The sequence below is a fragment of the Haemaphysalis longicornis genome, unplaced genomic scaffold (genome assembly GCF_048455015.1).
Source record: "Haemaphysalis longicornis isolate Haplotype H1 unplaced genomic scaffold, Haemaphysalis longicornis Haplotype H1 scaffold_1, whole genome shotgun sequence".
Classification (NCBI taxonomy): Eukaryota; Metazoa; Arthropoda; class Arachnida; order Ixodida; family Ixodidae; genus Haemaphysalis; species Haemaphysalis longicornis.
The window spans coordinates 386,629,535-386,700,925 of record NW_027526203.1 but is presented as its reverse complement, the minus strand read 5'-3'; the positions used below and the strand labels follow the sequence as shown (position 1 = coordinate 386,700,925).

Here is a 71,391-nt window from a genome sequence, read left to right as displayed (position 1 = left end):
ATAATTTTACGCTTTCCAGAAACTAATTTCTTGGCTTTATGTCTAGTATTATATAACAGATTTTATCAGGCGTAAAAGTTAGTATGGTTTGATTGCCAGTCCGTCACAGATTCACAATTAATCGAACCGCCGTCTCAGCCTGCACACGCCATGGTACAGAAGAGTATTTTCTTACAAGAAGCATATTTTATTAAGCCTGTAAAGTTTTAATTTTATTGTAAAGTTCTCCACCTGCATATATGGGAGGGCTCAAAGTCCGCGCAGGCAGCTGTCGCTCACAGACATCTGCCAAACAGTTAGCCGGCACGGCTTACGGGCCAAAATACTGTAGGTTACCCGCGCAGATAAAAAAGCACGCGGCGGTTAGAACACGCGCAACCTAGTATCGCAGCACGATTAGCACCGAAAAAAAGTCGCTTTTTGGGCTGGGGAGTGGTCGACTTCATGGGTGGGTTTGCGCATGGCCGTCGAACTTTCAGCGGCGAGAAGCTCCTGTTGCGCGCGCAGCTTTGATGGTCTTGCTAGTCGGCAAGCCGTTGCATATTAACGGGTCCCCTTTGGGTTGCAGAGCGGCAGGTGAGCACGAGAGATGGCATCAGACAACAGTTTAATAGGTATAGAATGTCTCTGCTCACCCCCGCGCTGCTGCTCCCGTCGGTGCCGCGCAACAATTCCAGCAGTCAGTATAGTTCGTTGTCGATCGGTCGGGTCGTTGTTTGGTCGTAACTGACTAACACTCTGAAGCTTCTCGTCTAGATTCGGGGTCTATGACGGAGGGGAGTATGGGTGGACCTCTCGTTTTCGAGTCCTCGACACGTCTGCCGCGTCCAATGTTTTTCCCGCGCTCCTTCTGGGGGTACTCTCCTCCTGTCGCCATGCCCAAGCGGGACCAGAACTGCGGGCCGTCCTTTGGTCCGCGCTGCGCCGTCCGGCGGCTCAATCCAAAGCGAAAAGCGCCCACGGGGACCAGCAGCTTAACATCCCCGAGTCACGGCGGAGGTCCGTTTTCAAGACGGCATCGAAACGCATCCTGTGTGCGGCCCCGTACGCAGGATGCGTTTTTATGTGGGCACAGCTTTCGTCATCCCAAACGGAAACAGACGTTGTTGTTGCTTTGTTTGGCGTCCACGCCTGAGCTCTTCACACCACCTAGGCTTGCTGATTCCCCAGCTCTGCGTCCACACAGAGTGGCGCCTAGAGAAAGCTACGACTGGAGTCGTGCGGACGTATAGCTTCCGCAACGCTTGTTGCTCAGACAGCCTGCGGAGGCTACAGCAGAAAGGCACGGGCTGAAGCCGAACGACCCCGCGAGGGGCCTACACAACCTTTGAACATTTAAATAACCATACGCTGGCCATTGAGCGAGAAATATCGAGTCGATATCAATCACGCTTATGCGATTCAACTAATCCACTAGCTCTATTGAATGGGTCGTCACCGTAATTAACTTCCTCGTCAAGCGCTATACATCGAAATTTCTTGCAGAAACTCTGTATGAGAGGGGATATAACGACCCTCAGGTTTAAACAATTTACAATGTTATTCATTCATTATTTCATTATTCGCATGCCTGACCCTTTCTTATACCGAAACGTGCGCGCGCCGGAACGTCTGCGTACTTAGATGTCCGTGTACTGAAACGACTACCGAAGCGACCTGTGTAGCGAAAAACACCGGAGCCGAGCTCTGGGCCTGTTTTATGTGGCTTCTTAGGCCCGGTCAAGCTGTGTAACCACGACTTTTGCTCGAAGACGTATTCTCATAAACCTCGGGAAAACAAGGAAGAGTAGTAGGAATAACTAATTTAAATTGAAATGAACTCGAAGGTTGTCAACCATACCGTGAGGGGCCCCCCACTCCTCCACACCTGTCACGAGTTAGTAAGCTCCGGTGTGAAGGTGAGGTTGAACCACCTACTTTCAACTTTAAATGCGGGCAGCGAGCACTCTCAATAACTTTTTATATGGTCGAGCGGGGCCCCTGACAGCTGTGGGCCCGGGGCTGCAGCCCCCGTAGCCCCCACCTTAATCCGGCCCTGGCTGCAGTGGTACAGCGCAAGTCTCAAACCTATAAATTAGTAAGTCATGGTGCCTTTGAAAGTACCGTTAGCTACAGTAAGCAACAATAGCAAATAAGAAATACAAGCCTAAATAAAGAAATTTTATCTGTTTCAAAGCTACCATTCAATGGCAAGAATGATTAGCAGTAATGAACTCATATCCCTTCACTTCACAAATTTATGTGAACCAGTTTTTTGCAGTCACAATGAAGGCTAGGAATGAATGCACGCCTTGGTTAATAATTTCCTGCTCATGTTGCTGACTTTGCAGTCAAGAGATTTACCTTTTTTTAAGTGCGAATGCACTTCTTAAGCGAGCCTGAATCGTCCGTCGCCGTAGTCTGCATAGCAACAGCTGCGGGTGCGCGCGCTCCTCGTCTTCTTCCTCGTCTTCCCTAGCAACGGGGGGAGATGGGCGCGCGCTACTCTCCTCCTCCTCTCTCCGCTCAGTGACTGCGGGTGTTGGGCGCCTCCTCATGGCACATACCCACGTGAGGGATTGACCACGAATCTAGGCAAAGTCGATCTCCTCTGTCTCACCGAAACGTGGAACAACAACGACTCGGACCGAGTATCCGTTCGCGGCTACGACTTCGCGGCGAGGGCCAAGGCCGTCGCCGCCAGGAGAGCCGGCGGAGTGGACGTCTTCCTCAAGCGCTACCTCCCCTTCAGCGAAGAGCTAAGGCAGCAGCGGCGATCCCCGCGCCTCGTCCTCGACCGCGCCGTGCCGCCCGCCGGCCGCCCCGGCGCCGCCGCCGATGCGCCCGCCCGCGACGACGCCGTCGACGAATACCACTTTGCCCGGAGCGGAAGCCACGGAGAGTACTGCGGGGTATACCTCGTGGGCAACGTCTACGCCGACGTCGTCTCTCACGCCGTTGCCACCTCGCCCGTCAGGGACGAGTCGCCCTACAGCATGGTCTACACCAACGCATACTCCGGCGACGGTATCTTCGTGCTAACCGCCTACCTCGCCCCCAACCTCTCGCGCGAAGCGGTCCTCCAGTACGTGGACGCGGCCATGGAGAGCGTCTGCGCGCGTTCCAAACCCTCGGATTCCGTCGTCTTGGTCGGCGACTTCAACGTCGACGTCCGCAAGGACGGAGAGTGGTTGGTCGACTACATGCACACCACGCACTCCATGTCGTGCGTACCCCTCGACTCGCCCACCACCATCAACGGCGGTTTCATCGACCTGGCCTTTGCGAGAAACTGCCAAGTCCGCACCGTCCTCCAGGACCCTTTGACGGTCCATTTCACGGACCACAAAGCGATCCTTCTAGCAATCAAGTACAACGACAACACAAATAGGTGTCTGTGAATAAATGCATCTTTCTTTTAAGTGCGAATGCAACCGTGCATTCGCACTTACACACTCTCCTCCTCGGGGAAGTGCGAGGGAATTTTTTTTCTCTTCTTTTTTCACTACCAATTTTATGATGCCGGTCTTAAAGGGGCACTGACACAAAATTTTGAAGGCGAGATAACTTCGGAGATAGATTGGTGTGAACACATATACATCACCTGCAAAATATCCGCGGCGAATACAGCCTAGAACATATCGTTACGGTAAAAGGGAGGTTTATTTCCTGGAGAGGACGGAGAAGCTTCACAGGAATTGAACGGGACTCCAAACGCACACGCCTGAGGATCGTTCCTCTTCCTCTTCTAGCCCAGGGATTGCCCATCCGTCATGCGCATGTCCAAGTATGTGAGGCGTTACAATTCCCCCCTTCACAGACGAAACCCGCAGGGTGAGTCACTGTTCACAGCGTGGGATGAATGGCTTCAAGCGGGCGATGTGAGCCAGTTGCGTCTTGTTGCTCCGGCGTCCAGTCGTAGTGAGCCGTGACAGAACGTACGTGACGTCGCTCAAGCGATCAACAATAACGAATGGGCCTGTGTAGCGTGACAGAAACTTAGTGCACAGGCCGCGCTTTCGTATTGGGGTCCATAGCAAGACCAAGTCACCTTTTGCATAAGAGACGAATTGGTGCCGACTGTCGTAGCGCTTCTTAGAACGCGTCTGCGACGCCACAGTTCGGAGACTTGCAAGGCGGCGAGCCTCTTCGGCAAGGCACAGCGTCTTCGCAACCGAGGGCTCACAATGCAGCGAAAACGGCAAGATGGAGTCCAGAGTAGTACGAGGAACACGAGCGTAGAGCAAGAAGAACGGACTATAACCTGTGGTTTCATGCGTCGCAGTGTTGTATGCATAGGTGACAAAAGGCAACAGCTCGTCCCCATTCTTTTGGTCCGAGTCGTCGTACATGGCGAGCATGTTAGTAAGAGTTCTGTTTGTGCGTTCGGTCATGCCGTTTGTCTGAGGGTGGTATGGTGTGGAGTGGCGGAAACGAGAAGTACAAAGACGTAGAAGCTCTTCAATGACGTCTGCAACGAATTGGCGACCGCGGTCACTGATTATCACCCGAGGAGCACCGTGCCGAAGAATGAGGAAGTGCAGCATGAATAGTGCCACTTGAGCAGCGGTGGCGGTCGGAACAGCCGCGGTTTCCGCGTATCGCGAAAGATGGTCGACGCAAACGATGACCCATCGATTACCAGTGGAAGAGCGCAGAAACGGACCTAGCAGGTCGATGCCAACTTGTTCGAACGGAGAACTTGGAGGTGCAACTGGATGAAGAAGTCCCGATGGAACATGGGTAGGGCGCTTATATTTCTGGCACTCTTGACAACTGGCTACGTACTGCGCTACAGCGCGATGCATATTCGGCCAGAAGAAGCGTTCTTTTGTGCGATGCAAGGTTCGCGCCGTTCCCAAATGACCGGAAGTAGCGTCGTCGTGCATTGTGCGCAGAACTTGCGAACGCAGGCGTGTTGGCACAACAAGAAGAAAACGGGCACCCCACGGGAGGTAATTCGTCTTCCAAAGCAGCCAGTCCCGCATAACGAAGCGGCGAGACGAATTGGAACCATGAGCAACTGCAAACAGCGGTTGTAGGCTGGAGTTATTTTGCTGCTCCACGATGAAAGTTTCAGCATCAGGAAAGTTGGAGCTAACCACTGCCAGATAATCGTCAAAGTTGTCAGCGTCTGCTTCGGGTTCAGAGGCCGGAAGCTGAGATAAGCAGTCGGCGTCCGCGTGTTGGCGGCCGCTCTTGTAGCCCACAACAGTCATATTCCTGTAGACGCAAGGCCCATCGGGCTAGACGACCAACTGGATCGCGAAGTCCAGTGAGCCAACACAAAGCGTGGTGGTCAGTGACCACAGTAAATGGGCGTCCGTATATGTATGAGCGAAACTTCTGGAAAGCAAAAATAACTGCCAAACACTCTTGCTCCGTTACCGTATAATTTCGCTCGGCTTTGCTCAGGCATCGGCTAGCATAGGCGACAACATGCTCAACATGATTATGTTTTTGAACGAGCACCACGCCAACACCGATTCCACTCGCGTCAGCGTGTATCTCAGAGGGCGCGGTAGGGTCGAAGTGACGCAGAATAGGGCCTGATGTCAGAAGAAATTTGAGCTGAGAAAACGAAGCCTCACATTCCGGTGTCCAATGAAATGGGACGTTGTCATGTAAAAGGTGCGTAAGTGGCGATGCCAAGTCCGCGAACCGAGGAACGAAGCGACGAAAGTATGAGCATAACCCCAGGAAGCTGCGGAGCTCGCGCACTGAGCGTGGTTGCTTGAAGTTGCCGACAGCTTCAATCTTCCGAGGATCAGGCCGGACGCCATCCTTGTCAACCATGTGGCCAAGAACCAACGCTTGACGCTCGCCAAAACGGCACTTCTTCGAATTCAGCACGAGGCCGGCACTCTGCAGGCAGTTCAGGACAGTATCCACGCGACAGTTGTGCTCATCGAACGTTCGCCCGAAAATTACTACATCATCAAGGTAACACAAACAAATTTCCCACTTCAATCCACGCAGAATCGTGTCCATGAACCTTTCGAATGTTGCCGGAGCGTTGCATAATCCGAACGGCATCACGTTGAATTCAAAAAGACCGTCAGGAGTGACGAAGGCCGTTTTTTCCTTGTGTGCAGGTTCCATCGGGATTTTCCAATATCCGGATCGTAGGTCCACGGACGAGAAGTAGGACGCTGAGTGCAGACAGTCAATTACGTCGTCTATTCGAGGAAGCGGGTATACGCCTTTCTTCGTAATGGAATTGAGGCGCCGATAGTCCACGCAAAATCGCCATGACCCATCTTTCTTCTTGACAAGGATGACAGGTGCAACCCACGGACTAGATGACTCTCGTACAACACCCTTTTGCAGCATTTCTTTGACCTGATCCGCTATAACCTTGCGTTCATATGGGGTGACTCGGTAGGGCTTTTGTCGAATTGGACGTGCCGAGCCAGTTTCAATTGTGTGACGCGCACGTGAAGACGGGATCCGGATGTTGGTGCCGTCTTGGGCGAAGTCAAACAAAGAAGCATGTCGGGATAGAACGGTCCCCAGCGTAGCACGCTCAGTTGAGGAGAGTGATTTGTCAATCATGCTCAGAAATTTAGAATCAGGCACGCCGCTAGTGGCAACCTGAGGCTCACTTTCACACACCACAGCAACAGACGCGCTCTCGTGAGCCTCAAAACGGGCAAGTTTCATGCCTCTAGGTAGAACTACGTTATGAGCGGAGCAGTTCAACGCCCACAATAAAGTGTGACCATTGTTGATACGAATAAGGCACCGCGGCAATAAAACGTCTTTCTTCGCACAGTTCCAGGCCAGTGGCTCCACAAAGGCGTCCAGGGAGCTGACAGGGATGTCAGAGGCGGTCACCGTGATGGGCGATGCTGTGTGTGCTGGCAGAACCACGTCGTCACAAACAATCAGAATTTCTTCAGCTGGAGAATCGTCGCCAGACAAGGGAAAGAGAACACTGCTCACTGAAAGTTCACCGGCGCCACAGTCAACGGTTGCCCCGCAGTCCCGTAAAAAGTCCATCCCGAGAATGACGTCGTGTGTGGAACTGGGAAGCACCTCGAACTCCACTGTAAACGTTTTCCCGGCCACCGAGACGTTCACACTACAAACACCCATAGGTCGGAGCCATTCGCCACCAACTCCCCGGAACGAAAGAGGCTGATCCCAGCTAAACATTACTTTGCGGCCAAGTCTTTCCTTGAACGCATAACTCATTACAGAAACGGTGGCTCCAGTGTCCACTAAAGCCATTGTTGAAACTCCATCGACCGAAACTTGAACTTTGTTTTTGTCCATAGAAACAGGCAGAGGTTTATCGATTACAGACGGTCCAGCGACCTCACCCCCATCGGCCGCACTGGTTAGTTTCCCGGAGGTGGTGACATCGGGCGGCGGCGAGGCGATGGCGACCTCCTCGGGCGCATTGTGGGTGGTGTCAGGCTGCGATCCGATGAAGGAGAACCACTTCGCTGCGCATTTTGTCCGGAGGGGGTCGGAAGTACTCCCGGATGCCACGATGAGTCAAGCCTGTAGGAAGAACGTTGAGGGTATGCGTCTGGGGCCCTGTATGTTGGCAGCTGGCGTCGACGACGGCAGAATCGCTGGATGTGCCCCGTCATGCCACAGCGATAGCAAACAGGCGGCCGACGCCCCGTATCTGACCGTTCAAAAGACGCATATCGCATATCTGGTTGGTAGGCAGGCTGGCCAACCTCGTAGTTTCCTGTGTTCGAGTGATCCAATTGTAGATTCGGTTCGTAATAGTCGGCATATAGATTACGAGGAAAGCGACCTGGCCGCCAAAAATCTGCGTCCCTGTGATAGGGACCATTAAGATTTCCCGCGGCTCGGTTGGCCTCAATGCTTGCAGCGTTGATGGACGGATTCATGCATTCAGTGTGGACACAAGGGCACCGGCACGCAGCCTCTTTCGTCAGATAGCGTTCAGAGAAGCTTGCTGCCTTGCTTGGGACGTCTTCATGTAGCCGCAACTCTTCACGGACTATTTGCCGTATGGTAGCCGCGAGATCAGCGGGAGACGTGCTGTCAACGCTTGCGACAGTAGTCCCGTTGGATAAGCGGCCAAACTTTGGAGTTGTACGGCGTTTTTTTAGCGCTTCGAACTTGCGGCAATGCCGAATTACATCCGACACGGTGTCCAAATGCTCCTTGCTAATGAGGAATGTGTAGACGTCCTCAGCAATTCCGATCAGTAGATGGCCCACCTTGTCGTCCTCAGGCATTTCGGCGTTCACTACTCTACACAGCTGCAGAATTTCTTCAATGTAGGTGGTGCAGCTTTCCCCTGGGACTTGAGCTCGCTGCAGAAGAGTCTGCTCCGCTCGCTTCTTCTTGGCTTCAGCGTCACCGAACCTTTCCTTCATTAACTCTACTAGCCGATCCCACGTCGTAAATTTCGCTTCATTGTTGTCAAACCACACCAGAGCGGTCTTCTCCAAGGAAAATACGACGTTTGCAAGCTTGTCTGCCGCATTCCAACGGTTGTACTTGCTCACTCGTTCGTAATGGGTGAGCCAGTCATCGACGTCTTCTTCCGCTTTGCCTTCAAACTTCCGTGGTTCTCGTTGCAGCTGCCAGCCGCCGGGCGGTGTCGCCGAAGAGTTACCTTGAGCCGGGGGCGCCATGACTTCTCGGACGGGCGAGAGGCCAGCTACGCGACGGCTTCGGCGAAGATCCAGTGACGCCGTTGTCCGCTGGGTTTACCCCGCACCTTCCACCAAGTCTGTTACGGTAAAAGGGAGGTTTATTTCCTGGAGAGGACGGAGAAGCTTCACAGGAACGAACGGGGCTCCAAACGCACACGCCTGAGGATCGTTCCTCTTCCTCTTCTAGCCCAGGGATTGCCCATCCGTCACGCACATGTCCAAGTATGTGAGGTGTTACAATATTTAAAATCAATTTTAAAGTGTGCGAAACGCAACCGAGCAGCCAGCAGAGGACCACGCGCAATCGACATCCCGAGGATATTGTGTAAATAAACAACATCCAAACACGTCAGGAGTTTGTGTTTGCCGCTTCCGCACTGCCGGCGTTTTTCGCCGGCTCGCCCGGCTCGCCGCTCCAATCGGAGGGCCGGAGGGCGGAGCTTCTGCTCTCGAGAACGAACTACCGGATCGTTGGCGGCGGAGGCGCCGTGATTTCGTCAGCTCATCGGGCAGCTGGCCGCGACCAAAGTTCTACAGCGATTCCAGGCACTCTGTTTCTATTACTTTTTATTACCATTGGATGCGAAAACGCGCCGGAGGCACGAAAAGCCTACTGAGCTAGCCGCACGGTTGCTGTGCAGGCGGCGGCCACGGCCGCGAAGTGGCCCAGGCCGGCGCAGGTAGCTCGAGTGATAGCTTGTTACCGCTGCACGAAATTGTCCCCAAGTCCCGACCATGGTGGCTTACATGAGAAAGGAGTTAATGATGCGATGGCGGGTTGCATTAAAAATTGTCATCTGCACCGCTTACGAGAGCGGCACTCGAATATCCGCCGCAGTGCTAAGCCGAACACATCTGTAGGCGGACCTATAGGCAGACCGGCCGGCTGCTCCCAGCGCGCGTCTTGCCACCCACCGTCTCGAGCGTCGCGCGTCGTTCTTTAGCCGCGGTAGCATTTGCACTCGCAGCGCCTGCGTCACATCCACGGTCGCTTTTAAATGCATAGCATTTTAGTAACTCACAATGTCACGCGGCGTTGGCGTGCCTTGTCGTAGTCCGCATGCGCGTCTTGTCGTAGTCCGCATGCGCGCCTTGTCGTAGTCCGCAGCCAGGAAGAAATAAAATAACAGTTTCCGGCGCCCGGTTTCGAACCCATGACGCCGCGGGCGGAACGCAAGGTGCCCGGCGCCCTACCGACCGAGCCACGAAACCGACACACATTTCGACGCACCGAACGCGCCTTATATCCTTCACTCATTTCTCGTTTGTTTCGAAAGCGCCACAAGTTGTCCCGCGCCTCCAAAAGATGGCGACACGGGTCCCGCAATCAAGAGATACGACTTGCCGGCGCACCCCCTCGGAAATGCTGTGCATTTGATCGTGCCCCTCGCGAGGGGGATGTCTTTTAAATGCATAGTTTCATTTTTGATTGACTGAAATGTTTTGCGTGGTACACCGCTTTATAAAGCATTAGTAAAGTTGGGAAGTGCTCAAAAAGCTAAGAAAGCGGTGGCGCAAATCGCTGTATTTAATTAAGCGCCTCACGAGATCAGTACGTGGGGGCATTCGCAGAAACTGCCGTCGATGCGGATTCGACAGTGCTACGGCGGATCTGCTCTGTGATATCCCTACGACGGTCACGTGGTCAGCTTTGTTCACACAAAATCCATCGTTTCGTGGCACCCGCTGAAACCGAAACTGCGACTGGCCGCATTGAAAATGCCTCTAATTAAACAACCGTCGCACGCTGAAGCAAATGAGGTTTCTACAGGTTATAAGTAGGTCACTAGCTACTTATCGCAAAAAAAAAAAAAAAAACAAGATGCAAAATTTTTGTGTCAGTGCCCCTTTAAGGCCCCTCCAATTGAAGATCCAGTTAGCCCTAACGTCGATCTCCTTTTTCTTCAACTTTTTCAACTAAATTAGAAAGGCTAAATTCGGGTCGTTACAAGGATGCTGTCTTTATTGCAAAAAAAGAATGGTGACCCCAAAATAACTGTTGCCAAGCGGCATGACAGAAACTACAACTGAGTCCATCACTAATACATTTGGCACTTTTGTACCAAGTCTGCAGAGTAATACTAAGTCTATCTTGCCCTGTTCTATCGCCTCCTCGCATAAAGTAAAGCGTAAACAGCAGGGGTGTAGTAAAATACAAAATTAACTTGTGCTAGAATCTCCTACACGTTCTTGTGCCTGTAGCCACACAGCAATGTTTTCAGCGGGTCTGTTATACGCTGGGTTCTGACGAAAACTGCGTGCGTCAACAGGGTTTGTACAAAAATGTCGTGTCGAAATTGAATCTTGCACCAAAGCCAACTTCCTGGTGAATGCTCTGTAGCTCTCAGTCTAATTAGATATTTCGAAAACAATCATACTGAAATTGGCTGCTAAGATGACTATCATTATGCTTAGCCTCATTTACTTGTCACCATTAGTTCATATTTAAGTTGTAAACGTTACGGAATACCCGGCTGCTGTCAATATATGGCTCTCTATGAAGGTACTAGTAGAAAACGGCTGTAACTCGTTTTATGGAAACTATTCTGAAACAAATTCTACGAGAATTAGCCGCTAATACTAACCCAACATTACACCCACTTCCATCTACTTTTTGTAATTACGTAGTCCACAGTGAAGTTATAAATGCTGTGGAATTCCAGTCTGCCATCAGTACATGAGCTTCTACAGGAGAGAAGCAGACAGCCATTGTTAGTCAGCTAGAACAAAACTCTAGCCCGCCCAAGTTTCGTTCCGCTTATTACCTAGAAGTATGTTCAATTACAAATTACAAACATGTTTGTTTCATACACTTCTTGAACTGCGCCCAGCTCCACTGGGCATCCTTTTTCACAGAGTGGAAGGGCACTGAATTTTTAATTCCCTCTGGTGCATTCCCAAGTTTGAAAAATGCCACAGAGTTCGTGCACATAACAAAATAAAAGCATTAACGGTTGTATGGCAGCCTTTCTCCAGCGTCTCGATTGTGTAGGAATGTAAGAGTTTTACCATTTTACTACCTAGTGTATTGTCACGTGTGAATAAAGTATAAATTTTTACAAATTCGTGGACGGAACTAGCTTTCTTTCTTTTTGAGACCACGTTTTATTGTTTTTGCATATATCAGGCAAGGTTTGCATGCAAGACTGCCAAGTTGTTGTCATTTTAAGGGGGGACGTGGCAAGTAAAACTATTTGTTATTTATGAACCAAATCTGATCAAACCAGGTGCATTTATGTAGTTAACTATACTAATAATAAAATTGAGATCAGTTTAAAATTATCTCCTATATCTTATGAATTATGAGACTAATTACCTTCGCAAAGTCGCCCCAAGATGCCCCAATTAGGCAAGAACTCAACAAACATTTTGCCAGCGTGATCAGGAAGGTCTATTTTGTGCAAGGCAGCTATTAAATTGTTGCTTTATTTCATTGAGGTATCCAGAAAGAAAGAGGGAAGTTTCACTTTCTTTTTGACACGAAACTATTTCCGATTTCAAAAGGAAGCTGAAACCTTTCTTGTTCTTTTTTATACATAAAGGATGCCATAATCTAACAGCTTCCTTGAACAGAATAGACATTCCTGATCACATTGACATAAAAATCTTGACTTCTTGCCTGACTAGTTAATTATGCTGAAAGCAACTTTCAGGTAATTATTCTTGTAAGTTAATAAGCATAGAAGGTATCCTTGAACCGATTTCAGTTTTGTGGTTAGTTTGGTTAGTTACATAAATTCTCCTAATTTGATTAAATTTAGTCCATAAATAAAAAAGTCGTTTTACTTACCACGTCCCCCCCCTTAAAGGGGCCATTCAGACTAAACACGCTTGGTTCATTCGCAAGATTGCCTCGTTAGAATCATACTGACCCCACTTTTAACATAAACTTCGCTCAAATAAGCTACATAGTTATGAAAAAAGGGAATGCCCATGCAACCCACTAGCTCATTTCCCGCAACAGAACCTATGACGTCATATGTGCCAGCTCTGCGATTGGTTGAGGCCGGCAAAAGCAAACGCAAATTAGCAGGGTTTATAAGCTTGCCAAATGGGCTATTTGCGCTTACATTTCGGGTACATTCTTTTTCTAGCAGTAAGAATGGTGGGGTAAACAGTGGAAGTTATGAAAGTACACGTAAACATAGAAGTACCGATGCGGAGTGCTGTTGGTACTGTGCACACTATGCTGTTTTAGCTGCACAGCTCTGCGGCGCTTTGGGGTTGTCTCACCCTGGCGAAAAAAACAATTGGAGGTCCAATTGGACTTGTCAAAAACGCGATTGGTCCAAATGGAACCATTTGAAAATGCAAATGGTTCCATTTGAACCCATTGTGTTTTCGGCAGGTCCAAATGGTCCTCCAATTGTTTTTTTCGCCTGGGCAGACGACACTGGCCGATTGGCATAAGCAATGGTGTCTTGAGTGACAATATCGGCTGAGCGAACACCATGTTTCTTGAAACGATTATTTTCTACCTGAACAAAAACAAGCCAGGTACAAATATAGAAATACAGTCAAAAAAACAACCGCCGGAAATAGCCCGCTGCAGCATGGTGGTGCCATCTAGGCTAACGAACGGTAAACAAGGCTCGCCAGCAGATATGACATCATTGCAGACGTCACGAAAACACAAGATTTGGCGGGAGAATCATAATTTTAACTTAAATTGATTAATTTGACAGTGAATAAAGCATCATTTGTTTCCGGACAGCGCTGGTGGCACCACTAAACACGAAATCTTTCGAATAAAACAAACTTGTATTTTGTCAACATGGCCCCTTTAAGCAATCGCATCCAATTTCAGTAGGAGTACGCACATTTGGGATGAGCTTTATGCGTATTCTTTTCATTAAGAAGAATATTTTTGCTGACATAACACAAAGCCATAGCTTTGCATTGCAGGCATGCAGTCAATGCAATTCGCTTTCTCTCTAAACTGGTGCAAGTTTTTGTGCTCTCCGTTAAAATTAAAGCAAAATAAGCTCTGCAAAAAAGCCCCCCACATCACATTGTGGAGCAAGTAGTAGCCTAATTCAGATCATGTAGGAAGCCGCTGTTGCATTTCTCTGAAAGTTGATCATGCAGCAATGAGAAAATAAAGCCAGTTGACTGGCACTTTCCACTCATTCACTGATGATGAACATATGAAAAGGGTCAGTCAACTGACTTTTTCTACTCGTTGCCTCACAATGACCTTGTGAAAAGTGTAAAATCTGTAAAATTATGCATTGTTTACTGCAATTACGAGTTGGCTTTCAGGAATTCTTCAGGTACACCAACTTGCCCATTCCGTAGTTCCTGGAACTCCTGTCCTTCTACCCTAAATGTACATCCTCACTTGAGCCAATAAGCCATTTGTATTTCTACCTTTGAAGACTACAGTACACGAGGCGCGCATAGTGCCGCTTGCAATGCGCCCCGCAAAACGCCCTTTTGTGGCAACATTCCTATGCTGCACAAGGATGGGTCTCGGACCCATTTTTTGTGGCCGGCCGCTTTTGCGCCAAACTCAAAGAGCCAATCAGAGTGCCCGGGTCGCATGAACTGAGAGGCCAACACGTGCTCCCCAGTCACCTCAACCATCCTCAACCTTTTTCACGAGCGTGGCCTTGGGCTTGAGTTTAGGGTCGAGTTTACACAAGGAAGTGTGCTCCAGCCCCTTGATTTGAGCCCGACAATCTTGACGTTCCAGGTTTGCTTGTGCTTTCAGCCATAAGCAAAGACACTGCTGCTTCTGTACGCTTCCAGCCTCTTAAAAGTCATAAAGTAAGGTGTTGCCTTTTCATCTTTCGGAGCTGCCTTGTTGAAGTCATGCCCCGATAGTATTCAAAAGCGCTTGGCCAGCAAGGTCGCAAACTAAAGTGCACGGGTTTTCCACATTGTGTAGCGTCTTGCGCGCGCAAAAAGCTGATGAAGCACCTCCCGACATCAGCCTTGGCTTATGGCCCGGATTCTGCTGTGAAGCCAAAACAGTTTGCTGTTGTCCCTTATGCCCGTAGCCTGTCTCATGGGTTAAAGTATGTCGCGCAGTGCTACGGTGTTGAAGTTGTTGTTTCTGTCCCACGAAAACTCGCCAAGATGTGTGCTAACGTGCAGCCAGGTAGAGGACAATCGCACAGAGGGTAGTTGTGCCCCGACATGCATTGAAATTTGTTCCTTGCAGGACCGGTATAGTCTATTAGCTCCTGTTGTCTTGTGGCAAGAGTTATGTAGGACAGCGGGAGTGGTGCTTAAATACCCGCCTAGGCGAGCACAGGCGGTCACTGGGAGGGTCAACCCATTGTCAGCTAGCAGGCCACTGCAGCACATGCCGTTGTTAGCCAGTGTTAAATAAAACGGCCGTTCTTTCTAGACATCCTAAGCAGACCGGCAGATAAATTTAAGCATTCCAAATTAGGAGAATGGGGGACGCTTGCATTAGACAAACATCGATAGCACTCCGTGATGAAGAGCAATTTCTTTTTAAGTGCGAATGCACTTCTTAAGCGAGCCTGAATCGTCCGCCGCCGTAGTCCGCATAGCAACAGCTGCGGGTGCGCGCGCTCCTCGTCTTCCTCCTCGTCTTCCCTAGCAACGGGGGGAGATGGGCGCGCGCTACTCTCCTCCTCCTCTCTCCGCTCAGTGACTGCGGGTGTTGGGCGCCTCCTCATGGCACATACCCACGTGAGGGATTGACCACGAATCTAGGCAAAGTCGATCTCCTCTGTCTCACCGAAACGTGGAACAACAACGACTCGGACCGAGTATCCGTTCGCGGCTACGACTTCGCGGCGAGGGCCAAGGCCGTCGCCGCCAGGAGAGCCGGCGGGGTGGACGTCTTCCTCAAGCGCTACCTCCCCTTCAGCGAAGAGCTAAGGCAGCAGCAGCGATCCCCGCTCCTCGTCCTCGACCGCGCCGTGCCGCCCGCCGGCCGCCCCGGCGCCGCCGCCGATACGCCCGCCCGCGACGACGCCGTCGACGAATACCACTTTGCCCGGAGCGGAAGCCACGGAGAGTACTGCGGGGTATACCTCGTGGGCAACGTCTACGCCGACGTCGTCTCTCACGCCGTTGCCACCTCGCCCGTCAGGGACGAGTCGCCCTACAGCATGGTCTACACCAACGCATACTCCGGCGACGGTATCTTCGTGCTAACCGCCTACCTCGCCCCCAACCTCTCGCGCGAAGCGGTCCTCCAGTACGTGGACGCGGCCATGGAGAGCGTCTGCGCGCGTTCCAAACCCTCGGATTCCGTCGTCTTGGTCGGCGACTTCAACGTCGACGTCCGCAAGGACGGAGAGTGGTTGGTCGACTACATGCACGCCACGCACTCCATGTCGTGCGTACCCCTCGACTCGCCCACCACCATCAACGGCGGTTTCATCGACCTGGCCTTTGCGAGAAACTGCCAAGTCCGCACCGTCCTCCAGGACCCTTTGACGGTCCATTTCACGGACCACAAAGCGATCCTTCTAGCAATCAAGTACAACGACAACACAAATAGGTGTCTGTGAATAAATGCATCTTTCTTTTAAGTGCGAATGCAACCGTGCATTCGCACTTACACACTCTCCCCCTCGGGGAAGTGCGAGGGAATTTTTTTATCCAGCACTTGCTGTGAAACATAAGTGCTGGGCTGAAGTGCTACCCTCCCTTGCATTGTAATTCTGATTATCACCCTGGCAATGGTTGGTTTATCATTTTTTTTATGATGTAGTGGCGGATTTGGATTGGATTGGAGTAAACTTTATTTGTGCCTGCAGATCGGCGTTTTTGTGCGCCGTGACGCGGGCCCGGCGTCGTCCTAGGGGTTAGCCGTTACTCGGCCCGAGCCATCCGCTCGCCGTTGATGGCTCGCGAGTCTCGTGCCTTTCGAGCGCCCTCAGGACCTGCTGGACGGCCCAGAGTTGATGTTCGCGGTCGTAGCTCTTCGCGGCTTCTTCCAGCCGCGGCGGGATGGTTCTCGATGCCACTTCCTCCGGTTGTAGACGAGTGTGTGTTTGCTTGGGCTATTAATGTTATTTTCCTTTCTTCTGTTGAGCCCACCGCTGACATTTTTTGTGCATTCAACGATTAAGGAAGGACACTGCTCTTAAAACAGTTCCTTTTCATTTTGAAGTAAACTCTGTGAAACTTACCACTCTTGCTGTTTTTTTTCGACTGATTTCAAATATGCCATTTTTTAGTCAGTCAATTAGTTCCCAAGATAATTAGATCTAATTAGTCAGTTTTGGAGGAACAATACACAAAATGGCGTTGATCATAAATCTTTATATTTTTAATACTATGAACCCTGGTGAGTGCAATAAGAGTATCAGTTTTCTGATGCACCGCTTGGAAATAACTTTACAGCTCATTAAACTTTGGTGGCACCAGTGGCAAGAAACCATCTTGAATGCACATTTCAAACCCCAAAGTTTGACAAGCTGTAAAATTTGTTCCAAGAGGTGCATCAGAAAACCGATTCTCTTATTGCACTCACCAGGGTTTATAGTATTAAAAATATAAAGATTACAGTTTATTACCAATACCGTTTTATCCATATTTCCTCCAAAAATGAGTAATTATCTCTAATTATCTTGGGAATTAATTCACTCTCAAAAAATAATGGCATATTTGAAATCAGTGGGAAAGAAGCAGCAAAAACTGGCAAGTTTCACACAGTTTCTTAAAAATTAAAAGAAATTGTTTTTAAGAGCCACGCCCCCCCTTTAACCAGTTGTGCGTCATCCCTCATGCTGCCTGCTTCATTCATTTGTCTTTTTCACGCTGTTATTGAGATGCCACTGCACCAACTTGCCCAGCTTGCGACCCTTTTATAGGACTGACGTGCAGAAATATCACAGCTCTACAGTCCAGAAACAGAATGCCGAGTCTGTGTCCATGTAAAACCGTCCACTTTGAGTGTGCCCAATAAAAGACTAGCCACATGGCTGGGGTAAAACGAACATAGAAAGCAGTGCATCACAGCAATGAGCTCCATCATGCAATACATACTACGGTATAGCCCAAAATGGACCCTAACTCAGAAATTTTCCCCAGCTAAGGAAATGTCATACGTGACTGAGGCATGAAATTGAAAGATAATTTGGGCCATTACGACAAATTTCAAAGGCGTGGAAGGCCCAACTTTAACATGCTAACTATAGAAAATTTACTGAGTTAACTCCAGACTAAGCATTCTGGACAATTTGATGGCACAATTTATAGCTTCATTAGAAGGTTGCAGCCCTGGTATACTGTAGTAAACAGTGAGAGAGTGCACACTTTCATCTAGGCATATGGTGAAAAGGGTGCCCATAGCGTCACTAAATAAGCTACGCTTGAGAGTACCGCCACTTCGCGCTCCCGGAGGCGTCTGGGGGCCATTTTGTTTCTGGCTTGCAGTGTTGCCATCTCTCCGAACGAAACCGCCGCCGGTTGTGACGGGCAGAGTGCGACCGGCCGCTCAAGCGCCCGCGCAGCCGAGAGAGGAGAGGCGCCCAAAAACAAAATGGCTGCGCCCATATGTAAACAAACATCACGTGGTGCCGACCGACCAATGGAGATCCCGGCGGCACATAACAATGAGAGAAAAGAGTGCCGATACTCTAAAAGCCTTTATTTAGTGACGCTAGGTGCCCATAAGCAGTTTTGCTTGTGGTGCTAACCACTGTCCTCCAAGCTTCTCCTTCTCAGGGTGACTTTACTTGTAAACCTTGCACTGCAGTCCACTATACTTACCGTAAAATCCCGAGAGATAGCCCACCTAAGATCGAGAGCAAATCGAGTGAAAATATGACGTGGGCTAACTTTCGGTGTGCAGTAAAAAAAAGTTGCGAAATGTATCGCAGCCAAAGAACGAACACGCGTTTATTAGCACTGTATTCATTCGTCGTCAAAACCGTCGAACAAACAGTCGCTCTCAGTGTCAAACAAAAGGTCGACCACCTCCTCACGCACGGAGTTCGACGTGGTTGGCAAGGCAGCAGAAGGAGGGTTCGCCGAAACGAGCCGCTCATGAAGCTCTCCATCTTCTGATCCGTCGAGGGCTGTTGATATACCGCACCTTTTCAGGTTCCTGTGACCTGTTATCGCACCCTACCCACGCTAGCTAACCTCGTTTCCGCGGGCGTCATCCCCGGCTGGGTTGATGCTATTGTCAGGGGTGGGTTATCTTTAGGTGTTTTTGAAAAAAAATGGAAAATCCTGTCAAAAACAGGGGTGGGTTATCTTTCGGGGGTGGGGCATCTCTCAGGATTTTACGGTATTTTGGAAGTTTGACTCAATTTAAATATTACTGAAGGAGCATGCAGTCTTACTGAAATTCTCCAAGTTTTAAGTCATTTGTTAAGAGCTAGTCCCTTGCATCTCCTTATTTCACCAGGAAATCTCAACATCCCCCCCTGCATCCCAGTTTTTCACACTGGGATCTTGTCATTTTGCGACAAAAAAATGAAGCTGTAAATCACAGCATCGGCACTCAGTGATAACAAAGAAGAGATACGCTTAACGTCTACCGCTGTACAAAACTCATTCAACCTTACCTGCGTCCTTTTCCTTGCTTTTTTTGTGTGAGGGCGACAGAAAACAAGTTTTATGGGTGACAGGCAAGTAAATACAGAAGAAACCAGTTGGTAGCACAGCACTGATAATGTTTTTGCCACATCTTCTGATAGCTGCGTCACTTTTATGCTACCCACCTCTTCTGAGCGTTCAAAAAAAAATTGGCCTTTACCCAGCGTCTTTTGAAGGCAAGATCACAGAAAACAAGCAAATGGGCGGGCATTTGCTAGCCCATTTGCTCATTTGCTTTTTCCATCCACCTTTCTCTTCATCGCCCTGCGTACAGATGGCCCATGCTTCCACCCTGGGGGAGGGGCCTCCCCCCCCCCAGGGTGGAAGCCCTCCTTTGGGGTACCATGACTGCCATTTGCAGTCATGGTACCCCAACCACCTGCATAGCCACCAAGGTTGCTTCCACCAATCAAGCTGAGAAAGAGTACAGTTATTGAACTGAATATGCATATACAATGCAGGTGCCACCATGAATGGAAACCAAGTCTCACAGTGCTGCTATGCCGTGTCAAAACAGTTTACCGAATTCACACTAAACGCTAGACTGAAGCTAGGCAATCCAACCTGAGCACAGGTCTAGCTTGAGCAGCTAGTTACTCTTCGATGTTCACAGAACTAGACGCCAACGCTACTGTTGAAGCACTCTTGAAGTGCTAGAAAAATCCCTATTGAACTTTGTTTAGATCAACAAGTGTGCTGTGCAGTCTAATGACCCATTGAAGAGCTCCGCTATGGGCCATTCAAGACCGGTGCGGTTAACACGTATTGCTTGTGGTGTCTTCTGCACGATAAAACAAGGACGACAGCTCAAACAAAAGTTGAACAGTGTAGCTTTACTGGCGGAAGCCTACAGTACAGGACCACAGCTCCATGCAAATCCAGGCCAGCTGTGTGGGGAGTTTTGAGCCTACTTCTAAACCTGTTATCCGACCAGCAGCGTCGAGTCGGTGGTGAACTCGTAAGGTGGCACCTCAAGGTTGGCAGGCGCCGGCCCCTTGCGGATGCGGCCAGATGCGTCATAGTGGGACCCATGGCAGGGACAGTAGTAGCCGCCAAATTCACCCGCATTGGCGATCGGCACGCAGCCAAGGTGAGTGCACACACCTGCAACACAGGTGGTGGCACCCTTTTGAAACGTGCACACCGAGCTCTCGTAGTATGAAGAGAAAAAAAAAGCACTCAGTTTAGCGCAAATGACAAAATAACAAACACCACTATAGTGGTTCGTCATGTACGTAGACGTAGTGCTATTAATACGAGACACCTGCTAAAACCAAGGCAAGCAGACATAAGATTACACAAGCTGCGAAACAGCTAAGTTGTGCTAAAAGGTGCTGACCCTAAAAAGGATGAAGGACTTGTGCTAAAACGATGAAAGCTAGGCTGGTTGGTGTGCATGTACAAAATAGCATGCCAGTGCTTGGAACTATCTTGTCTCTCTTGTTATTTTCAGAGCTTGCGATTGTGTCAGTCATTGAGCTAAGTGCACAAGTTCAAACCATACTTTCAGTCAGTGCTTGCCCTAGTGACCGCCTTATAGCTGCACACTAGCTGTTCAATATCCCCTTGCCCTGTTCACGTGCTAGTTGTGGTGGCTAGGCGGAGACGTACTCCAGAGTGCATATGGTACGCAAGAGCCTCGCCAGACCAGGCCACCTGCCAAGGTACCCCACAGTGCTCGAGCTTGCTAATGCAGTTCCGTCTTAATATTTAATGCTTGGACAGTGCTATAAAGTGTCAAGGTAGTGTGTTGCATGTGCACATGGTGTGGGTTCATAACAAAAAGACAGCTGCTACATCTAATGCAAAGGGTGGCATTCAGGGTATGGTGAAAGAAAAATTTGACTGTTCCGTGTTGTGGTGCTTTCTGTTGCCCATTCACAAAGCACCTGCAGAACATGTAGACATGCACAGATGCTGAATCATTATGTGTAGATTTCATCTCCCGTGAAAACCTACAGGAGTTTTTGGTGCTGTCAAGTTGTGGCACAACACTTGCAAATATGCCTCCTCCTTGCTTTCCACCTGGTGGGAGGAGAGCAAAGGAGTGGGCGGGCTTTGACGGCTACCAGACTGGCTGGATGCCCCCACCCCCCCCGCATGCAATTTATTGCTCGCCCGGGTTAGATAACGTTAATTCCACTAATGCACAACTTGGCAAATCTTTCTGCCCAGTAAAACTGAAAACCAGCCCGTAAGCAGGTTGAAAAGCATTGTGGATCACAGCTGACGCCACACTTGTGCAACAAGGCTTGCTGCAGTGGACGGCCACAGCCAATATATTGAGAGCGAAAGCCTCCAATTGAAAAGCAGCCATCATGGCCAAGAATTACACCTCCAAGCTCATGCTCAGCAGCACAACGCTTCGGCCACGAAATCACAGTGGCGCTAATAAGGCAAAAGTCTATCACACCTCATTGGCAGCTGACCTTGAATGACCCCAGCGTCGACTCGAATGGTATGAAAACCCAAAGAAGGACAGAAGTGAACCAAAGCATGCGAGCCCTGTATAAGAGATGATTAATGACTACCAAAGTTACTTAATGACTGATTACCTATTTATAGTAAAGATAAGCAAAGTGGATTATGATGCATTGTTATTGATTAGTGATTGATAGCAATGATTAGAAATGTGGAATTAAAGTGTATTAAGATGAATTTGTAGCGGCCACCATCATCATCATTGGCCGCTGCCGCCAGCGTCAGCAGCGCGTGGCCTCGACACGCAGGACGAGCCACGCGCACTCCCCGACTCGCGGGGCTTCTCCTGCCACCGAATCCTCCTCTGTAAATAAATGTACGGTCAGCTGCACGACTACATCGGCGCCTACAAATTAATACAGATTAACCATTTCTGGTCCGTTGTCGGGCCCTGCCCAAAAACGCAACATAGCTGTAGCAGTCCGTTGTCAGGTTCCACCCGACCTGGGTGTTCAAGGTTAAAAATTTCGTGGTTTTTCTCACCGCAATGCGCTCGCATTCTTTGTATGCATGATGCGCCACCTCTTGAGGAATAAGTGAACCTTGTTTGTTGAAGTTTACTTCTTTTTGCACACGGGTGCAGCACAATGCTCAGCACGGGCATTCTGGATACCAGAGCATTCTCACGTGTGATCTGTTCGCCGAGAAGCATGGTTACTTTCTCATCGCGTGCATTTCACGGTGGTGCACTTAGCGAACGTGATGATGACTTAAGTGAGGTAGAGAATTACGTGCCTCCATCACATGTGCTGTTTGCATCGATAGAAAAACAAAAGGAGGCAGGAGGGAAACTGCATTTTTCTGCAAAACCTGCAGTAAAAACACTGGCCTGCACCCACAAGATAGCTTCGGGCAGTTTCACTCGCTGTTCAAATATCGGTAAAAGAGTTGCAAGCAGAATGCAAGAGAAAAAATAAATATCCTGCGAGATTTCTTTTTTTGCACTTTTTGCGTTTTTCTTCATGGCACCAGAACTGGCAAAATAGTTTCGGACCAGGACGGCCGGAAAGTGGGCAAAAGTGTCGGACCGGAAAGGGTTAAGGTGGATCAGGTTGTATCAAGATGAATCAAGTGAATGAATTATTAAGGTGGATGGTACAATAGCTTGGGTGCTGTGTCAACGGGTAGACATGTATATAAAAGCTACCCGTCTCAATAGCCAACCACGCTTTCACCTTCAAAGCATATAAACAGACTTAAGTGCTCAGAGTAATTTTTGCCATTACTGACGGCCTGCCACTGTTCATTAATTCGTCCATCTCCCATGATGCCTATTTGACAACACGAACTTTTTCCACCAATGCGTTGTTAATTCGTAACACGGTGCCCCATCAGCCTATAGTGGTGTGGTGGGGGAGAACACAGATAAGTGTACCCCATCTTTACTCCCCACACTTTTCTCTGTGATACCTGGCAAGCACTCCAACATGCCTGCAAATGGTACCCCGGGCTAAGGATGACCCCTATTCCTCCTAGCACGGTACTTGGCCTCCACAAGCACAAACAGCAGAGTAAAAAGGAATCAGAAGCAACGTAGGTGTGGCAGGCTCCCCCTTTGCATGGAAGTTTCACTCCCATTTTTGAGACTGGCTGGTTCCGCATTTTTTCTTTGACCACTTGCTCTCTCACCACCACTGAAGATTTTTTTTTTTTTTTTACTTACCAGGGGACACGATTTTTGCTGTAGCCTAGCAGAGTAATACAAGGGCTTTATGACAGTTCTTTCTCAGAACTTTGAAGGCCACCGCACTAAACAAAAGTATTTGTTTTTAGGGTGACCTCATTTACAGTACTAATACTTCGATAAGTTTTCTCATTTGAGGTTCCGGTTCAAATGAATAGCTGAAATCGGCTTTATCCAAGATGTTGCACGTAGATCGGCTGCGAGGACAAGGGAGAAGCTAAAGGACCATATTACGATGTCAAAGGGTACATTTTGCTGCAATGCTCTCATCAGTTTTGCAGAGGCTCAGTTTTATTTTTATTTCAAACCCCTCAGCAACAAAGCAGTACCGATGCCAGAAACGACTGCTTCCAATAGGGCCACGAGGGAGGCGGCGGTACCGTATCGATCTCGGCCGGAATGCAAGAGCGTGTTCTCGGATGAATAACAAAGCCTGCGTCGAACTGGTTATTTTTTTAGTATGTAGGTGCGAGTGGGGAGGATTGGTGTGGAAACAGAGGATCCTGTGAACCCATCCTATACATTGGACTACGAATGAATGACCTTGGCAACAAAGTGGTTCACAAAATTTTGTAGGGCACCACGGAAATCACCTTCTCTAAAATGTGTTTACTAATGGTATTCAGAGTGAGCGTGACAGCTTACACCTTCTGAAGAAAGCACGGGACCATAACAGGCCCTCAAGCTTAGCAATGCAACTGCTACAGAAGCCTCAAATAGTTGAAAAGACAACAACAAAACAAGAGGTTGAAACAGCTACCCTTATTTCAGCCAGTACAATTAAAGTGTTGTACGGCAGTAACGGTAATCAAATATATCCCCATAATTGCCGGATAATTTTACTGAATACATTATTACTCACTCTAATCTATTACACATTTCAATCAATTATAATTGTAAAACAATGATTTCAATATTGCATACTGAACTGGTCTTCACGCACAGGTTACAATTTTAAGAAATACCACTGATGCTAGTTACAATTTAGGTTAACAGTAACTGAGCAGAAAGAGTGCTTCCATAAAGATTAGCAACCTTGAGCCCCTAACCATACATTAACATGCAACTTTTATGAAAAGCCACAAGCTAAAAAAAATTTTCTAGTAGTTTCTAAATTTTGCCGCGTACAAAAACCTTTTGCAAGTTTTACAATGCTAATGAATATGTTCACCCAAAACTTGCCAAAAGCCAACACCATAGCTAAAGGACTCCTGGATGCAAGTATGCACAGCTTTTTCCTTTCCAGGGTGACTAGTCGGACCACATTTTCCTTGCACTTTCAGTTCATCTAGTGACTCATCTTACAACCTCACCAAGACTATATTTACGCTAGTCGTGTAAAATCATATTTCCACGACAAGCAAAAAGGCATACGAGCCATTATTTTTTTTTTGTCCGTACAAAATGTATGTTAATATATATCCAACAGTTCTGTAGGAGACACGTATTTTTACACACCACAGAACACAGAACTTGTTTAGCTCAGCAAGTAGCTCTCAGCAATGTATCAAGCACCTATTATACAGCCCCGGTACAGAGAACTCACCATAGGAGGTATTTAAAAAGGATTCGTACCTATCACGACCAGCCACTCTGGCTTCTGCGCCCGCTCGTTGTCATGCTGCGGATCGCGAAGTGAACTGGGATCCACCGCAGCCTCCCTGCTGATCTCGTCCGGCGTTCGGTGGCGCACAAACAGTGGCTTTCCCCGCCACTTGAAGGTTGCATTCTTGCCTTCCGGGATGTCGTCCAGCTTCACCTCAATTTTGGCCATAGCCAAGACATCAGCCGAGGCGCCCAGAGCCATCACGAATTTTGTAACGATTGACTTGGCGCCGTATGTGGCACCCACACCTCCAACTGCGGAAAAACACAACGGGAGGGGATCGCTTAATTGAAGGAGCTCCGAAACACGTTTTGAGCAGGGGAAGAAAACTTGTGCAATCTTCAAATTATACGGCCACAGACATCCGAGCCAAATGCTACACACCAACGTACAGCAAGGAACAGACAGATCCACCGCTAATGCTGCCCCCTCCTTGCCATCTTCCTACGTTTAAATTTGAAAACTGCCTTATTCTGTCGAGGCAAATCAGCATCGCAGCTGTCTATGCTTTTACTGGCTATAGCCGGTTCATGTAACAACCAGTAAAATTAGGCACTGCCACCATTTAAATGACACATTTATTGCTTTTACCACTTCTCTAGTAGATAATACACAGAATATTAATAAAAATGTGCAATGAGAAACTTTCTGCTTTGTCCAGGTGTGGCACTACTTGGCAAGACATGGGGGAAACGACACGAAAAGACTACAAAAGGAGTCGCCCTAATTGCAAGTGATAACCGGTGATGAACAAGACTGGAAACAAACCAACATCTATAAGCAATACATACTCCATACCAATCGGCACCAACATTTCCTCTTTTGTCCACTGAAGGCATCCTCATGTATGGCAACGACCAGTATAGCGGCAAGAAAGTGTTCAGAATTCTTCTCAGAATTGTGACGAGTCATTTCCCTTTCACTCAACATTTAAACTAAGTAAAGTGCAGCTAGCTAAGTACAGAAGAATATTAGAGGGGTTTTACAGTAAAGAAGCACAAAAGCCTTTGGATGCAGTCTCCCTTGGTCTTCACATGATTCTGCATTGTTCCCAGCCTGTAACAGTGTCCTCCCCCCGCACACTTTGTGCACAGCCCCCCGCTGTGTACCACAAGACAGCAAAGCATCAACGAGTAACGTGTGTGCGTTCTGCTTCTACACTTGATTCTTTGGAGCCATCCTGACTGAATCTGGTACCAGATCTGCTATTCTCAGCAGTAAACTACGAAGGAGCACAAAGAGAAGAAAGGTGTAAAAGCCAGCAGTAGTGGTTTTTTTTTTTTTTTATATATAGCCCCCGGTGATACTGAATGCCTTCCAAAAATTCTTCCAGGTCCAGATGTCCCCAATAATACACTTTATTACCAAGGCATCCTGAAGTTTCAATAATACCCGTTTTCTAGGCTTTTTAATGCTATGTTTGAACCAGTGCTAGCGCGGCTGTAAGCTGGGTTACCTTCTCTGAGGATTCTAATCGGGATCTCGTAGTAGATCACATGCATTTTCCTCACCCAATATTTGAGAGAAATGAAGTGAGAAGCAGTGCATGCAAGAAAAAGACAAATGCACCATAGACCACAGCTACATGAAGCTGGAAAAACCTTGCATATCAGAGCTCAGACAAGCCTTTCAAAGAAAGATAAAACATCTCGCTTGAGTGCACGGATAAACATTGAAATGTTAAGTCGCACTGATGCAGCTGTGCTGGTGCCAACAAAAAAATGCAGGGTATAGACAAATGGCTGCACTGCAGGCCTTAGTTTCATGGCTTGCATGGTTCTGGCTGATATATCACGATAATGCTCTCACCAAGAAAGAGAGAGAAAGAAAATGAAGCTTGTTGCCATGGTCAGCTAACAGGTGCAAAGCCCTAGGACCAGCTTCCCGCCTCAAGCTGCCATTAATCAATGCAGCTGTTGCAACATGCCAGCCCCTTCAGAAGTGTTGCCAAAGAGCCTGCTTGCGGTTCCCATAGGCCTTGCATTTACACTTCTCACTTGTGTTAGGCAACGAGCCCCAACGACGTCGAGTACATGCTGTCGAGAAGGCTCTGTAGTTGTTATGAAGATTGCCTTGTGAAACATCCAAACCAAAACATGTAAGTGCAAACCCATTTTCAATGCTAGGAAGTGTATGCACTTGCTACATCTGTTACCTACGCCTTAGCACCAGGAGAACATTATTTGTCTGCAGAAATGCAAAAAGGCCCTTCAATGAGCACTCAAATGATGCCATTTGAGATTCCTTTATTGCATTGCATTGTGCATGGTTACCAGCAGATAACTGCACAGTAGCACAACATTCAGCTGCAGTCATTAGAACAACTTTTTCTGCTGCTCAGGAGGAAATCCTCAAGACACAGAAAACCAATGTAAAAGAATAGTTGATGTTCATGTGAACACAGGTATAGCACAAGCATATCTTGTACAAGCAGAAGCAGCAGCAGCTTATTTGAACATAAAATTGAAAACTCAAATGATGTATAATTTTCTGCCATAAGGTGACAAAGCAGAATGCCCTGTAATTTTTGGACAGTGAAGCACCTCTGAAAGTGCTTTCACGAGGCCCTGGCTATACATGCCCATTTAGAAGATTACTCCTCCCCTAGCTTATTTAGAACATTTCTTTGGAAACAATCTTGCACTGCCAATGTAAACTATACCTGTTTTTTTTTTTTTTACTGATCTGACCCCTTTGCATTTCTGTTTTTTGCATGGTTTGGCACATGAATGATTAAAATAAGTGCTGACACTGATCTTTCAAAAATAGGCACAAAGCACACTCAACACATTTTATGTGGTGTGGCATGGCACCAGGCTGGCACTAAAGCCACAAAAATGCCCGCATTAAACTCTGTTTAGAAAGCGCTGCGGCCAAACAATGCTGGCCCCAGTGCCAGGAGGCTAACATTTCCAGGGTTGTGATATGCATGGGAAGCATGCTTAATCAGACGGTATGACCAAACCCTTACGCACAATCGCATGGCCACCCCCGTCACATTGAGTGCCCACTATAGCAGTAATGAAAGCCGTAATTGCAGTCAATATTTCCCACAAAAAATTAATTAAAATTGCACCGTAGCTCACTATAGTGCGCACGGCCACTGAGGTCTTGTGCATTGTTGCTAAAGAGAAACGTATTTGCCACCTTACAACCAGACTGGAAAATGTGAAATCGAAAAGAACACAAAAGTTAAGAATTTAATTTTTTATTTAATTTTGCCATCATTTGTAGCGAGAATTTCCAAAGGCCAGTTCCCTCAAGCTTACCTGCTTTCATAATGTGCACACAAGAGGAGACTTATCAGTATTAGGAAACAGCTAAACAAAATCTCTCCCCAACATGCTTTCATAATGATCAGGCTGTCATGACTGAGGGACAAAAACGAAGAAAAGAGGGCAGTACAAGCAATGATGAACAACTTGAAAGCATGTAACAGTGTTGTTTTACTACACCCAACGTGACAGACTGGGTGCTCTATACAGGACGCCAGCGCTTCTGCTGCTTGTTTTCTTCCCTTTTTTGTGAAAAAGTCGCACAGAACGTTCAATGAATGTTTACCAGCATGCTCAATGATCTGCAGTGATTAACATTTCTGTTGACTTAAAAAATTAAGCGCTGCACTTCTGGCTCCTCATTACCAGTGACGACAAAAACTGGCAAGTTTCCAGGTGCCTATTCACAAAAATGACGTCAGACAGTCACATTTTTGTGAATGACGCCTGCAAATAGACTCGACAGCACTTCAGAGTTACTTGAAACGTCAGCTTTGGCTGATTGATGGATGGGATCACAGAAATGGTGTATGCACGTGCTTGTTCAGTGTTTGGAGTACAATCAGCAAAATCGGTACACTTAAAAGAAAAGGGGGGGAAGGACAACGGCAATGTATGTATTGCTATGACAAAACGTACGCTATGCACAATCATAATAATTACTGTACAGGGGGAATACAAAGAAGTACACGCATAGGGGCGCACAGCCTTCGATACAAGCTGCCCTATCTGGCTGTAGGATTTAGAAGCTACCCCGCCGCGGTGGCTCAGTGGCTAAGGCGTGCTGCTGAGCACGAGGTCGCGGGTTCGATTCCCGGCCGCGGCGGCCGCTTTTCTGATGGAGGCGAAAAGCAAAAACGCCCGTGTGTACGAGATTTCAGCGCACGTTAAAGATCCCCAGGTGGTCAAAATTAATCCGGAGCCCTCCACTACGGCGCGCCTCATCGCCTGCGTTGCGTCGGCGCGTTAAACCCTACAATCAATCAAATCATTTAGAAGCTCTGCGCATGTGCGGGTTTCTCTGGGTGTTTGAGAATACAGCCTACTACTAAACCCTGTGACTGTTCCATGGAATAATGCCGCATGTTTACTTAGTAGCACCACTTACCATTGTTGCACCACCATGGGAGTCCGCTACGTGGGTCACGTCAGACGTACCTCTTGTTTTCACAAGTTTCATTTATATTGAATGGAGAGAAAAAAGGACAAACCATAGCCTTGCCCTTGCACTTCCTATTCAGCTTTTGAATAAACGAGATTCATTGGTAATGGTGAGCCAGTCTTATCTAGTACCGTAAACAAAATAGACCCTGTCAGGTACGAAAGGTATGACCCCCAACTCGCTTCTTGCTCAGCTGCGCAGTGGTGTTGATATCTGCAACTGAAGACCTATACAGCGCCACTTCACAGAACAGGCATCCGATCTAATGGGAAACCACACTCTTCAAGGAGTACTGACACGAAATTTTCATGTTAGGCTTTTTTTCACTGTTATGAGAGCCTACCATCTCACTAATCATAGAATGGCACATTAGATGAGCGATCGCAGCATAAATACTTGTTTACAGCTTCGTTTATTCGCGTCAGTTTCGGTTTTGATGACAGGAGGGTGCACCTGACACCCCTGTTTCCATCCCACTACGGCCAGTCTGGAAGTGCATGCGTCAATACGGCCGTGGTCGCACGTACCCGGGTGGCACGACGTCAGTCCTAAAACGGTGACGTGACGCACAAGGCAAAGCAGCGCTTGCCAACAGCAGCCAGTGGTTTAGCTACGTCACGGAAGCCCTCACATCGGCAGTTTGGAGCGAGGAGCAGATGGCACCATGCTGATGTCGATGCCAAAAGGGTATCCATTCTGACCTTTTTGCGGCATGCAAAGATTGAAAGTGATTTAAAATGTTATCCTGAACGGCTATGGTTGAAACTTCGTGGGCGTTATCTCCATATACAAAGAAAGCTTTTTACATCGTTATATCAGCTTAGAAATTTTGTGTCAGTACTCCATTAAATGTGGGTGACCAGTACAGTCAAAAGCTTTATGACAGTAAACACGGGAGCGTGTGCCGCTCCGTACCTGCAGAGCACTCTGGTGAGAGGCTGCATACTTTCCTAGTTCGTACGTTTAGCGGGCACACTCCCTGAAAAAAAAAATGTGCTGGATAGCACGACTGTCTGCTGTTGTAGTTCTGTCACAGCATGTGGAAATATCAGCACGTGAGGATAGAGCACTGTGTATCCCCCAATCAGGCAGCAAAAAACAATTGCTTGAAAATGGTAACTGTTTTTTGCTGTGATAAAAAGCGCCCGATCTGCATGGGTTTTCTTGGCAATCGTTTCTAGATAACGTGACGTAACTACCGCAGAAGACAACCCTGCGATCAAGCGCTATCACGGAGTGGGTCCACTGAACATAGAAACTGTGAGAGTGCACCAGCCCATCACTAGGCCACTCTGCATGTAGTGAGTGGCACATGATCCCGTGTTCACTGTCATAAATCTTTTTACTGTACATATGCAGAGCTGTCGAATCTGGCAGCCAGATGACGCCACATGTATTTGAAGCTGTGCACTCCATTCATACTTTTTGGTATCCCTTCTGTGCCCCCCTAAACACACTGGAGGGATATTCTAGGTTTAAGGAGAAGTACTGTTGTGTAGTTAGGCCAGCGCCCTTACTAGTTCCCTTTGTCTAGAAAGTAGTGCTGCGAAAGGAAACTTTTAAATTACGCCTACTCACCTCAACTCTCTCTCTCACCTCAACTCAACTCTCAACATCAGCAATTTGCATATATCCTTTCGTTACAGTGATTGACGACCGCGGCCTTTGAACGCTCGTAGGGGTGCTCTAGGATCACTATTCATTTTTTACTTGCTAACGAAACGCTACCACAACCCCACGTGCCGGATAACAAGACACGTAAAAGCTGAACCTTAAAGGAAGCAAGACGAAGGGTTCAGGGCGCAAGCAAAATAATTTCGGAAACATGTGGAACTTAAAGTCAGGAACAGTGAACACGCGACAGCGCGTGTGTCCCCAAACTTGTTCAGCACTGCACGTTTCTGAATGCGCCAACACCCCCCCCCCCTCCCCCCCCACTCCTCACATTCAGAAATAAAGCCGATTTTCATGAGGTTTTGAACGAATATAAGGCAAAAAAAAAATTGTCGCAAAGTTGAGACGACACAGATTGCGGCCTTACCTCCGAGAATTAGGTAGGTCTGCATCTTGCTAGACACCTCGCTATCCCGTGACGACTTTGTGGGATCCGCGTTCGATTTCCTCCTGTACTCAGAAAAATCTGGCACCCTGATGTCAGTGTGAGCCATTCGCACCTGGGGCCCGGCTGTAAGGGAGTGAAGAAAACCGGGAGACATACAGCAAGAGATCAGCGTTCCATATCAAGGTCATGACAGCAGCGTTTACCCAAGACCGAAACTCAAGTAAATATGCTGCAAGTGACGCGGTATATCCAATGCTGCGTTAATTAAAGGCGAAAGTAGACACTAACTGACCCACCTGTGAAGCTTCCAGAGCAAGCAAGCAGTTCCTTCGTTGGCAAAGACTTTGCAAGGGCATAGTGCGATAGGTTGGCAGGCGGTGGCGGCACGTTGTCTGCTTTTTTCAGCTCAATAACGGGACTTACTGGTTGAACTTGCGATGCTACAGCTTTAGACGAAGCCTTAACATAATTAGCAAGACTACCCGCGCGTCCTTTAACGCAGATCATCTTTTTTAAATAATCAGAAACCGGCCACTGTTCTGAATGACCCACGAGCCAGTACACCGGAAGAGGCACCGCGGATCGAAATATTCCGGAAGAAGTAAGGTGTTAGAGTCTTGCGCCACCTTGGCGTCACCGCACAGTCTTCTACAATCGAAAATAGTTTTAATTAAGCCATTCTACACAAAAAATAAAATAAAAATATAATGTTATTATTTGTGACGCAAATAAATTAGTTAAAACTAAACCTATAGTTGCTTTTGTTTTGTTCGCACACATAACGGGAGTTTGAACTGGCTCATTCTGGCTACGCCCGATGCTACGGCTTGGCGTCATGATGAAGGAAAGGGAAAAAGAAGCAGAAGGGAGGCGTAGGCTGAGTAGCGGAGTAGCCGGTACAACCGACTTCAATTTGCACGACATTACATCCGTAGTGCTTTTAACACCGTAGCATTGGAAGTTTAGTAGCTGGTGTTACAGATCAGGTATTCTGCTTTCAAACGATACGAACAAATCTTCGTTTCCTGTAACGTGATGATGTGTGCTTTCCATTTCCGCTCGTTTCACCTAGGTTCTCAGCTGACATGGCATCAGGGGACGATCATTCCAAAAGAAAGGTTGCTCTAATTTCTGGAATCACTGGACAAGTAAGTTCTCAGTCGTCGTTTTCACCTGCAGAGTTTCCAGCTTGTGCTTCTCTGCTGCATCTACCCTGCCTTTTTTTTAGTGGGCTCGTGGATACGTGGCAAAATTTAACCGGCACCGTTGATCGAGTACATTAAACTCCCACGCTAAAAGCTGCATACAGTCCCACCCTTTTAGTGAATTGAGCATGTGAACTCCAAGATTTTAAATACGAACTCAGAAATAGATCTAGAAAATTCAGTTTTTCTCTGTTCCAAGCACCTGTCCTAGACTGAAACCCGAGAATTTAATGGCAATTTCTACCATCTAAAGTGTAATTTGTAGTCTTCTATTTAATTGTAATGCTGGAGCGTTTCAGCTAGTCTTTGCTTATGCCGTTTAGTGACTGGATGCTCTCCGATCAGAAAGAGCAGCCATGCTGCAAGGGCCATTTTCTCGTTGCATTTCTCAGGTTTGAACCCTTCGCTACCTTGCACACTACGAAAGTTGTCTGCAACCTTGACCTATATCATGCAGATATTGCACACCGTCTTTCCTTCCGTCTGTCCGGAACATTATGAGCGCGCGCGTATCGCTTGCCGGATATCATACCATTCCAAAGAAACGAACTAATATCGGCTGATGTCATTCCGGGCACCCAATAACGTTCTCTGCCTCTCTCGGCTGGATCTCGTCACTGCCTTCCCTACCCAACACGGGTTCTTGGACCAAGGAAACCGGCTGCTGGGTTCTATTATCGGCCGCGGTGGCTTTATTTTGTACGGAGACCGTGTGTGCGAGGCGCCTGGTGAAGAAGTGAAGGTGTTCTAAATTAATCCTTTCTCCTCCACTTTTGTAGGCCACATATTTCTCCGTTGTGTTAAATCCCTGATTTCGACTTTTTCGTGGGTTTCCTGGAAGCAGATGTTTTGCTGGTTGAAGTGTATAACAGTATGTCAGATGTATTCAAATCCCAAAGGCTAAAGGTACGGCCAATGTGCTCAGATCCCAGAGGCTAAAGATATGTTGGACACATCCGGGACTGGATCTAAAAATACGTAGGAAGTAACCAGTGAATGCCACTACTGGTCCGTTGGACACATTTGCTGGTGTATTCCGAACAGTCCGAGGGTGCTCCACGCTTGCAGTCTGCTTCACAACTTACAGTGAGACCAGTCTGCATTTTCACCGAACCGGCCAAACCACTTCCGCTCAATGGCTGGCCCGAGTCGCTGTTAAACCTCCACCAAAGCAAAGAATTGTAAATAAGTAATTAAAAGTGACTCCGGCTAGTCAGTGAGCAATATTGGTTTGGCCGGTTGGGTAAAAATCAAGACAGGCTGCTCTTGCCGAGTGTTGTGAAGTGGGCATGACATGCTGTGTGCATTACAATGCATTAGAATACGTACAAAGGGGAGGGTATTGTAGACTAGTTTATGTTAAGCAGCATTTTAATAAAAGTGGGAGGAAATGAAGACGTAAGGAGCCTTAGAAGAGTATGCAATCCAGTCTTGGCTTGATTTCAGGGAACAGTCTTGCCTTGGGAACACTGAACGCAACCCCAGGCATATTGCTCTGAATGGTATCTCTGTAAATCAAGCACTTCCTTGGCTTCACTTTGCTATCTAACATTGTCTGCACTACAGCAGCAGCTTTAATGGTGTTGCGAGGCAAATGAACTTGTTGAAAACTTGTTAAAGGGAATTGTCACTTTTGCACTTGTCAACTTACTGCATGTGTGGGAGAATGCCCAGTTTGAAAAAAAAAGAGCCCAGTAGCCTTGTTGTCATTATTTACATTGTAGGGCAAACAGCTTTCCAAGAGTATACTTAGCTGCCTTGCCCTATACAATGTACTATGTGAAGTGTCGTGCGGCATTTGCGGTACAGTCATTGTACCATTTCCCGTGCCTTGCCATTTTCCTATGTTGTTGTATTGGCTGGCTGACCCATAAAAGTGTTGTGAAATCATGTTAAGGCACCAGATGCGCAGAACAATTTTACAGCTTTCCCTGTCTCCTCCTAACTGAGGAGATGCAGACACAGGCAAAAGAAGTGTTTGGTTTCACTGGTTCTGCACGGTGGTGGCACTGACACTGAACTGCTGTGAACGGGTTTGAGAAATGCACGCTGGCTCAAGCAGACCTGTATGGCACCATCTAGTGGCTGCTGAACAAGAGCAGCTGCAAACTGCTTCTCACAACTTGTGCCACATGCATACTTTGCACTGATTAGCTAGTCCGTGGCTTTGGGAGCAGAGTTTTTCCTTCCATCAGAGCCCACTCGGCATTATCAGCATATTTAAGTTTGGTCTGCAACTTGTTTCACCCTCTAGGAAACCTGTGTTCCCATTGCCATACCTGTGCAGTGTATATTTTTTATGTTTAGTTTCGATGGAATTTTCAAACACCAAGGGTTTTTTTTTTTTTTTTTTACCTCTTGTTACAGGTGCTGATAATTAACATGTTGCACTTGAGACATCCAGTTCACAAGCTGCATACTTCTACGTTTTGGTAGTCATTATCTTTATTGCTGGTTTTCATGTTTCGCATTCCTTTATTTTTTTTGTCATGGTCACTTTACTGAAGCGTAGTTCTCTTATGTCAGCAAAAATAGCGGCATAAAGTACGGGTAGAATTATTTACAGGTCATTACGACAATAAATGAGCGTCTTTTCCGAGCCAACTGCTTCTACGTTCACGCTCAAACTTTATGCAAAAGTCGCATTTTGTGCTATATTTTGCTTAACACCAAGAATGGCAACGGCACTTGTCTACTTATTTATAAAATAAATAAAAATGATTTTGCCTTTGAGAGAGCTGGTGGCCATCCTGGACCAGATGAGCACCGGCTGTTCCAAGGGTGAGAGTTGTTTTTATTCACGTTCTAAATAAGTAGACAAGGGCTGTCGCCATTCTTGGTGTTAAAATAAACCGCAAAATGCGACTTTCGCACAATGTTTGAGCCGAGCTTGAATGTAGAAGCAGTTGGCTCATGAAAGATACTCATTTATTCTTTTAATGACCTGTATAATGCAGTTCAGTATGTTTTTTTTTCTTGGTCAGCCTCACCGAGAAAAAAAAAACATATGGGCCACTTTCGTATGTGTTGATAGGCTTGCAGGCATTTGCTTATTTGTTATTATGATTACCATAGTAGGCAGCAGCCAACTCAAGTAATCTGGTTTGCAATTATGTATTCAGGACCTAGAGAAAATCACAAGTAAAACACTTTGTTACCACAATTGCAACATGGAACCTGACAACGAGGATTCAGTGCACTGCTAGGAATTCCCATCACAGGTTTCTGAATAACTTCAGCAGCTTCTCCCACTGCAGCCCTTAACTTGCTGTTGTAACTGGTAGGGAGCATTTTATCACTTTTGCTTCTTGGAAATCTTTATGAGTGGAAGTAAAAGGTAAGAGTGGTTTATGGCTGCACCGGGAGATTTATGTATGAATTGCATATGAGAAAATTGACATTTTTGGGGTGGGGGTTCATGCGCTCTTGTCATATGCCAGCCATGTTTCGTGCTGGCTGTGTTTATGTGCAGGTAATCTCTAATGCCCTGGTACTATTACTACCTTGGCCTTTTCTTTATTGTTACTCAATGCTGTGTTTATGTGCAGGTAATCTCTAATGCCCTGGTACTATTACTACCTTGGCCTTTTCTTTATTGTTACTCAGTGCTGTGTTTATGTGCAGGTAATCTCTAATGCCCTGGTACTATTACTACCTTGGCCTTTTCTTTATTGTTACTCAGTGCACTTTGGGGTACAGTACACGCTGTAATAGTTGCAAGTGTAAGCGTATTCAAACACGGAGCAAGAATGAGATAGGAGGGGAGACAAGGCTTCCTAGCGCGGCAAGATAATGTCGCAAGCGCTCGTTGTAGGTTAAGCTAGCGGCATCTACTGCGGGTGAAGCAACTGCTCGGCTACCGCGATCGACATTGCACTGCGCAGCCACGGAATGAATTGCGGCCGCTATCATTTCGTCCATCACGTGCTGCTACCCCCTCCTTCGCCATGGCAGCTATGAAGCTTTGCAGTCCACTTTGGTTTTCATTGGGACATTATCTGGTCGCACGCCCGCGCTTGCCGCAATGGGCCATTTCGCCTTCAATATATTCTTGCTCCGTGGTATTCAAAGCAGAGATAGATATTTGTTTTGTTTGATCTGTTAAAAATGTCTGGTGGTGTAGAAAAAGAGGTTGAAGTATTTGGAAAAAAAGTAGCAGCTTCCTGAAACGATCGCCGGCTTCCTGTCTCTGCTTCTTTTCACCCAGCCTTTTTCACAGGTGGTGTACATATTTGGAACAGGTGACACCAGTTGTGTCCAGTAGGGAAAAAAACTGAAGGCAATGTGCACATGCTTTTATCATGAATGCTCTTCCAGGTACTGTTCTCATTTTGTCAGAATTCCGCATCACTTGGATGGCCATGTGACGATACAAATCTACATGTGTTGCGAGTTTTCAATGAAAATTTAGTTTTGTGTGCACTGATCTGTGTCCCGCCTTGTCTGTTTCTTCAGAGTGCGAACACTCCATTCAGAACTCATGCAGACGTCTTTAATTGCAATGCACAAGCTGTGTAGGCAACCAAAACAACAGCCACTTTTCCTCCCCCCAAATTTTTTTGTTTGGTTTGACTTTGTGCAAGTTTGTACCACATGATTTATTTCTTGTTTTCATCCTTTGCAAGGATGGGTCCTATCTTGCAGAGTTTCTTCTGGGAAAAGGCTATGAAGTCCATGGGATCATCCGTAGGTCCAGCTCTTTCAACACTGGGCGAATCGAACATCTGTACAAGAACCCAAAGACGCATCAACAGGGTTGTAAGTTGACAGCTCAAGTTATTTTTTCTCCGTGGAGCAATATCCCGTGACATCGGTAGATATGTTTCACTTTTTTTACTTTCAGCCCCTTTACTGCTTGTGATGAGTTAACTTACCGTGGCCCTTAATGGTCTACACTTCTCATGCTTAGTCATCGTGATGACTTATAAAGTTCTTACATTTTTTCAGGCTGCGCAAAGCTTTTATTTTATCATTGCTCAATGGAGTAAGCAGTACCTGTGGAGTACTTTAAATATATTAATATATATATATATATATATTTCTGGGACAATTACAGCGCCCAATTCCTAGATCTGTTAAACCTGGTGACGACGGTGTGGCAATTGCACAATGCCTCCAAATGGGTTTGAGGCAGGCTAAGACACTGATTTTGGAACTTCTTTTTTAGCTTTGTTGCATGGATGCATTTGGCTTTCAGGATATTTTAGGGTTGCACTTCCTGCGCCCAAAATAAAGTGTTCCCATTCAAATCTTATTATTATAGGGCGACAAAATGGATATACCTTTTCCTGGTATCCAATTTCAATGAACAAAAAAACTGGGGCTGAAATCGTTTCACATTTTGGTGAAAAGAGTTCAGTATTCATTGGGTTAAATTTTAAATTTGCATTGGAAGACAATACTATTGTTGCCTTTTGCTTATCAGTACAGTACCATGTACAATAGAGGTGAAAGCTCGTAAAGCCTGGTAGCAGCAGTCAGAGTCAGTTACTTCACCATTTAACTGCTTTGGGCTTGGATAATGTGTAGGTTTTTCCACTCCTAAAAAAATTTCCTAGATGGGTGCAGATGATGCTGGGTAGCCAGGGCGGGACCAGATTCTCCCATAATCTTCATACTGTTGTTCCCAGTATGTAGTGTTTACATATAAGTGGGCTCTTCACATGTCTGAACCAGGAAAAGTGGAGTTTTAATAACATCTTTCAGGAATTAAGTTGTGCTGTTTTCATGAACAAATGGGTATTTTTTTCACATCACTATCTTTCCAGGCCCAAGAAGTTGTGACCCAGGTAATGTACTCCAGAGAACCGCTAGCAGTGTGAACATGGAGTTGTGGAACTCTTGCAGTGTCTGTGTTATCGACTGGTTGTTTTTGTCATGCAGTGACTAAAAACAGCTCAAATTTGTCGCAAAAAAAAAAAAAGGGTCAGCGGAGCACTTGCTGCAGGCTGGAGCGTGGACTCCTAGCAATTTTCTTTCAAAGGGACCATGAAGACAATACACAAATTTGAAAGAACTGGCCTTTGGTAACTAACTTCATTGCACTCCATTCCATTCCTAAAAGATGTTTTCACCAAAGAAGATAGCAAAATATTGGACACTTTCAAATTTTGGGCTACACAGTGTCAGCTGGAACACAGGAGAGAAATGCTGAAATTGGAGTTATCAGTATGTTAACATTGAAGTGGTGTGATCACACGGAACTAAAGGCACCGCTACAATTGCACATCAAAGCCGTATGGCCTTGATTGGCGGCCATTAATTGCGAAAATAAGTCACTGTGACGTCATAAGAGCCGAGTGCGATAGTCACTGGTGGTTTTTCTTTATTACCTGGATTAATAAGGGGAACTCACCTGTTAACATTCCTATGGGACTTAGGTACTTCTTCGTGACCAACGGACTTAAAAACCACCGTGCACTAATACGAAAACTTTAACAAACACATATCAATATCCAGTTTGCTTATTTTGGAAATATGTCACCTCTGTACTGAAATAAAGAAATAAAGCTCTTGCTTTTTAGAAAGCTCTATTGCTTTTTAGAAAGCTAGCACCATCTAGTAAAAAGTAGAACCGAAATGTGTTTCTTGTTTATTTTTTTTTAAATCTCAGTAAAGAATTGATCTATTTCTAAAAGAGGAATATGATCAGATAAGTCCCCCTTGTTTGCTTCAAGTTCAGTTGGCATCGCTGTTGGGACCAAACAGCATTTTGGATTGAACCATGCTTGTGTTTTGTTATCATGGTCCCTTTAAGTTTGTACCGATGTTTTGGCAATTACGCCCAAGCATTGCACAGGTGAAATGCACTTCCAAGCAAGTTTTAGTTGGCCGCTATCAAAGTCAAAAGCAGTTGTAATGGTCGAATTCGCGACCGTGGCGTATTTGCTCTCGGTCAGGAATTATTGCTAAGCATTATGCCTTCAACACGTTTTCACTCCTAATGAAAATTTTGCTGCAGGCTGCAGCCCATCTTGCGATTAAATATTTGTAATAGAAGATTTTTTAGTAGGAATTGGTTTATTTTGATTTGTTATAAACATTCTTTGAGGGGAAGATCCTGGGCTTTACCTGAAAATGAAGGGCCCTATAGGTATTTTATTTTATATACATACCATAAGGGCCCGGAGGCATTACATAGAGGGGATTGGTTTACACAGTAAAGAAACACATCGTGAGAAATAAACTAAATGAGAGTAGGAACAACAGCATTGAAAAATAAAAAAAAATATATAAAAATGACATAGGAGACAAGACGCATGGAAGCAGCAAAAATGCACAGGCAAGAAACCGTACTATACCTCTGAGCAGTAACGGGAAATTTTGATAAATGTTTGTTCTTGTGAATATTGGGTTAACTTTAAGTGCATGATCAAGGTGGGATGAAACATCGGTGGCGGTCTAATGTGAGTTTGTGCAAGCGAGTGGGCACTGTGACACAGTGAGAGGAGGTATGATACCCTGGGAAGCTTTCTGCGCATGGTGAGGGGGCGGAAGGTCAGTGAAGATGCACTTTGCTGCCGAGAGTATGACGATAAAATGAACCTTGCAGCTTTATTTTGGACGGAATCTGATAAGTTTATAAGTTTAAGGGACACTGAAGGAACAAGCAAGTTGGTTTCGAACAAAAATCTAACCTTCCTATGGCCATTTTAGCATTGATTTGGTGCTGAAAGATGCCGTAATTGCGGAGAAATCACTAATCGAACAGCACATTCCCCTCCCTCATCTCCCTCGTGGTGGTTTCATGATGCAAACAGCGGCTGCTGCAGCCGCTGTTCGCATTACAATAAACTGGAAGCCAGTGAGACAGTGGTGCTGTGTAGCGGTATTGAAGCAACCAAATGCAACGCTACCACATACCAAGCGGTTTCAGTTTCGTTCAAATCAGTCGTGCTTTCCCAAACTCCCTTGTCCTTTGCTTCTCCAGATCACTAAACAAAATGTTTGTTCATGCAACCAAAAGCATATTGTCCTTTTTAGGCTGCATAAAGGTTGTCGTCGAACCAACCGCTTGTGCGCAGCATGCCTCTTCGCATAGTGGTATCGTCACAAGAGTAGACGAGTAGCGCCATCCAGCGGGAGCCAGGGACGATGTTAATACTGACTTTAGCCAAAATATGCATTCCTGTGGCTTTTTTTTAGCACAGCAACAGCCTGCAGAGGGTCATAATAAAAGTGGCTATGTACAAAGTACCCTACAAGCTACAACCTAGAAGGGTCGCACAATTATCTGGCAAAGTATTGCACTAGGTACTGCACTGAAACCGAAACAAACTTGTTGGCATTTGGGGTCTCTGCGTGATCTATTGGCTGGGCTCCCATGGTACTGTTTCTAGCTTTCTTTTTGTTCTTTGACATTCAAATGTGACACTACAAGAACTTCCAGCTAGGTTTTTATAAACTTGTGAAGGCGTATGGCCAAAATATTTGTCACACAATTTCAACCACTTCCAGTGTCAGTTACGCGGTATAGACAGTGGTGGCGACACCGGTCTTCTCTTTCACTGTTTTCTACCTTAATTTACAAATGCTACGCGAAAGAGTGGGATATTCATAGTTCTTGGTGAGCTAATCTATCTATTTAGGGCAACTTGTATTTTGGCTTCAGTATCCATTTAACATGATGGGGGTGCCATATTATTGATGCATTCTACAATGGACTGGACTGGAAAGGACTTTATTTAAACAAACCCTGCAGTAGGCAGGAGCCGGGTTACGGCTCCGCCTCGACGTGGCCTGGCGTCGCGTCTTCTTCTGCGACCCTACTCGTCACAAGCCCGTTTTACGGAGCCCGTGCCTTTCGAGCGCAATGAAGGTCTAATTAGTGGAACATAAGCGTGAAACCTGGCAATACAGTTTGCCTGTTGTAAACGGTGCCTTAGGAGACCAAATTTTTCTGCGGTTGGTGATGAGTCACCAGCAACCCAGGACTTAAAGCTTAATTTAAATGGCTTTCTTTTTGTTTGTCAGTGCCTTTTTCCCGCAGCATTGTTGTAGCACTGCTTTGCGGTGTGTCTGATGCCAAATGACCAATTTCCGCATAAGTATTCAGAGTAGTCAAATTCTGGGCAGCTGAACCTTGGGACACTGCAGGTTGAATAACTTTTTGCCTTAACTGAAAAATCACACCATTCAAAGCTGTTTCGGATTTAGTTTGGGAGCGAACAACGCTTTGTTTCTTTAGAAATAACACTGTAATTTATCGTTTGTTTACCTTCGATTCTTTTTGGGACACAAAACACCACATCTCACATTGTGTAGAGGGACTGCCTACAAAGTCGTTCAAGGCAATTCCAGCAAGGCAGGTGTCGCAGTGGGAAGCTTCCAAATTTTATTACACTAATTTTTAGGGGACACATGGCTGTCAGGAGTAGTTCGAAAATTGCTGCTAATCCAGGCATGTTTTCTAGACCCTACTAGCCACTGTCGCACACAGGGCAAGTCTAGAATTCATCTGGTTGTGCAAAACACAAGGAAACTTGGAACTAGCCTTTAATGTGCCCTTAGTGCATTCACTGTTCCCTTTGTGGTCTAAATGCACTGATTGCAAGTTACCGCGGACTAGGACACACACCCGCAAATAACTCTACACTTGCTCTAATTGCAGCATTTATGTTTAGGTGTATTTTTTTAATGTACCCACATTGGCATTATCATTCCCGTGATAGTTATCACCCGGATACTGCCTGCTATAATCACACTGTCTCTTCTATTACCGTATTTACTCGCATAGTGATTGCACCCCTGAAGTTCGTCATCAAAATACGACTTTTTTTTTTTATTTCCCGTGCAATTATCGCACCCTGAACTTGCCGCAGCCATATGTCGTATGTGTGCCAGGTCTTGCTGACAATGGTCCTGCTTACCCATGTTTCCTCCTCTTTCAAAGCGGACATGGCTACGTTATTGCCGCAGACATGCCGATATTAGCGATATCGACAAGCATGAGTTCATTATTGGCGCTGAAGAAACTCTCACTAAATGCGCATAATGTACTCACAAAACAAAAAAAGAAACGCGCTCAGCTTGCTGCGTCGGCAGCCGTGTCTGCAGTTTCGATGTCCCGCACTGTGACAGCAGTAGCCACTTATTGGTCGACCTTTTGTCACCTCGCAGAAAACTCGTTCCGGCGCGTTCCGTAATTCATGAAAACACTCCATTTTCCGTCACTTTGCAACGCGGCTGGTGGTGGTCCGCGGAGTGTTTATTACGTTCATGAGACCTATACCTAGTAAGAATTCTGACCTGCAACTTACTTGCGTTTTCTGTGGTGAAACTTTTATCGCGAAAAATTTGCCTCACGTAACGAACGCACCCCTAAATTTGCATCATATTTTTGGACAAAAAAGTGTGATCATTACGCGAGTAAATACGGTACTCACAGCCATTTTAATAGGGCAGCTTTCAACCCCCCAATCTGTAGAAAAGGTTTGGGCTGTGTGTGGCCCCACACTGCACTGCAAAAGTTCCTTAGTCACAAACGCAAGTGCATGTTCAGATCAGTTTTGTTTTTGCCTTTAAATGTGCTCAGAAGATGTGTATATAAAGTTTTACTTGAATGTTGCCAACATCAGAAGCACTATCCTTTATCTTCTGGTACATTGGTTATAAAAGTGCCATTGTCCTCTATTCTTTGAAAGCATGCAGTGTGTCTAGCTGGGTGACAAACCGGTCCAACTGTCTGTAAGTCCAGCAGATATAATTATACACATTTGTACCACTGAAGAGTCTTAGCTCCGTAGCCGTCATTCTGTGGAATTTGTCTAAGGGTTACAAATTGTCGCATGTATACTTGATTGTTTTTTTTTTTTTTCTTTCTTAATGTATGGATGGAAGTCCAGGAGAGGCATGGGAAAAGAAAACAGTTGACACTTTCCTGTTGAAGTGCTTAAAGGCGCATGAACACAGCATCCAACTTCGTTTTATTAATATTACTGTATGCCAGTGCTTATCCAGCAGCAAACAGTGCTTTATTCACAGAGAAATTTTGCAGTTAAAAGCAAGATCTTGATCCCGCTACGTCCAGTGTTTTGCGACATCAGCAATGGTGTATTAGAGGGAGGTACCTAAAAGAGGGGTTAGTATGCTGACTTCATGCACCGTCCAAACGCTGCAATCCAGCAGGCTCCGCAAGAGGCATTGCCAAGTGCACTTTGTTTCTGTCAGCCATCCTTAGTGGCGCAGCGATGCCGCTCCGCCTAAGGCCCCTAAATGCTTTTCTACGCTCCTTAGCTCTGCCGGCCACTGCTTTCATATTTGGTTTATTTCTTATTGGACCTCTCGTGCTGTATTTTGTTATGGTTTGTACTTATTATTTAGAAAGCAGTATGAATGACTTGACAAACAGGGTCACGTCATTGGCTGGTGTCGTATCAGATATGCCTAGCGGGTCAAACCGAAGATTGTGTGCAGGATGGTGTTTTGTGGCGTTGGCCATCGGCAATTTTGTATGCAGTGTGCATATGTTCATGTGTTCATTCGGAGCTAGTTGGTTTTGCAGGCTTATAATCCCTGTTTACTTTGCCTTTGATATTGTTGGCCTTAGCCAATTGCATAAGCGGAGCATAATGTGTCGTAACATTAGTGCGAGAAAGTAGCTGGCGAGTTGCACGCATATTCTGTTTTCCTCGTTATATATACGTTATTTGAGTGAAGCTTGCATTAAATGTCTGAGTACTCTTCCAATGAGGCAGTCTTCTGAATGAACCAAACTTGCATTTTGTCTTCATGGCTCCTTTAAAGAACTTCTTTCAAAATGAAATTCCTTGCTATGCCACTGGGAAACTCATTACATTTATTACATAAAGCTCTTCGAAGTAGATTGTTAGATTGTTCTAAAACCACGTAGAAAAAGGTTTTGAACTTTTGAATTGTGCTGGTGTAACTTTTGCATTGTGTGCAACCCCAACTTAGATTGCTTGCCACTTGGCAGGAACATCCAGGACTCTGACCATGCATTTGAAGCTGCTGTGTAGCCAGTTTGGCATTTCTATATCTGCTTTCCTTCCCTTCCTTTCGTAGTAGCAGGCATCATAAGTGCCCATAGCTGAAGCAGTGTTGTCTTCTATGGGTTCTGGTCATTCTAAAAAAAAAAAGAGATACAAAGGCAGTTTATTCTGTCACCTCAGTCATGAAGCAGTTGGGTTTTGCTTGTTCTTCTGGGAAAAACAAAAACAAAACAAAAAAACCCTGCTTGAATGTAATGGTGCTTGCACAGTGGGAATTGTGCTGAAATCCTATTTTTGCTCTTATTTGTCTCTTTCCAGCCATGCAGCTACACTATGGAGACCTTACCGACAGCTTGTGCTTGGTAAAGCTCATTAGGCAGACCAATCCGACTGAAATATACAACCTTGGTGCCCAGAGTCATGTCAAAGTGAGTTTTTCTTCTGTGCGCTCCTTGCACCCGGCGTTTTCATGGTCCAGCTGCAGAAAGGAGAGGTTGTGATTGAGACCCTGTTCTCTCTAGGTTTCATTTGACTTGAGCGAGTACACAGCCAATGTCGATGCAATTGGTACACTGCGCATCTTGGAAGCAATCAGGGTGTGCGGCTTGGAAGGCAAAGTAAAGTTCTACCAGGCTTCGACTAGTGAGCTGTATGGGAAGGTGCAAGAAGTACCTCAGAAAGAAACCACACCCTTTTATCCGAGGTCACCATATGGCAAGTTTGGTTCATATGTTTTTCAATTATATGCATGCAGATTAGACCCTCAGTAGTCTCGAATAGGTGCCATGCTGGCTTGTCTCAATTTTACAACTTTCAAGTATATTTGTTTCAGTGCAGTTGTATATTTGTATAATGCTTCTTGCCTTCATTTTCAAAGGTGTGGCCAAACTGTACGGGTACTGGATTGTGGTGAACTACAGGGAGGCCTACAACATGTTTGCTGTGAATGGCATACTCTTCAATCATGAGAGCCCACGCAGAGGTAAGCTCGGGCAGGGTCATGGGGGCAGTGCTGTGCGCTGCTTGGTGACACTTGATTATTATGTGTGTGCCTTACTTTTAAGGTGAAACGTTCGTAACCAGGAAAATTAGTAGATCCGTTGCAAAAATTCATTTGGGTCAGCTGGACTGCTTTGAGCTTGGAAACCTAGACTCGAAGCGTGACTGGGGCCACGCAAAGGATTATGTCGAGGTGAGGTTTTCAGCAATCCGTTTGTGTTTCATACTTCAGTAAGTGGGTGCAATAATTTTGGATGCCTTTCAAATTTGTGTCCGCCTCAAGATTCAGAAAAGGTGTCCTTCAAGTATCGCTGCTAATGCTTGTTCCTAGAAGCATGAACTGAAAAAAAAAAAAAAAAAAGAAAGAAAGAAAGAAAAAAACTGCATATTACGTATGAGGTGCTCAAGCAGTCAAGATATGACATCTGCCAGCTAGCCCTCAGCCAACGTGGCACCATGTGCGAGTGCTCTATCTTGAACAAACTGCGCCTTTAAAATGTGATTCTTCTAATTGTGACCATTTTAATTCAAAACTTGCACACTTAGCGCTCTGTTCATCTGTGTTTTTAAAAAAATGCAGCTGCTTGTGATGTGTGGGAATTTCAAACAGTACTGACTACATACAGTAGTGACTATATACATACTGCCATTATGTTCAGTAGCTAATTGGTCTACTGTGTCAAGAAAAAGAAACTTTGTGCATGTGTGTTTGTGATTAACTTAATTATAAGGCTGGGCCTTTAAGCCTCAGTACATTCTTTGTCAAGTGGAAAAAATGCTGCCGTTGCTGATTAATTTCAAAGGTAATTAAATTACCATACTTAATGCAGGGCATTAAGAGGGGGAAAACAAATTGGCTCCGCAGCAGCAGCCGGCGATTGGCAGTTTTCTTTCATAAGTGTCCAAAGTCAACCATTTGGAGTCTCTAACTCTCAGCTGACACGACAGTGCTTCCTTGCCTTGCATCTCATTCTTAACACCTCATAGCAAAGAAACCAAACACTTCTGAACTGTACCTGCAAGCAGTTTGCCTCTTTTTTTTTTTTGCAAAAGTTGTTTCTTACGAATGGCTGGCTGTCTTCATTTGTCAGAATCGCAGACAAAAGGTGTTCCCATGGTCCTCCTGCTAAGATGAGGAAAAAGGAAAAAAATGTCCATTATTTCATTTTCTCATTGGCACAGCATGATTTTATTTTCTACCTGTGTAAACAAACCTTTGTAAATGTTTTTTCTGCACTTTACGTGTTTTCGCGCTCACTGATAAGTTCTAAGTCAAGAATGCAAATCTGTACTCTTCCGTAACTGCCACGATGGCACGCAGTTGCAGCGTCAGTTTCCTCCCTTGGATATTTTCTTAAACTCTGTGCGTGTGTGGTTGCAAACATATGAGAAGGCACATGACAATTTTTGGCTGGCAGCGTTTACAGTTGCATCCTGGGGTGCTGCTGCTGTACTTGCTATTTGCGATGTCATGGCCTAAATCCCATAAAACGCGAGTGAAATGATTGATATAACAGTGTGCTTTGTAAGTTGATTTCTAAGCATAAGAAGGCATTTTTCATCGGCAAAAATTATGTAGCGAAAGGCATGACTGCATGCCTTGCATTATCTGAAAAACAGTGCCTTCAGGAATAATTCTGGCATTGTGTTGACTTGTTTCCGATCAGTAGGTTAATACCTGGAAGTTATTTTCCCACCTTCGCATTTGTAGCTTAATTAACTGTATAAGGCCAACAAAGTGCTGTTTTTAATTGTTCTTTCAGGCTATGTGGCTCATGCTGCAAGAGAAGGAGCCGAGTGATTTTGTCATTGCCACGGGTGAATACCACAGTGTTCGGGAATTTGTAGAAGTGGCTTTCAAGCACGTTGGCCGGACTATTGTGTAAGATTTTTTACTCGCTCGCGTCACTTTTTGCAATTGCAACGTGTAAGCTTTGCTGGCAGGTGTGCGACGCACTATTGAGGTGGCGGCAGGTGCTCAAGTATCTGCTTCTTACAGTTTGCTTCATTTTAGAGCCTTTTGTGCATTTACATTCCCTGGCACGAAACACCGCTTTCGTCAAAATGCAGCACAGCCTGCAGATATTCGCAATGGCACCTTTTTTTCTGGCAATGGTGTGAAGACTCCTGCATTGACTTAGTGTTTGATTGATTGATTGTAGGGTTTAACGCGCTGATGCAATGCAGACGATGAGGCGTGCCGTAGTGGAGGGCTACGGATTAATTTTGACCACCTGGGGATCTTTAACATGCGCCGAAATCTCATACACATGGGCATTTTTGCTTTTCGCCTCCATCAGAAAAGCGGCCGCTGTGGCCGGGAATCAAACCCACGACCTCGTGCTCAGCAGCGCAACACCTTAGCCACTGAGCCACCGCGGCAGGTGACTTAGTGTTCGAGTGAGTGAGTGCGTGAGCGTGCCGTGTGCATGTGTATGCGCGCATGTGTGTGTGTTTGTGTGTGTGTGCGCGCACGCACGCGCGCGTATTTATGCAGATTGCACATTTTATATTTTTTTAAATGTGAAAGCATTGAATGGCCCATTAAGTGAAAAAGTGGTGGCGAAGTCTGTAGCTGGGGAATAGCTTTTAAGCAACATGATTGTGACACATTTCATTGCGCGTGCTTTGCATTAATAGAACTCAAATGGCTGGATTGCTAGGCAGTTCGTAGGCATGCGCATAGCCACGTGGAAACAGGAGATGCATCAAGCAGGTGTCGCACTCTCCTCACCCAGCACCACAACAGGCACCAACGACACGGGTCGCTCTGTGTAGCAGCAGAAATCTCAGCAGTATCATTCAGATAATTCCAGTCTACACAGCCAACATGCTAATGTAGAAACTTTAGATAAGACGTGCCCCAGTCTAACGCAAAACTCTTAAAACATAGCCCGTAGCTTGAAAACATTGCTCACAGCGCAAAACTTCGAGCACTCAGCGGCGTTAAATTGGACATCAAAGTGTTTTGCTTTCACAACCTGTTAGAAGTGCTTAATTTTAAGTGCCCTGATTTTTCTTCTCTGAAGCTTCTCTCTTGAAAAAATTCAAAAGTGTTAACGAGACTCTGCTGTACATCTGTGTAGCAATTGACTTCTGTATGACAGTCATTTGCTAGACTTTAGTTAGGTCCAACCCGAAGGATGACAAATTTTTGTATCTGAGCCTGTGGGTAGCACTAATTTTAAGTGCTCACTTCCTGTCCATCTTGGCCTTAGAGCCAGAAATGGCTGATACTTATATGAAAAAAGAAAACAAAGTACATGAAAGAGCTGTCTACCGCAAATGAAATTTGTCTTGTTTAAAGAACCCCTGGAAGGCTTTCTTATTTTTCTTTTGGGGTACTCTTTGGGCTCTGCATCTGTCCTTTGTGTCGTGCAGAGGTATACGTGAAAAAGTGATCAAGAGCAGTGCAGGAATTAAAGTTATTCAAATTTTAGATTTAAAAACACAAGCACAAGCAAATAGAGCACTGCTCTCCTCTCAAAAGTTGCACAGCCACTGCTTACTTTCCCACTCGTTCTAGTGACACGATTCAGGGGATTAGTGAACAAAAAGTTATTCAAATTTTAGATTTAAAAACACAAGCACAAGCAAATAGAGCACTGCTCTCCTCTCAAAAGTTGCACAGCCACTGCTTACTTTCCCACTCGTTCTAGTGACACGATTCAGGGGATTAGTGAACAAAAATTGTGTGACGATTATGATACTTGCTAATGCTATATTTGAGCACAGGGCGAACTGCAGTCTTCCCGGCGAAGGAGCATAGTTGCTGCGTCTCAGGAAGTGATTGAGTGATCAGCGAATGCACGAGTGTGCGCGCTACTCTGGTGTTACCTAGCAGTGTGTCGCGACCGCAGAGCATGTTGTTGTAAATCGTGTTTTAACCTCCCGCTCAAATGTCATGTGGTTCGGATGAGTCACGCAATGAAGAGGATGACGAAGAACCGATTCACGTTCAGCTCGTAGCGTGTGCTGGGCTTCTTTGCTTTTTGTGAACTTGAGAGAACAATACGCTTGCGTTTATGGATGCCTGGTCTTGCGTCTCCTTTCTCGGGCACCACTCTGCACCAAGGTGCGGTTTTCCCACACAGGCCTTGCGCAGCCTCGGCGTACTGCCCTCGCCCTCACATTTGTGCCATACTTCCCTCCCCCACTTTTCTGCTCGCTCTGTCCCGTCTACCTTCGGCGTCCCCTTCGTTCGCTCCGTTACATTGAGGGACGACGGGACCACGAAACCACAGGAGCAGGCGCTTCAGAGCTTGCAAAGCTCTACGTCCATGGTGGCGTGGCCCAGGATGCCCCCTTCCATGCTTCGTTATTATGGTTACACTACCACTGCTCAAGAGGGTGTAAAGAAGGCATAAAGCATGTTTGGTGGGGATGAATAGGAGCATCAAAAGGAATGCTCACCCGCCGCAGTGGCTCAGTGGCTAAGGCGTTGCGCTGCTGAGCACGAGGTCGCGGGTTCGATTCCCGGCCGCGGCGGCCGCTTTTCTGATGGAGGCGAAAAGCAAAAACGCCCGTGTGTACGAGATTTCGGCGCACGTTAAAGATCCCCAGGTGGTCAAAATTAATCCGGAGACCTCCACTACGGCGCGCCTCATCGCCTGCGTTGCGTCGGCGCGTTAAACCCCACAATCAATCAAAATCAATCAAAAGGAATGCTCACGGCAATGCATTGTAATGCACCATTGTCAGCAGTGTGAGCCCTCGATTACTAATTTTGTTCATTGATTTATTTATTTTTGGTCTATAGTAAAGTTTTTATGCTTACTTCAGAGGAAAAATAGGAAATTAAGTGGTATTCCCTCTTGTTTGCTGAATACAGTGGCATGTACAAAATATTGCAAGTGCAGCTAATCGTTAGTCACCACGCTGCGTTGCCATATTCGAAGGCCTCAGGAGTGATGTAGGTAGTGTTTTGTTTACTTGTGCTCTTGTATTTAAATCTTGGATAACTGAGTTATTTCAGTGCTGGTCTTAACAATTTATTTTGGTTCTGTTTGCGTGACACGAAAAACATAGTAGTGCCTGAAAAGTACCAGAAAGAAAAGCATTGCGAAGGTCTTTCAAGTACGCCCATCACCTGTCGCCGTGTTCTCTGTCCTTACCAATTCCTTCACAAGAGAAATTTGCCCTAGATTTTGGGGTTGTCACTTCTCTCGCTCATTAGTTTATCTGCTATGGTGGCTCACTGGCCAAGGCATTGTGCAGCTGAGTCTAAAGACGCGAGTTTGATGGTAGCCTCGGCGGGCTTTTTTTTTTTTTTATGGATGTGCAAAATGAAAGCACATCTGTGTCGAGATTTCATTTAACGTTCACAGATCCTTAGGTGGTCAAAATTAATCTGGAGCTCTTCACTATGGCATGCCTGAGAGCCGAGGTGTAGCTTCTGTGCATGAAACCCCAAAACTTCGAAATTTTTGTTTCCTGTTAGTTTACAAAGTTAGTGCAAGTGAAAAGCAATTCAACGTGGCTTTTTGTTGCAGGTGGGAGGGCTCAGGAATTGATGAAGTTGGAAAGGAAAAAGAGTCTGGTGCTATTCGTGTAAAAGTCAATCCAAAGTATTTCCGGCCTGCAGAAGTGGTAGGTTCCCTTTTGGTCTCTATAACAGCAGCCTAACAACACTAGCAAACTGCAGTACATTTGCATGTGCTCTTCTACGAATTGCACCGACAAAAACCTGAACACAGGACTGGCCAGCAAGCAATCGAAAGTGTCTACACAAAAATAAAAACATAATGGGAATCACACCTGAGGAGAAAACAGAAAAGGCAATAACATAATACGTATTGCAAAAGGGAAGCTTTCATTGTCTGCTTAAACCAAACAAACAAGATACTGTTAACATTTTCTTGACTGAGATTCAACTGCAGCTGGTCAGTCTCTTCCTAGCACTTGACCTCAAGTGTGGGGAAGGAAGGATTCCATTGCTTCTAGCACCCCACTGTCGATGTGCATGATTTCAGTTCATGATTTCCTTATAATTGCTACAAAAAGCTTGAATTTGGTGCTATAAACATAAGTAATGATTACAGGATTACGATGGCTCCAATAGTTTTTTTCCTTCCTAGGGTAAGAATTTGAAAACTTTAAACGCAGCTCAAAAAATTGGACAAAGACATGGAGACAATCATGGCACTGCATGCAAAAATAAACTAGTATCTGCAGCACAAGCCAGGTTTATGTGCTTTAATTGGTTCAATCCAGTGACTGCTTGAGCACATTTTCAGGCTGTTTGTCCTACCCTGCTAGCGTTGTGTGTTGCGGTGTTCTGCTGGGCACTAAGTGCATTTTGTTTTTCCCTCTAGGACTTCTTGCTTGGGGATGCCACCAAGGCCAAAGAGAAACTTGGTTGGGAAAGGAAAATCACCTTTCAGGTTTGTTGTTTTTTAGGTTTGTGAAATGTGGTTGGTGTCCCTGATGCCATGAGGGGTTTCCTGCCGAGCACGGCAGCTGCTGAAGCAGCAATTCCAGCTAGATGACGAAAAAAGCAGCGCACAAGGCTACAAGGCTAAAGTGAGGGCTGGCACATGCCTTTGAGCACAATAAGGTGTGCATGTGTCAAATCTGTTTCTTGAAACGAGATGAACAACTGGCAGGAGGTGAAGTCACGCATTTTGGTTGGTGCTTGCACATCCTGCAGGCTTTTGTTCTTGGAGTTTCGACCTCGTGAAAGCCCAATGTCTGCGTAGTCTGCCCAAAAATACTGCGAGGTACAAAATACGACAGCTGAAATGGGCAGCAAAAATCATCAATTTTGAAATCGAAACTGAGAAGAGCATGGCCGTTGCGTCCAGAAGGGACATTGCAGCCAGGGAGTGGCCAGTCGGCTGGGCGGAGCAAACCTGTGCGCAACAGCCTCTAGACAAGCGTACCCAGCTGCGCCTGACCAGTTCTCCTGACTAGCCGGAGGACCAAGCACCTGGCCAGCCGACTCGTCACTTCTTCTTCTTGGCTGTTTGCGCAATCCGCCGGCAGGGGCAGCGTTGTCTGCTACAAAGCTACTTTAAATGCTTCCAACTGATTAAATGCCAACTGCACTCAAAATTTTAACCTCTTGAAAACGTTATTTTCATATTGCCTGCCTTAATTAAAAGACTGCAAGACACAAATTACGATGGCTGAACTACGCGTATCCACAAACGACCACTAAAAATAGCAGATTCTGAAACCGAAATTGAGAAGAGTGCGGCCATCACGGCCAGGCTGAAGTGAGATTCCAGCCGGCCATCCTAAGAAAACCTGCACCAATGCTTCGCCCTCGCAGCAGTCTTGGAAAAAGCAAAGCTGGAGTGGTTCTCCTGGCTGGCTGGAGGAAAAAGCACCCGGCCATCCGCAGTGTCACTTCCGCTTCATGGCTGTTTGCATGATCCGCCGGCAAGTACAGTGTCGCCTGCAACGGAGCTATTTTAAATGTTTCTAACTAATTAACAACGCATTTGACGGAGCTACCAGTCGTGTCCCAGTTGGTTTGGTACTGTACGTTTTATACTGTACGTTCAAAGTAAATTTGGCCGAGGTGAAATTTGAGTGCAATTTGGCCTTTAAATAACCCCAGGTGGCCTGAAATGTATTAATGGTGCTTTATAATAAAGCCCAGGTGTAGCTTCAGTGTGTGAAAATTAGTTTCATTAGAATAGAAACATTGAAACCCAACTGCCTGCAACAAAATTTTACAGAACTTCACGCGGTGTGGCACATACTCTCTGCTTGCAGCGACAGTGATTTAGCTAAACTGGTAAAATATGACCTCTGTGCAGGGTTTTAATAGTAGCTGGTTGATAGTTTTGGCTGGAGATGATAATAAGTTTTTATTGGAGCAGTGCATCGGCTGAGTGCTCGTAGCTACCAGTGAAACTGTGGACCTATAGTGTGTCCACTCGAAGGTTGTCAACAATGGCAATATATTGTGAGGTAGAAGATAGCCAGAGTCTTTGGAAGCTGTGAATGATGGGCAATTTGTTGAAGCGTTGACCCTGGAACTTTGCTGAGTGTACGAGGTTTTGCTTCACTGCTTACTGGCCTTGTGCCATACAATTCAGATCATCTTCACTACCACAGCTCGCAATTAGCAGATACTTAAAGCTCACCAAAACAAGACGTGGCACCCAGAACGTGATGAGGAGGTGTTCTTCCCCTGCCAATGAGGATGGGCTGCAGGCTTCCATCCTCCTTACTCCTGTTTCAAGATGGCCTAGTCCTGTGTGAGCTAAACAGCTGTGTGATGGGTCTGCCTAATTTACACTTTTTTTTTTACTTGAGTCACGCTTTCAAGAGTGCATGGGACTGTCTCTTGTATATCAGTATAGGTTAATATAGCTTTGTGGTCATCTAAAGTTGAATGAGCTCCTCTGCTCTGAACGTATCAAAATTTTACTGCTCTTAGGTTTAACGTACATTTGCTGTGGAGTAGCCTGATTGAGCAATTGACCTTCCAGACTGCTTCAGTATGTTTGTGCTTTGATCGAAAAATAGAGCGTGGCTTAGACAACAACACAAGGAAGAACGATTGTTGCGCTGTTCTTCCTTGTGTCGTTGTCTAAGTTGCACTCTATTTTTCAATCATAATGCGCCAACTTGCCGAACAGCTTCTTTTAATTGTGCTTTGATGTTGCAGGAGCTAGTCAAAGAGATGGTGGACTCTGATGTAGCCTTGATGAAGAAAAACCCTTCTGCCTAGCATCCTTGCGCAGTTGTGCACCCTCATCTGTTTATACGGAGCCATGGAAGGACATTCCGAGTGAAGACTAAGGAAATGGTGCTGACCACATGCCCTTGTGCAGGCACAGTCATTTTGATGAGGCATGTTTTTTGCCTGTGTTTTGTAGGCTGGGAAGGCCCTGTATTATTACCAAGAATGGGGATGGATGGAACATGGGAATTCATGTGTACTGAACACTCTTGTTTTTTTGTTTTACTTGTTACATGGATGGGCATTATTGTTGGTGTACACTGTGTATGTGTGTGCTTTTTGAAAAACTAAGAACATGAACCTGGTACCTGTCGTGTGGGAAAAGGGAAAGAAACAAAAATGGCGTTTCTGTGCCCAAATTTTTTACTAAGGAATAAAGAAAAAGAATCAACCAAGTGAAGTTTGTGTGAAAGTCGCTGTGCCCTACCTGGAGCATTCATTGCTTGTGTGCAAGTTTGCTCCAGATAGAGCTGTGCTTTGTAGTTTGGCTTGTAAGACACCTGCTTTCAGTTTTGTTGTCTATTTCTTCAAAACATCATGCACTGCATTTGTAAAAAGAACATTGCAAGTAAATCGGGTATAGCTTAAACATGTATAGAATGGCATTTAGTACAAAAATACATGTGTTTTGTAAAGGCTTGTTTATTCCATATGTTGTCTTGTGCAAGGAACTTGATGGCCTAATGGTAAGGTAGCTAACTAGCGAGATTATAGTGTATATATCATCTAATGACACACACACTTACTGCAGGTTGCATATTCCACCCAGGGTAGCAGTGCTCATGGTGTGTGACAGGCAGATTCTGTGACTTTAAATAAAAAATGTAACCTTTTTTTTTGTGGGGTTTAATTTAAAGGTTTCATGAAGCATTCACCTGTTCTTCTAACTTCGCTTAATCCTATAATATCCCACTTCACACCCAATAGCTCCTTTAAAGATCAACTGCACTCAAAATTTCAGCCGCTTGAAAACCCTGTTTTCATATAGCATGGCTAAGGAAACTGCAATATGCAAAATATCAGCAATTTTTAAACCGAAATTGAGGAGAGCGCAGCCATTATGGCCAGGCTGATGCGACAATCCAGCTGGCTAGGGAGTGGACAGAAGGTCAGCAGCCCGGGAGCAAGGCTGCGTACAAGCCTTATGCGTGCGCGGCAGCAAATGCGGCAGCGCTCACTGCGGAGCTTGACCAGTTCTCCAGCTGCCTGGCTGGCCGGAGGGCAAAGCACGCGGCCGGCCAGAATGTCGCATGTGTTTCATGGCTGCTTACGCAGTCTGCCGGCAGGTGCAGCGTCGTCTGTGGCAGGGCTATTTCAAACGCTTCTGGCTAATTAGCAGGGCATTTCACGATGCTACCGCTCATGTCCCAGTTGGTTTGGTGGTACGTACTACACATTAAAAATAAATTTCGCCAAGGTGAAACTTCAGTGCAGTTGGCCTTTAATAGCACAGCTAAGCCTTCCTCGAGGGTTTGGTAGTGGGCATCTCTTGCAGTGATTGTGACCAAGCCAAACAAATAACGAGTGTTAAAGATAGTACAAGCCTATTCACCAACACCCAGCTACGGAGATGAGGCTGTGGATGATTCCTACAAGTACGTCGAATGAGCGATAACAAAACAGCTCTGTTCATGATGTAAGACTAATGCAAAAGTAGGGGGGCAGCAAGTAAATTAGGAATAGGCAGTCTAAATAGCCGAGGTGATACGCTGGTTTTATTCGCAAACAGAAATAACCCAAGAATAAGGAATACATTCTTCCACAAACGAAGAAACGGGAAATGGTCATGGGAAAGCCCCAATGGTATAATTGAAAATGAAATCGACTTCATCGTTTGCACCCACCTAGGTATTGTGCAGTAAGCTGATGTGCTAGGCAAGATCAAGAGCAGCGATCACAGGTTGATGAAGTGAAGGATAAGGCTTAGTCTCAAAAGAGAACAGATGGAACTAGCAAAAAGTGGGAAACCGAACTTGCACTCAAAGCCAGGGCACAGACTCTTCAAATAATCTTCAGAAAGGTAGCCTTTAGCAGGTGAAAATGAGGAAAGTGTACACACACTAAATAACAACATAGTGATGGTAATCAGTGTTAAAAGTAGCTGTAGGGGGATCAGAATAGTCTACGCCCGTTACAACGGACCCTCTGAATCCGGAAAAAAACGTCCGCTGTAGCCGTAGTATGCAGTATCCGACGGGGGGGGGTCAAAGCTTGGCACCGGCACTTCGAAAAGGCCTAGCGCGTGCGGTCAAGCGTGTAAAGACGCAAGATAAGCTGAGCCAATAAAGCAAAAATATAACTGGGCGCAATTATAAGCCAGCTATAAAACACCAGTCGTGCCAGTCAGCATTAACTAGGCTCTTTTAAATCCCCTCGCGACGAGGCAGGTTTTCCCGAAACCGTTAGTCAAACAAATCGGATCGCTGCCTGACGTTCCCTCAAGGCAGCTTCCACATTTTTAGCGACTTTATTCTGGTCATTGAAACAGCTGTAATGAAATAATCTGACGCACAGCTGTAAAATCGAAAGTTAGACCAGTTGGACTGCGCACGGTTACCGGCAGATTGCACATAATGGATGGGGAACAACCCCTACTTGAGGCATCTCTTACCTTTTTCACCGAACGAAACGGGAACGATGCATGCGTGGGAATAATAAAAGCCGAACTTCACTGAACCCGAGTTTTTTATTACATAAAAAAAACTGACAAGGGCAGACTCGCCTCCAAGTGCACCACTTCGAGTATTCGATAGCCCTGTTTTCAATCTCACCGGAGTCGCGTTTATCGGCAGCGGCCTTGTTCTTGACGTATAGAGCGGACACTCTGCTTAGACAGGCCTGTACTTCTGGCGATGTCAGCCTGTTTTTAACCATGTTCAACAGCGTTAATTACGCTTAATTTATCCGACAGTGAAATCAGCTACCCTGCCGCTCATGCCGCTGGTCGCAACAAAAAAAAAAAAAAAAGCCACTGGCACTGGCTTGGCTTGGCTGCGCCAACGACCCGGCTGCCAGCAATGTTGCCAGACATAATAGTTTTCTTGCCAAGTGCCGGCCCACGGAAGTCTGCTATAAACGTTCAGCCGAAACAATTTTCGCCTAAAATTTAGTCTGTTGTAGCCGATAGTCTGCTCTAGCCGGGTCCGTTGTGAGCGGAGTGGACTCCATTTAAAATGCATGGGGACCAGACAAACCAACAGAAATGGTCTGTTGTAACCGAAAGTCCGTTGTTGCCGGATCCGCTGTAACGAGCGTAGACTGTATAGGAAATTAGCTGGTTAACTATTTTAGAAAAACAAAGGAACTTGCTGCGAACTGGAGGAATATTGAAGTATTTAGAACGGTGGATGAAATGCTGGTGGATGAAAAACGGTGGTAGAACTGTTGAAATTGATTAAAAAGAAATTCGTGCCATTCATACCTACAACATAGCAACTATTACTAAGAAGCTGATTGATTTGATTGATTGATTGTGGGGTTTAACGTGCTGACGCTACACAGGCGATGAGGTGTGCCGTAGTGGAGGGCTCCGAATTAATTTTGTCCACCTGGGGATCTTTAACGTGCGCCGAAATCTTGTACACATGGGCTTTTTTCTTTTAGCCTCCATCAGAAAAGCGGCCGCCGTGGCCAGGAATCAAACCCACATCCTCATGCTCAGCAGCACAACGCCTTAGCCACTGAGCCACCACGGCAGGTTACTAAATTGTACGCTAACAAGCTGAGGTCAAGGGGAAATACTGAACCTACCATATTAGTTTGCGAGGTCCCATTAGTAATTAAAGGGGAGGGTGAGAAGGCGCTAACAGGGATGAGGAGAGAAAGTTGCAGAGGCCAGAAGACATCTATGTTTAGGTCTTACGATGTTAGATGTAATAGCATTAGTTCTCGATTCCCGGCCGCGGCGGCCGCTTTTCTGATGGAGGCGAAAAGAAAAAATGCCCGTGTGGACGAGATTTCGGCGCACGTTAAAGATCCCCAGGTGGTCAAAATTAATCCGGAGCCGTGCACTACGGCGCGCCTCATCGCCTGTGAAGCGTCGGCGCATTAAACCCTACAATCAATCAATCAATAGCATTAGTTCTTTGTCAAGGCTGCTTTTTGGGATGGCATTGCTGCACACACCATTCATGCACTTGAAGCACTGAAGGTCAGCTGAGAGAGCGAGACTAGCAGCATTGGTTTTATAGGCACCCTGCACTGTACAGAGGTCACTCAAGAGCACACCACTTTTCATAGCCCGCTTGCAGAGCACACTAGGGCTTCGATAAGTGAGTGGCAATTTCTTCATCAGCTATCACACGGTGCCTGGTGCACCATGCCAACGTTCTGCTGATCCAGAACTCAAGCACCAAGTCTGATGCCTGTCATACAGACGATACTGTGAGAGACAGCAAGGACTTTTTTACCCACCGGAAAAAGGATGGAAAGGCCAAGTTATGGGTGCTATTGGGAGAAAGCGCTCGGACGTCCCTCACCTGTGGTCTCGAAAGTGGCACTAAATTGTGTGCAGGCTATGGCAAGAACGCCACATTTCTGTGCGACACACTTCGGTGCACCACATGACCGTGAATGTTCGCGATGCGGCATGATTAATGACAGAGTACACCACATGATGTGGAACTGCCCTAGGCCCGCAAAGTACACACGAGGCTTTCGACGAGGCTGACATCCCTCCACCCAGTTCTGCGGACTGGATCCTGCGAAGAGCAAGCAGCCGAAGTTGTGAATGGCTGAAAATCTTCCTGGAGTCCTGAACATCTGCTCTGAAAATCTTCCTGCAGTTGTCTGGGTTTGATAACTTTCTGTGACCCCCTCCCCCCCAAGTTTATTCCTTGCCTCTTCTAATAGCGAAGCTGTTTAGCAAATCGTAATTTTTTTCTGTCTGCAGTTAAAAATATGAATAAAATGCTGAGCGCGTGCCTCGTGCCTCGTGCCGACCACCCAGCAGATAAAGAGAAAACAAGAAAATGCTGAGCGCTCGTGTGTTTGTGCCTTGCGACGACTGCCTGGCATCCCCGCGGCACGTTTGTCAAGTGAAGCATACCCACAGCGAGATTGGCCAATACTGGCAAAAAAAGAAAAAAACTCCAGCGTTCACCGTAATCATGGCAACTCTTGCTCGGAACGAGAAAGACACATGTAGCATACGCCCCTCCAAGGTGATGTCCAATGATTATCACTTCCAAAAAATAAAGGAAGTAGTAGTAAGTAAGTAAGTATTGTTGAATAAGGTGGACTTAGCCTTGCATAGCTGAAGTCAATTGCTCCGCCTAATCGTCCCCAATACCATATCAGAGACTCTCAAAGTCATCACACCTCACTTAGTCCTAAAATAACAGACACACAATGTCACTATACCTCACTTAGTCTTGTGGACTTCAAGAATCTGAGTAGGAGATGAGACACCTCTCTTCGCACAATCCAGTGGTCCCTAGGAAAAATAATGTCCTCCGATGTAGCATGGGGCAATCCTAACTTCTGGAGATCACGAAAAAAGTTCGTCCACTGAAGGTTGGTTTTGGAGCAGTTCATAATGAAGTGATCAATGTCACCAGTCACACTGCACGAGGGGCACAAAGGGGATGGAACAATGTTGATTTTATGTAGCCAAGCTAGTGTACGGGCTGAATCTGTTCTTACTCGGTGGAGCAGACAGGCTTTTCAGGCCTTTCACCACGACTGGTTGATGTACTGGCTCACACTTATAGCAACAATGATGGAGTAAAAGTCGTTGCGGCAGCGAAGAAGAAGCAAATAGGCGGCAGTCGCGGACTTAAACCTTCGTGATGGTCGTGAAGGTTCAAGCTTCGTTACCTTCAAGTCTTACACATTGGTGTGAGCTTCCTGTTCCTTCTTTTCGTGTTCCCCTGACTGCAAAATGTGCTAGTGCATGACATGGTATACCTAACCCCACAATAAATGCAATTTACCACCACCATCTGCAAAGCGTGCTGCCAAGCGGGACACTGCCTGAGGCAGGAGCACACACGAAGGTTAACGTGTGGGAAAGGGCAGGAGAGAGCAACGGGAAAGTGCTGTTTGACTATTTGCGGCCAATGCGACAGGCAACGTTATACAGGTGGCGTTGGTGATCATCAGCATCATTTTGGCTTTGAGACGTTTTCTTCCTCTTTCGGTTACCATGGCAGAGGCTTGGCCAGTTCATTTGTTAGCCCTACATACATGCGATTAGCAGGAATTCACTTGCTAAGCTACTCACCGAATTACTATTTGTGTAATTACCACGCACAAATTCCTCCTTTAATGCGGAGTACACGTCTCTAGCGGCTGTTTTAAAGTCAAAAGCCACAACACCTTTCGCTAGGTTCACCTTGTGCAGGGGTTGCAAACTACAGCTTGTTTTAGCTGACTAGAGAGAGAATTTTTTTCAGAGAGAAAGTGAGCCTAGCGAAAGGGGTTGTGGCTTTCAGGGTTTCAAACTACAGCTTGTGCATGCCAGGCATGCCGACACAAAAAAAACTTCGTTCAATTTTTCGGCAACAAATACTGGTGTTTTTGTACCGTAAAGGGCGTGCGAGTGTGGTTACAGCCAGACATTCACGTAACATGCTACAAGGAATGAGTTACTTCTACCTAGTTACTGTTTTCGGTAACGAGCAATGTATTTAGTAGTTACTTTTATTAAAAAGGGACAGGTAACGTATTTATTTCCTTTTAAGGGCAAGTAACGAGTAATGGTATCTCGTTACTTCTGCGGAGTAACGTGTACAACACCGCTTAAATGTCCTTGTTTTTATTCGAACCTGTGCACGCATATATAGGCACATTGCGCCGATGTTTTCCTCGAAAGCAGCGGCGCCGTTTTCTACATTCTGGCGGTTCGGCGCGTCCTTTCTATTGTGAGTGATGCCATGCTCATCATGGCCTCTTGTCATCTACACGCAAGTCTTCATTTCGGAGGCCCCCTGATAAGGGAATTTCAACCCGTCTCCCTGCATGTGAAGATGAGTGACCTCGTCCTCTCGCCTACGATAGGAAACTGATGATCTTGGACACTTGAGATCGCAGTTGTCTCTCAGTAGGCCCTTTTATCGTCCGGGTATGGAGGAAGGAAGCGGCCCGCAGTGTCTGGTGAACCGAGGGTAGAGCTGCAACTTGATACTGCTGCTGCCGCCGTTGGCGCCAGCAGTTCTTGCTGCCTCGTGCCTCTGGGTGACTCATCCATGTACACCTTGGTAGAGAGCTTCCGAGGGGGCGATTTACCAGAACGAGACTACTGTTTTGCAGTGAAAAATCTTTCCTTCCATGAATACGCCACTTAACCCTCGGCCCTCTGAAAATGGGATTCTTCTGCATTCTTCTGAAAATGGGAGAGCCGCAAGTGGACGTGCAGGAGCCCGAATGGGGAGCAGAAAAATGAAATACAGTGGAAACTCGTTACAACAGATCTGCTTACAACAGATATTTGGATACAACATACTGATTTGCAATGCTTGGTTGGTCTTCCTATCTGTGCCATCGATTAAACTTCCTTTACTGCAGATTCTGTTACAACATACATTTGGATATAACAGACCATTTGGAAAGGTTAACAAGTCCACCTTTGCATCTCTACAGCAGACTTTTCAAGTGCAGGCAACCATTCATTTGTTACGTATGTTTTCAGTTTTTGTGTTGCTACCTCAGGTGTGATCAAATGAAAGCAATTTGAAACAATTAAAAATAATTGTGAATTAGTAGAAGTGAAATTTGCATCCACTTGCAGTATGCATAGGTATGATGTCCTGGGAATCAAGTAATAGGATTTAGAATTTCAGTGCTATAGTGCAACAGATGAGATCATTATATGAAAGTCACCATCATTAAAACAAAAATATGTATGCCCTCATACATTATAGATGGCTAAATCTCCAAGCTTAGCAATAAGACCTTTACTTGAATTTAAGTTATATTCATGTGAAGACAATGGAAATGCAAGTGTAGGTTGAAGACGTGCAAGAGAGAAATAATAGTATGAGTGAATCAAAAGTTTGACGGGGTGCCATACAACAGGAGCCCAGCAAATGTAAGAGTCATGCATGTCATTTTGTGACGTGCTTCATAGGGTCACAAGAGGATGAAACTGCTGAAAAACCGAATTCATCCTGAAGGTTTGTTGGCCTAAAATACCAACCTGTTTAATTTGTAACTGAATCTCGAGAAATGACCAGCTTAGTTTTTTTTATTTGTTTTTAACAGTTGAAAAGTCCAAACTCTTGTTATAACAGACTTCATCCATGATTCCGTAAAAGTCTGTAGTAACAGTATTTGGATTGTTCATACTTATTTTATAGCAGACTGAAATCATGATCACTATCATGGTCTGTTGTAACGAGGTTGTACTGTAGACTTCATATTATGCGATAACCCTGGCGTCGTGCAGGATGTGCAAGTGCTCAGAAGGGTGATGTGTAGTGACAACCGTGTGGTAAGATCTCGAATTAGGCTAGATTTGAGGAGGGACTGTAAAAAGCTAATACAAAAGAAGCTGATAAATGAGCTAACAGTGAGATGGAAAGTTGAAGAATTCAAGATGACCCAGCAGAATCGATACTCAGCTCTAACCGAGGAAGCAGAGTTTACGACTCAAGAAGCCAGCGACAATCTTACACGCATTATAACAGAGTGTGCAGTAGAAGTCGGAGGCACGATAGCTAGAAAGGATACTGGTAAACTTTCCCAGGAGATGAAAGATTTAATTAGAAAACAGCAAAGCATGACAATCTCCACCCCAGCTGACAGAATAGAACTAGTGGAGCTTTCGAAGTTAATCAATAAGTGTAAGGCAGCTGTCATACGGAAATATAATATGGCGAGGATCAAGCATGGTGTAAAGAACGGAGGCAGCCTGAAAGCAGTGGAGAGGCGTCTATGCATGGTGAAAAGTTACATATGTATGCACTTAAAGACAAGCAAGGCAATGTCAACACAAATAGGGAAAATAGTTATACGTAGTAGCCGAGGAGTTCTATAGGGACCTGTACAGTAGCCGCGACATCCAGGATAATACCGAATGAGGAAGTAGTTCAGAAGACACTAGTAACGACTGAAGAATAAGGACGGCTTTGAAAGGAATGCATAGGGGCAAAGCACTTGGTGAGGATCAGATAACAGCAGACCTCTTGAAAGATGGTGGGCAAATTGTACTTGAAAAACTGGCAAACCTGTATACGCAATGCCTAATGATTGTGAGTCTAGCGGAATCTTGGAAGAACGCGAACATCTTCCTAATCCATAAGAAAGGTGACATGAACGACTTGAAAAATTACAGGCCGATTAGCTTACTGTCAGTTGTCTACAAGGTACTTACCAAGGTAATCGCCAACAGCATTTCTGCCACCTTAGGTTTCAGTCAACCTAATGAACAAGCAGGGTTTCGTGAAGGCTACATTCAACAATGAACCATACTGACACGATCAGTCAGGGGATAAATAAGTGGGAGACTACACTCAACCCCTATATAGTATAGCCTTCATAGATTATGAGAAAGCATTTGACTTGGTCAAAGCCTCAGCAGTCATTCAGGCATTGCGGAATCAGGGTGTAAATGAGCATTACGTTAGAATACTAGAGAATATCTACAATGGGTTTACAGCTACCATTGTCCTCCATAAGGAGAGCAGTAAAATACCTAAGAGGAAGGGCGTCAGACAAGAAGAGACAATCTCTCCAATGTTCTTTAGAGCATGTTTTCAAGAGGTATTCAGAACATTGGATTGGGAACATGTGGGCATAAGGGTTAATGGAGGATACCCCAGTAACCTCAGATTTGCTGATGACGTTGCCTTGCTAAGTAACTCTGGGGACGAATTGCAAAGCATGCTTACTGCACTGGACAAGCAGAGTAGAACCGTGGGCCTAATATGCAGAAAACTAGTAATGCTCAATAACCTCGGGAGCGCACTGCGGTTTGAGATAGGTGGAGAGGCAGTGTAAGTGGTAAGCGAATATATATCTACTTAGGCCAAGTTGTGATCTCGGATCCCAACCATGAGGCAGAGATAATTAGAAGGAAAAGAATGGGGTGGAGTGCATTTGGCAGGCATTCTCAAATACTGAATGGCAGCCTACCATTGTCCTTGAAGAAGAAAGTGAATGACAGCTGCATCTTACCGGTACTCACCTACAGGGCAGAAACTTGGAGGCTCAGTAAAAGGGTTCAACTTATATTGAGGATGACTCAGCGAGAAATGGAGCGGAAGATGATAGGTGTACCATTAAGGGACAGGAAGAGAGCAGAGTGGATCAAGGAACAAACGCCTGTTAAGGATATATTAGTAGAAATGAAGAAGAAATGGGTGTGAGCAGGGCATGTAATGCGAAGGCAAGATAACCGTTGGTCATTAAGGGTAACAGAGTGGATCCCTAGAGAAGGCAAGTGAGGCAGGGGGCGGCAGAAAGCGAGATGAGATCAAGAAATTTGCGGGGATAAATTGGTCGCAGTTAGCACAGGACTGGGGTAATTGGAGATCTATGGGAGAGGTCTTTGCTCTGCAGTGGGCGTAGATGAGTAGGATGATGATGATGGTGATGATGATGATAATCTTTCCTCCTACTTGCACATCTGGGTTGAAGGCTGGAAAATCTGGTTTGGTGGCTTGTTGAGTACATGGGAAGTCTGGCAGTACCACGTCGCCATCATCTTTTTTTATATAAGAGTTGCAATAACTTAAGCAGTAGCAGATCAGCGCTGATGGAGCAGATCAGCGCGTAGCAGACGACGCGTCTCTAGCAGACGACAAGACAAGCACCGGCAAAAATGGACCCAGTAGCTACTCTACGTGTAAACCGAACTTGCTGGACACGTGCTAATGTGTATGCTTTCATAAGTCGAAAGAAAATTTTACCCAGCCCTCTTCCTAGCGCGAGAAATGCAGCACGCGCGCAGCAAAAAAAGCACGTGCCGAATAGGCCACCGCCCCGGCGTACTCCCCCGGAGGGGAGAGGGCAGCGCTTCCCTCGCCCGGCAAACTTTAGCTTCGCCTCCCTATAACGGCTATAGTGCCTAGAATAATATATATATTCTAGGCATGGAGGAAAGAAAAATTCTAGGCACTATTGGCGTTGAGATGTTTGAGTGGCGCCCCCTGGCTCTGGCGTCGGCTTAGGGATTCACGCCGTTGCCGTCTGCTACACCCGCGCCGCGCCGCTGTCGTCCGCTTGTTAGTAGAGTTCCTCTATATAGCTCCCGCAGGGAGCTGCGGGAGCTGCGGGAGCTGCGGGAGAGTTCGCCCCGAGCGCGAACACAGTCGGCCCCTGGCGGCGGCGGGACGAACCGCTCCTAGTGTGGATGGCGCTCTCGCGTCGTCTGCTTTTTCACGTTGCGTGCGGCGCAAGACGCGTGCTGCACACGACAAAACAACCAATATGTGTGCTCGTTTGGCAGTAAGCAATGACATAGTTACCTCTGCTTGCGCATTTCCTCTAGAAACGCAATAATCGGCGGCCGTTGCAGGTTAATGCGCTGGTTTAATTCCACGAAACATCTTCGCCCTGGTCACCGCTTGAGTGTGAAACGTGTTATAAACATTGCTTCCGCACATTGCACTTTTCGTATTGTTGAGTGCAGTCGTTTGCCGTTTCGGGAACGCCGAAGGGTGCTTTTTGAAGGCGGCGTGGTGATTATTTAAAGGATAAAAGTTTAGTACGCGAAACGGGTAAGAAGCGACAAGACCTGTGCATACGCGTGCAAATTCCACACCCTTGTAAAATTGCGCTGTGTCCTTATAGAAAGAAGAAATAAACAAAAACATTTACACTGCACACGACCTGTGCGCTATCGCCCATACATTACCGGACACGTATTTTACACCCGCAAGCGCCTGTGTGATCGATGTCCTTCCCGTACCTTTTCTAAAATAAATACCATTTTTGGACAGTCGTTGTTTATACTGAGGAGGAGGAATAAACATTTATTCAACTGTATCGAGTTGCTAATTTTACGTATTATTTAAAATACGTTTCTATGGATGCGCAAGAGTATTTAGAGGGGATTTTTCTGTAAAATTAAGCAGTTGTGAGTTTGCGTCTGTCATGTTGCATTTCGTGTGTCATTTTCATATATATCATTTTCAAATCCGACATGACTCACCTAGCTTGTCCAGAAACGTGTCTCACTCAGCATAACCAAATGCCTGATATGGTCACGCCTTAACCTCTTAAGGTGGACCTAAGTTTAAAGAAAGAGGAGAAAATGCCTAATATAATGCACGTTGTTGCCCACATGTGTGAGGGGTGTATGCAATGACTCGCTGTTTTTTTTATTTTGTCCCACAATGCTTGCTTTCATTACAATTTTGAAAAGGGCGAGCCACAATTCCTGGACAGTCACGGAACAAAAGGGGGTTCATCAGTTTTGAAAATTCGTACTGCTTTTTCACCGCTACAGAACACGACGCATAGCGTAGTTACGATTGTAAGTAATACTGATAACCATAGTTTGGCTTTTCGCGTTACATATGTGTTCTCTTCTCGCTGCTCTTGCAACGTTGGCAGGACCCGCCCCCTTCCCGAAAAAAAAAACTAAATGCACAGAATTTCATTTTTAACCAATCCTCAAGAATTAAATGCCAAGACAAAGGCGATATTCAGTCTACAAAATAAAGTAGTTACCGGGAACCCGTTGCGCTGAATCGCAATGGGAAATAAAAAGGAAATGCTTTACTACATCTGCAACAGCGCAACAATTATTGCCATATTTAGGGTTCGTAAGCGACCTTATACGCAAGAATGCAAACACATCTCGCTGTTGCAGGCACCTGTTAAATTTTAAAAGGAACGCAAATGGTCAACAGAGCAGCCGTAACAGAAAATTTGTGCTCACTGTGAGGTCCCAGAAGCTTGGTTTGCACACTGTAAACCTGCTTGTCACTTTGCGAAAACCTAGCTAAACATGAGATGTTGATTGTACTGCGTGCGTTGACAATTCAATTCGCAAGTTCACTTGCGACGAAAGCCGTAAATAAGTGACCCAAAACCGTTATTCATCAAACCTTCCTTCAGAGTCGTTACAATTTCATTTAAAAGACTACATATATATATATATATATATCTCTGCGCTGATCAAAATTCAGTAATTTTATGTAACCTTTTGAACACACAAAAAATATCGTAAGCTCTTAGGAAGAATTTCGGGGCAGTTAAGTAGTGTTACCATTTCAGGGCATCCCACAAATGCAAGAATGCGTCACGCTACCAGTGAAAGCGATTGAGATTGCCGTTGTAAACTGAATTTCAGAGATAGAGGCTTCCTGATTTGTTTCTATTTATGCTTTTATTGAAGGCTCAAAGCCATAGTCTGGAAAGATCGAGCTTGCTACGAGCCACTGCGTACAAGTTCATTGTCACAATTACGGTCATTCTGAGATTCCCGATGAGTCGTCGCTTTTTTTGGCGTAGTAATGAAAACTGAGTGTCGCTTCCATGCTATACATTGAACGTAGAGGAACCGAACTACAGCATACCACTCTTGTTTGCACCTTTCGTGCGCACATACGGCGGGAAAAAGGCACGAAGCGCGCCCACAGTGTGCATTCTTACGGGCCGCTCAGTGGAGCATCCACACTAGCAGCGCGACGCTGTCGCCACCTACATGTCGAGCTCGCGGCGAGAGGAACTCTACTTGTGAGGGGCAGCAGTGTCTGTGTTAGAACCCGCCCACTTGGATGCTCTAGTGCATTAAAAAGCGTATTTCCAGTCATTCAGGTATTTTGTCAGCTTCTGACACCTCTAAATCATTTCAAGCTGTATATATCCCGCACAAGTTTGCAACACACGAGGAGCAAGAGACCAAATTTCTTCATAGCATCGGTGAGATGATCGTGTGTAACTCGTCCTTTCTAGCTTGTTTACAAGCTTCACTGCTCGGAGCCGCCTCGATAAGTATTCGAAATGCGGAGAGGCTTCCCTACAGTATTTTTGAGGTGCTATTACGAAGACTCAACAGCCTAATGCTACGCACCAAGCAGCGGGCCCCTACACGGGCATCGCACAGCAGGAAATAAAACGGCGGTCTTCTATTTATTTCATTGTAGTTGATTTGTATCAGATGAATGTTTTTTCTGTGCCCAACGCATTATTTTTTCTGCAGCGTCACAAAAATCTTATTAGGAGGTTTGGGGATGTTTGGGAGGCTCACAAAGTTCGTGTGGATGTAAGACTTCTGGCTGTAAGACATGCAGTATACTTTCTTCACAAATTGGCTTTCGTTATGCCTGCGTGCTAGAACGTGCATATCCACGTGTGCGTTGTTTATTCAGATGCAAATGCAATGAGAAGATTTGTGCTACACCCCGCGGAACGGCGCAGTCAACGTTGTTCACAGTACTCGAGGGCGGCTTTTGTGACCCGAATTTCTATCGTAACCATCGTACGGTGTTGAAGGCTTGATATACTCTCTAACGAACGCAATCAATAGTATACGTGCCGGTTTTCAGTATAACAAGCATGGAAACTGTTGAATATGCCCAAGCAGCTCTTTATGTTTTCCAACCCCTTCAGGCGTAAAGAACAAATCCTGGCCTGCTCGGGATGACGTTCGATGAATTGAAGAAAATTATACTTACTCTCTTGTCCTGGACTGAAGAGCCCGCCCACTAACCAGCTGGATTTTACTGTGAAATAAAGTTTTTTGCTCCTCCGCCTCCTCCTTCTCTTGAGTGCAGTTTTACTATAACGCATATCTGAATATTGGGAAGACATCGCTGTCAGACATGTAAAGAAATATATCCCTCCAAGTCTGAACATAGTGCTACTGTATTTTTACCGTACATATTACTCGTTTTGCTCAATAAGCCCCCATACTGGTTAAGACCAGCACGCGCCTATACACACAGTAGGTTATTCGGAACTCAACCTACATTTTTGCGCCCCATAGGGCATGTCGGCATGCTTTCATGCCATGACAACGTAAACTGATGTGATACAATACTTTCGAGCGTTCGGCAAGGTTGCAAAAACTGTTTTACTTTACATGCGGGTATGCCGGGAATCGTAATGCCTTCAGCCAAAACCGACAGCCCATACCGCATGGACTTTGTTTTGGTCTTGCACTTTCACTGTTGCCGGTTATTAGACTGTTTCCTTTGTTTGAAATTGCTGAATACAGAAGCTGACGCCTAGTTCTGACAGGACCGACTTCGCTAGGAATTGGCGACGCCGGCAATGTTTCTTCCGTAGCGGTATCCAAAACTATACTTTAAATCATGCCCTGAGCTAGTGTATGCGATTTTAAGTCTTTTATTGCGATAAAAAGTGGCGCATACGCAAAATCCGGTGCGGACAAGCATCAAAGGTACAACGAGCGCAAAGAAACAGCTAAGAGAGCAAGCCCGATTGAAGCAAACGACAAATGCTAGAATCCCTAAGTCGACGTCACGGAGGCGCGCTTCGCAGTGCCACCCGTGGTCGCGCTCACCGCCAGCAAAGCCGCGAGAGCGTGCGCTCCCTCGCACACGCGCAGCGCGCGCTTCACCATCGGCGATCTCGGCGCACGGAGCGCAGGCGCTTTAGCGGCCAGCTTCCTCGCAGGCACCCTCGACCCTTCTCTCGACCCCAGGACGAGGCGAGTCAGCGGCCACGGACGGCTTACCGAGCTCGTGGGGACTCCGTCCCCCACCCAAACTCGGGACAGTCTGTCCAGTGCGTGTTCCATTTTATGACCGAGCAATAAAGCCTAGTTTGTCGACATCGCCTGGCTCCGAGCGCATCCTTGGTACCTCCTGGTGAGTCTAACTGTCGAACGAACCCTCGGCGGCGTCCCCGCGGTGGGGATTGCGGCTTTGGTTCTCGTGTGCTTGCTCGGTAGCCGGGTAAAACGGTTGAAGCCCCGAACCCCACAAGGTAGGGCACAATGGCGTTCTTGCCTGCGGAAGTGGAAAAGTAGCTTCCACCTTCTCCGACTACTCTTCTCGACTGTTCGGCGCAGACAAAGAGCCTGTACCTGTGCCAGGGGCACCACATCCAGGTGGTGTCAGACGAGATTAAAAACTGTTCTGGGACTGGGAAAACATTTACAATCATGTCTCGTTAATATGGAACCCGTTAATATGGAACCCGTTAATATGGACACCCCGCAATATGGACGAAATTTTCGGCGACCGGTCTCTTTGCATGCAATTCTGCCCCGTTAATCTAGAAACTCACAGTCCGGACTATGGACGGCTATTTTAGGGACGAAACGGGTAAATACAGGCATTTTTGTTTTGTTATTGTGGACACGGGTCCGCAAAGCAAAAATTGATTGATTGATTGTAGGGTTTAACGCGCCGACGCAACGCAGGTGATGAGGCGCGCCGTAGTGGAGGGCTCCGGATTAATTTTGACCACCTGGGGATCTTTAACGTGCGCCGAAATCTCGTACACACGGGCGTTTTTGCTTTTCGCCTCCATCAGAAAAGCGGCCGCCGCGGCCGGGAATCGAACCCGCGACCTCGTGCTCAGCAGCGCAACGCCTTAGCCACTGAGCCACCGCGGCGGGTCAAAAAGCAAAAATAGGAAAATATAAATGGTGACCTCCAGAGGCCCTAGAAATTCACTGTTGGGCGATGTGTACAAAGCCGAAGCATGCATTTATCTCGGAACGCTCTTCCTTCCAGTACAATCGAATTATATTGGGAACATTCGTGATCAGCAAACATCACTCTAGGGTAGTGACGACAGTGTGACACCCCTTTCATATCAAACAAGATTGCTCGGTGGGGCTTACGCCAGAAACAGCAAGTCATGAGGCTCAGGACAAGATAAGAGGACGATAAAAGTTCGTGCCAACATTCGATGGGCATAAAACGTAAGGCTGTACGCTTCTATTGCCAGTTCGGTGGATGAAATGGTTGGTGTTAAGCGTAAACGGACCGAGCTTTTCGCTCAGCTGAAGAAGAAAATATGCCCCTTCAAAAGTGAGACGCCTTCACCATGTGTTCCTTAATATTTGTGTTTTTGACCTTGATTCGTTATTATGGACAACTCACATTACGGACAATTTTTCTTGGGGGCGGAGTTGTCCATATTAACGAGACATGGCTGTATTTACCTTTTTTGAGTGATTGGGCGGCATTTTACTGGGGTCTTGTGCCACGTGCTACAGCTCCCGACGTGGTCAG

At 46.1% G+C, this 71,391-nt stretch overlaps 2 protein-coding genes and 1 long non-coding RNA gene across 3 annotated transcripts; 1 reads left to right on the top strand and 2 right to left on the bottom strand.

Moving 5' to 3' along the window:
• Window positions 1–19,984: 19,984 nt before the first annotated feature.
• Rfesp (Rieske iron-sulfur protein) lies at window positions 19,985–32,025 on the bottom strand. The gene is made up of 4 exons (XM_077686565.1): window positions 31,733–32,025; window positions 31,416–31,559; window positions 24,907–25,191; window positions 19,985–20,270 (listed from the first exon to the last, which is right to left on the bottom strand). Exons 1-4 carry the CDS (start codon window positions 31,941–31,943, stop codon window positions 20,089–20,091), a joined length of 822 nt encoding a protein of 273 aa, XP_077542691.1. The 5' UTR covers window positions 31,944–32,025; the 3' UTR covers window positions 19,985–20,088.
• Window positions 32,026–32,265: 240 nt separating this feature from the next.
• On the top strand, window positions 32,266–54,684 carry Gmd (GDP-mannose 4,6 dehydratase). The gene is made up of 11 exons (XM_077686564.1): window positions 32,266–32,422; window positions 32,509–32,584; window positions 37,267–37,399; window positions 44,911–45,020; window positions 45,114–45,306; window positions 45,470–45,574; window positions 45,657–45,784; window positions 47,355–47,473; window positions 51,084–51,180; window positions 51,906–51,974; window positions 54,215–54,684. Exons 2-11 carry the CDS (start codon window positions 32,522–32,524, stop codon window positions 54,275–54,277), a joined length of 1,080 nt encoding a protein of 359 aa, XP_077542690.1. The 5' UTR covers window positions 32,266–32,422; window positions 32,509–32,521; the 3' UTR covers window positions 54,278–54,684.
• On the bottom strand, window positions 43,401–59,946 carry LOC144155240 (uncharacterized). The gene is made up of 3 exons (XR_013319543.1): window positions 59,651–59,946; window positions 46,656–46,717; window positions 43,401–44,726 (listed from the first exon to the last, which is right to left on the bottom strand). It is a non-coding gene; the product is annotated as an uncharacterized LOC144155240 (long non-coding RNA).
• Window positions 59,947–71,391: the final 11,445 nt, after the last annotated feature.

Coding starts and splice junctions, on each gene's coding strand:
- Gmd (XM_077686564.1), top strand. CDS start 32,522: ATGGCATCAGGGGACGATCATTCCAAAAGAAAGGTTGCTCTAATTTCT. Junction 32,585..37,266: donor TTTCTGGAATCACTGGACAA/GTAAGTTCTCAG, acceptor ATCCTTTGCAAG/GATGGGTCCTATCTTGCAGA. Junction 47,474..51,083: donor CACGTTGGCCGGACTATTGT/GTAAGATTTTTT, acceptor TTTTTGTTGCAG/GTGGGAGGGCTCAGGAATTG.
- Rfesp (XM_077686565.1), bottom strand. CDS start 31,943: ATGATCTGCGTTAAAGGACGCGCGGGTAGTCTTGCTAATTATGTTAAG. Junction 31,560..31,732: donor TTGCTCTGGAAGCTTCACAG/GTGGGTCAGTTA, acceptor ACTCCCTTACAG/CCGGGCCCCAGGTGCGAATG. Junction 25,192..31,415: donor GACCTACCTAATTCTCGGAG/GTAAGGCCGCAA, acceptor GTTTTTCCGCAG/TTGGAGGTGTGGGTGCCACA.